General features: G+C 35.9%; 1 pseudogene; it reads right to left on the bottom strand.

The window, feature by feature from the left end:
- Nucleotides 1-29,311: 29,311 nt before the first annotated feature.
- Nucleotides 29,312-39,742, bottom strand: LOC116632156 (annotated as a pseudogene).
- Between the last annotated feature and the right edge of the window lie 32,347 nt (nucleotides 39,743-72,089).

Genomic DNA, 72,089 nt, shown 5'->3' with positions numbered 1-72,089 from the left:
ACCCACTGGAAAGGCTAGATACAATACTTAAGAATCCTTTAGATTGCAAGGAACAGTCAGTTTAAGAATTTACTGGAAGGCTATTATGGTTCTCAAGATTGTAGAGAGAGTGAAGAAACAGCATTGGAAAATGGTCAGAAAAAGACAGCTACAGACACTGTGATGTGGGAAGCTCAGCCATCAACACTTAGTTGGAATGGCAAGATCTCAACAAAGGGGCTTCTATTAACTAATCACCTCTTTGTCTTTAAGTCATTTGTTCCAGATGCAAAAGCCAGCCAGGGGCATTCAATTAGCTGAACCTCAACCACAGGCTAGTGCCCTGGCTAACATTAACAGGCAGTAGGAAGGTTTCCAGTTCTAGAGTGGGGGAAAGAATATTGCCTCCAGTATAATGGAGTAAGGAGTGGGAATGGTGACAATCCTTAAAAGAGGAAAACAAAAAAGGTGAATGCTAATAAAAAGGACTATTTAGTAGAACCTATTAAAACATGAATAAAGTGATAGTAAGCTTAACATAATTTATAGCATGTAACTAAAAGATATATCTGTGGAAGGTAGCAGAGATAAGAGGTTGCTAAGAGATAATAGAATCCCAATTTGATAAGAGTCTCAGAGCTGGATGGAACTAAAGAGAGAATTACAGTAGTAATTCTGTCGATGATTAATCTGATGTTTGGGATGAAATGATTCAATGCTGCCACTAGATTACTTCAAAACATGGCTTAAGGGGCACCTGGGTGGCTCAGTCCATTGAGCATCTGCCTTCCAGGATCCTGGGATTGAGCCCTACATTGGGCTCCCTGCTTGGTGGGGAGCCTGCTTCTCCCTCTTCCTTTCCCTGCTGCTCCCCCTGCTTGCGCTCTCTCTGTCAAATAAATAAATAAAATCTTACCAAAACAAAACAAAACATGGCTTGAGTCCAGTTTTGTGGAATTCTTTTTAATGTTTGTTCACATTTCCCACTATATCAGCTCCCAGGACCTCTCCTCACGTATTCACTGCTGCTAATGCATCTGTGATCTTACTTCTTGAGTCTTCAAGAACTCCTTTAAAGCAGCAACTAAAGGAGATTTGTTGATCCTAATTAATAAAGTTCTGAGGGGATACTACATATAATGGTTGGGCTTACACACAAACCCAAAGTTTAATCATTGTGATTAATTGACCATTTAATAACTATATATTAAACTATTAGTTAAAGTAAAACTCATAATTTTCAACCGCTATATTGTAATTCCATTTATTTTATGGGAGCATTAAAAATGCTACCTCTTTTACAAGCCTTTCTTTATTCCTCTAAATTGATATAATATCTTCTTTTCCAACTTCTTATTTTTTTCCTAGCATTTGTGTGCTTGAGTTCAGGAAGTATGTCTTATTTCGGTTTGTATATTTGCATCTTTCTCTTTTTATGCAGCCTGTAAGCAACTTTCCCAGACCCCTGCCTACCACCACTCTAAACTAGAGAAAGATACATGGACGTTGTTAAGAAATTCATCAAAATCCATAGTGTTCAGGCATCAAAGTCCTACTAAAACCGCAAACTAAATTGGGTACTCATGGAAAAGTAGCAAAGATCCAGCAGTCTAAAATAAAGGGGCAATTTGCACTATTAAGAAAATTACTTATTTTGGCCTCTTAGATGACCAAAAGTATATAAGACAAACTCTAAAAATGCAATAAGTAGCAAACGGGTCCTCTCCTATGTTTTAGGGCATGTAAATTGCTACAACCACTTTGGAGGGAGATTTATCAAAATTTAATGCAATTATAAATATGCCTCTCCCTTGCCTCAGCAATTCCATTTCTAGGAATTCGTCCTACAGAAATTCTGGTACCAGGGCACAAAGATGAAAATATAAGGAGATTCACTAAGACATTGTTCGTGATGCCAAAACCTGGAAACAACCCAAATGTCCAGAAATAAAGTAATGGCTTAATGAATGTGACATATTCTCATAATAAAATAAGATGCAGCTTTTAAAAGAAATCAAATAGATCTCAATGTACTGATTCGGAAGGATGGCCAAAATATATTATAAAGTAAAAACACCACGCTAACAGTATATATAACTCTACTAAATCTATCTATATGGATGTGTATGTAAAGGAAATATACTGTAGACATATACAGAAAACTGAAACAGAAATTGTCCTTGAGGAAAATATTAACTGGTTATATTTCTTTATTTACATTTCTGTATTTTGCTAATCTTTTCAAATATATGCTATTACCTTTACAATTAGAAAAGTTTAAAGACAAAAAAATCATAGATTCTCCATTTGCATGTGTGAAAGTATACATACATGGAGTTTAAAAAGCTTAGATATAAAGTGGAAAAATCAAATTGCAAGACAATTGGCACAGTGTGCTTCCAATTTAGTCAAAATAAGCTTATTTAGAAAAAAGATGAGCAAGTTATAATAAAAAACCGCAATTATTGCTGATGGGAATTTGTGAGTTTTATACTTTCCTGTATTTTAAAAAATTTCTACGACAGACCTGTGTTGTTTTTATTATTGGGAAAGCAAACAATAGCACACCAGTTTATAAATAACTTAGCTATTATTACACATATTATAGAAAGATTTTGATTCCAATTTATTGAAATAATCACATTGAAATTTTAGGGAAAATTTGAAGAAGTCAGCATAGTTTTTAAATATCTTTTCATCAAATACTTATTTTGATTTATTCACAATACACACAAAACTATTTACATAAAACATATCTTAATACAAATATCAGATAATGAAGGTTAGCATACATGAATTTAGATTGTTGGTATATGCTCAAGAAAACTGAAAATTATACTCTTAGGAATTTTACAAAAAGTGATTCTCATTTTTTTATGGAGAAATGGAGGAGTGAGAAGGCAAATGTATTGAAGATGATGGTGAAGTGAATAAAGATGATGTTGGAAAATAAATGTGCATATATGTGTATGATCATGCGCAAATACGTAGCAGTAACTATGTACGAATATTGTCTTAAGCACATTAAAATATTGAATTATCTCATAACAATCCTAGGAACAGCAATCATTAGAATCCCTACCTTTTATAGATGAGGACACTGAGGCACAGAGACATTACAGAACTTTCTCAAGATCTGGATATCTACTCAATACAAAGCAGGGTTAGTCAAGGAGTTCGGTGAAATTTGATTCTACAGAGCCCCTCATGTAATTTTGATGCTTCAGCCTACATGGTATCTGCACTTTGGGTCACTTAGGTTACTCACCTCTTCTTTTTTAGTCCCATACTATATAAGCATATCTGGCATATGCAAAGCTTTCTAATTCGTAAAAATTCTAAGAAGACTCTACTACCTTGAGCCATAATCCCAGTATATCTTCCCTTATTTAATGTAAGTTAAATATGGATTATCAAGTTGAGTGAATATTTTGAAGCAGGAGAGCAAGGTTTTTGTCTCACCGAGTTGAAGAATGAATCTCATGGACAAAGGAGAGTGAGTAAAGTGGAAGAGTTTTATTAGGCAAGATACAAGAAAGCTCTCAGGAGTGAGAGGGGTCCCAATAGGGTTGCCAACATGGGCCTCCACTGATGGTCTTTTATTCAGAACTGACTAGGGAGCTTGTGGCCTTAACATTCTTGTGACATCTTGGTTTGAGTAAGGACTGGTGATAACATCTTTAATGGCTTATTTCTTCTTTGCGGTCTGGTCATTCCTTGTGGTCACAATGAGACTGCCATAAAAAGACCCAACCTCTGATGCCCAGGGCAGGGTTGTCTGGTTTGTTCCCTTATCTCTGGTTTGTTATGCCTCAGCGTTTCTGGGATTTTTGGTGAGCCTGATCACGTAGCCCCCTACATAAGCCTAGTCACGTAGTCCCCTACTTACCTCTCCCTACCTAGGCCCTCCTATCCCTTACTCAATTTCAGGCCCTGTTAATAATGGTCTGCACCCATACCTGCCACGATGAGGAGACAAAAAATCAATCTGCTAATGTTTCCTTTTTTTTTTTCTAAATTCTGACACTGTCTCTTCCTCAGTGTTTATTTACTGCTACATTTTCTTAGCCATGAGTTTTGAGTTAGTTGTTAGCATGTATAAGACATTAAACATCATTAATACATGTTTTCCTCTCACACACATACAAGTTTTGAAACAATATGTACACTATTTGAAGATGGAGAGATAAATGACTTTCTAATGATAACATTTTTGTGACCATGGGATGTTTTTGTATAAAATGGTCTTTCCAGCACTTCGCAATACCTGTCACCCAAACAAATCTTGATCATATTCTCAAAGAAATCTCACTGATTTATTCCTAGCAGAGTTACAACATATCTGTCAAAAAAAAAAAAAAGGTCTTATACTGCAGAGGAAAAACTGTCACTAATTTTTATTCAGATGCAGGTACATTAATATGAAGTTGTAAGACTTAGACTTATGTCTGATTATTCTTTCTCTCCTGAACCCTTATTTACCATCTCTTCCTTCATCCCAATCTCTGCAAAACATATATTTCATAAATAGGCTGTAGAGTAAAACTACCTGGTTTGAAATCTACTTTCCTCTCATATTGGCTGTAGCATTAGGCAAGTTCTTTAACTTCTTTGTGCTTTCACTCCCAAAGCTATAAAAAGGGAATAATAATAATATTAGTATCCATACCAAAGGGTGCTTGTGAGGCTTGAATAACTTAATGTAGATAAAGTACTTGAAAAGGACCTGGCACATAAAAGAGCCATATTGTGCTTAGTCATTGTCATTGATAAAGATTGAACCAAGCATGCTGTAGTTTAATGCAGTTCTATAGGACACTCATGGTTAATTATATATTTTATTATAAAATTAATACATGTTCATTACTGAAAGCATCAGGAAATACATAGAAACACAAAAAACATAAAATTTCCCCTCTATTTCATAGATACCTAGTGTCTCATTTTTTATATGTGCACTTACATGTGTCATATACAAACATAAAAATTCGAATTCTTTTTTCTGATTATCAATCAATACAACTTGAAGAAGCCTTGGTTCAAGATTATGGACTGAGTTCCAGCATCTACTTCCTTTCCTAGTATAACTTCCTATTTCCAAATGTCTTAATCTGGAAAAATATTTTTTTTTTAATAATTTATTAATTTATTTATTTTAGAGAAAGGGAGAAAGAGAGAGTAGGAGGAGGGAGAAGGAGAGGGAGAGAGGGATTCCCAAGCCAACTTCGCATTGAGATTGGAGCCCAATGCAATGCTCGACCTTACAATCCTGAGATCATGACCTGAGCTGAAACCAAGAGCTAGACCCTCAACTAACTGAGCCATCCAGGCACCCCTGAAAAAATATTTTTTAAAAAACAGCTTAAAGAAACAAGTAATGTTCTCAATGCTATTATGATGAGCTGTTAAAGATAGATACAAAAAAGTTATGTTTAAAGAGAAAAACCACAGCCCTATACATAGCATATACGGGAAAACTATTGAGAAGGAGGAAATATACCTACAGAAACTAAGCATATGAAATCAACAAATGCACAGGAGAAGATGGGTCTTGAAGTAGAGGAATTACTTTAAATTCTGTACTCAGAAGAGCAGTCCTGCCTCTCTAGTCCTAATCAATAACCAAACAGCAGGCTACATAGTCATTTTTTTTAATTTATTTTTTAATTAGTTAATTTATTTTTTTAAAGATTTTATTTATTTGAGAGAGAGAGAGAGAGGGAACATGAGCAGGGTGAAGAGCAGAGTGAGAAGCAGACTCCCTGCTGAGCAGGGAGCCTAATGCGGGGCTCAACCCCGGGACTCCGGGATCATAACCTGAGCTGAAGGCAGACACTTAACCCACTGAGCCACCCAGGTGCCCCTTTATTTTTTAATTTAAATTCATTTAATTAACATATAATGTATTATTTGTTTCAGGGGTACGGGTCTTTGATTCAGCAGTCTTAAATAACACCCAGGGCTCATTACAACACATACCCTCCCCAGTGTCCATCACCCAGTTACTCCATCCCCCACCCCCTCCCCTCCAGCAACCTTCAGTTGTTTCAGTTTGTTTCCTAAGATTAACAGTCTCTTATGGTTTGTCTCCCTCTCTGGTTTCGTCTTGTTTCATTTCTTCCCCTATGATCCTATGCCTCGTTTCTTAAATTCCACATATCAGTGAGATCATATGATAATTGTCTTTCTCTGACTGACTTATTTCGCTTAGCATAATATCTTGAGACCCTTATGGATGAAAATGAATTGCTTCTCAGGTGGTTACCCATGTGAGTGAGAGAGCTTAGGTAACAGATCCCATCATAGCTCTAAAGAAAAACAGAAGAAAGTTCTATGAAGGAGGGAAGAAATACTTGAAGTCCTCCAATATCAAGGCAAGCCACGAACACTTTAGAATCTGGGGAACTATAAACTGCTGGCTACCTCTATGTCTAAATACCATAAAGTAAAACATATAGGTCATGATGCCCTCTCCCTCCTTATAAGGCATCTGCAGGCTTCCATCCCATTCGTAGAATAGTTTATTTTGGAAATGCTTCAATAAACCAGGAAGGAAACCAACACCAAGTACCCATGATTACCAACTGAGCTCATCATTCATAACTACAGATATGATGGAAACCAAACTCTTAAAAGAGAAGGACCAAAATGAGCATAGAGAATAGCAGATACATACATCAGAAGATATTCAATAATTGAAAACAAAGCAATAATTAACAACTTCAGAGATATCTTCGGAATATTTTGAGAGACTGCTTTTTCACCCTCAAATAAAAGCAAGCTTCTATGAAAAGGAAACATTCAGAAAGCAAGGAAGTTACTAGAGAATAAAAACTATAACAAAACCTCAATAATAGAATGGACTTACATGACAACATAAAACTTGGTATTGAAACAGTTCTTGTGTGTTGAGCAGGCTGAATTTAAAAATATATGCTTAGACATCTTAAATTTCTAAATTACTAAAAGTTTTCTAAGAGAGGGTAAAATAGGAATAAGGAGCAGATTTCTTATTAAGTAGATGAGGGATGACAGCATCTTGGAATAAGAAAAGATCCTACAGAACAATGATTTAAAACTAAAAACCCCAGGCCTAATTAAAGTTAAATTAAAACAGAAGAGCAAAATAAAAGCATTTACATCAAGAATGTAATAAGATCATCTCTTTCCAAATACATATCTCTGAAATAATTATTTAGGATGCCCTGCAACAAAGTGAAGTAATACATAAAAAAAGAGAAATGTGTGAGATTCAAGAAGCAAAACGTGGAGGTATAATAACGTACTAAATGATTTCAGCATTTACAACAAAATATATCATGAACAATCTCTCTCTGCCACCGATTGGGTAAATATATTTGCCACAAATAAAAGCTTAATAACCTTACTATATAAAAAGTTTCTTAAAAATAACAAAAAAGACAACCCAATAAATGTATTTTTAAACAGTTAATATAGCAACTGAGAAGAAATACATATGGCTATAAATTACTGAACATATGTTAAAACTCAATAGTAACTGCGATATGCAAACAAAAACAATGTCATTTCATAGTATTCCATGAAAATGGGAAAAAAATCATACATGTGATAATATCCAATGTGGATGAAAAGACAATTTGGTGGGGGGAATATTAGATAAGATTCTCAAAGATACCCACCAATATTCAAAATACACATGTCCTTCAATCCAGGAACTACAGTTCTGTGTATTCACCTTGAGATACGCATGTCCATACAAGGATATTAATTTCTTCATTGATTTCAATAACCAAGTATTGGATGCCACCTAAGCATCTAACAAGCTAAATTTAAGCATTTAACAAGTTAAATTAATGATATTTCATTATTGCAATAGAAGGATTCACAAAAATTAGATCTGTATGTACTAAAATAAAAATATCTTAAAAATGTCATGAAGGGAATAAAAGTAATTTGGAACCAAATATCTACTTTATGTCATGTAAAACAGAAAACATAGCTATAGGTTTAAATTTACTTAGATACTATCAACTAGGAATTCAGATCAACTTCTTGCAACAGGAAATAGCAGTAACGTTGCGTAAGCAATATAGGGGCTTTATATTCTAATAGCAAGAAATGCTGAGAGAAATCATTCAGTATTACAATATCAGTAAGAATCCAGCACTTTTTAGTTTTTTCTTTTTCTTTATGCCTTTTTCAGGGTGTGGACCTTGTCATCCATTGTGTTTCCAAGAAGGCTGCTGCTGCCCTATTCCCTCCAAGCACCTCCACGGAACTTTCGACAGGAAATAAGGGAAAGGCAATGAATGGGTAAAGGGGAGTATGCCCCTGGATGTGTCCTATTTTAAGCAGTTTCCCAAAGCCCAACGTAATGACTTCTGCTATATTTTATTGACCAGAGGACATAATACCGCTGTCTGCAAGGAAGCTGGGGGGAAAGAAGTTTTTTGTTTTTCTCTATCTTGAGATTGAAAAATGGATAGATAATCTGCAGTCTCTCCACACATTGTATATAAGAAAGTAAATAGAAGGGGCGCCTGGGTGGCTCAGTTGTTAAACGTCTGCCTTGGGCTCAGGTCATGGTCCCAGGGTCCTGGAATCGAGCCCCACATCGGGCTCCCTGCTCGCTGGAAGCCTGCTTCTCCCTCTCCCACTCCCCCTGCTTGTGTTCCCTCTCTTGCTGTGTTTCTATCTCTGTCAAAAAATAAATTAATTAATTTAAAAAAAAGAAAGTAAATAGAAAATAAAGGCCTGGGCAGTTCTAACAAACAATTAACATCAGTTGTCTCTGGGAAAATGCTGGGTTATTGGGATTAGAAGTCAGGAGGACAATGGGAAGTGTCAAGACACCAAGAAAAAGTACTTTAACTTTTTACTCTGCATTTTGCCGCTGAAAAACTTTGCAACAAGAATTGATTTTTATATTGCTTGTATAAAACAAATAAAAACAATTATTCATACCATAGACATTTTGAAACCTATAGAAAAATCTATAAACCTATAGAAAAATCACACAAAAATCCACTGCATTTCGATAGTTTTATGTATAATTTTAATATTATACCCATGTGCCCACACATAATGTACATGTTGGATTTTATTCATTCTAAATACAGAAATGGCATAGCCTTTTGAAAGAACATGATATACAAAGGTTGTTTTTTTTAAGATTTTATTTATTTATTAGGGAAAGAGCACGCATGTGAGAGAGAGAGAGAGAGAAAGAGATCGGGAGCAGGAGCAGGGGCAGAAGGAGAGGGAGAAGCAGGCTCCCCACTGAGCAAGGGAGCCCAATGCACCGTTTGATCCCAGGACCCTGGGATCATGATCTGAGCCAAAGGTAAACTCTTTTTTTTAATTTTATTTTATTATGTTATGTTAATCATCATACATGACATCATTAGTTTTTGATGTAGTGTTCCATGATTCATTGTTTGCGTATAACACCCAGTGCTCCATGCAGAACGTGCCCTCTTTAATACACATCACCAGGCTAACCCATCCCCCCGCCCCCTCCCCTCTAGAACCGTCCGTTTGTTTCTCAGAGTCCATAGTCTCTCATGGTTCATCTCTCCCTCCGATTTCCGCCCCCCTTCATTTTTCCCTTCCTACTATCTTCTTCTTTTTTTTTTTTAGCATATAATGTATTATGTTTCAGAGGTACAGATCTGTGATTCATCAGTCTTACACAATTCACAGAGCTCACCATAGGACATACCCTCCCCAATGTCTATCACCCAGCCACCCCATGCTTCCCACCCCCCACCATTCCAGCAACCCTCAGTTTGTTTCCTGAGATTAAGAATTCCTCATATCAGTGAGATCATGCAATACATGTCTTTCTCTGATTGACTTAATTCTCTCAGCATAATACCCTCTAGTACCATCCATGTCATTGCAAATGACAAGATTTTTTTTTGATGGCTGCATAATATTCCATTGTATATATATACCACATCTTCTTTATCCATTCATCTGTTGAAGGACATCTTGGCTCTTAACCGACTGAGCCACCCAGATGCCCCACAAAGTTTCTTGATGGAAGACAGTATCCACCTCTTGGCAATCTTTCTTAATTAAAAAATAAAACTTCTATTTTCAATTATTTTTAAATATATAGAGATATATTATTCAAGTCTCTTGAAAAACAATAGGCATTATGTTGCTTTAAGCAATTTTGCTTTGAAAGGAGGGGTAAATATGTTTGGTTTGGTAATTCCAAATATAATTCCTCAATTGTGTAAATAGGTAAATAATTTTAGTTAATAACTTAATAATTTTGACTACAATAAATATTTTATTTTATTTTATTTTATTTTTTATTTTTATTTTTTTTAAAGATTTTGTTTATTTATTTGACAGAGAGAGATACACAGCGAGAGAGAGAACACAAGCAGGGGGAGTGGGAGAGGGAGAAGCAGGCTTCCCGCAGAGCAGGGAGCCCGATGCGGGGCTCGATCCCAGGACTCCGGGATCATGACCTGAGCCGAAGGCAGACGCTTAACAACTGAGCCACCCAGGCGCCACCAGCAATAAATATTTTATTAAGCAAAATCTCATGCTATCAGAATGCATGCTACTCATTTTAAAAGAAAACTGTTTTAAAGTTTAATTTTATAATATCAACTGCAAGGGATACGTGGAAGAAATTTTAACTTAGGTTGTCACGAACAGTTGTGGTCATCTTAATGTAAATTGTTAGTCCCAACACTGGGGTATCTTTGTAAAACTGGGTCTCTACCCTTGGGGCCAGTATAAAGGGATGGATAGTGTTATGATTAAAGTATAGCAAGGTATTAGAATCACTATAGCCTATTCTCTTTCTTCCCTACTATTCTTGTTCTCTTAAAACTGTTAAAGATTTATTTCTAAATGTTTCTCTATCTCTTAGGTTAGTCCTTTAGACTTCTCAATATTTCATTTGAATAAGAGATGTGAACGTTTGAAAACAGAATTGGAAAGATGCATTTAAATTTTGTTGTATTTTCATTTATCATCACACCCACCCTCATCACCCCCTCCAAGCCTTAATAAGTAACAAATGGAGTGCAGGAGCTTAGCACAAAAATTGTCTTTCTACTATTAACCTAAGAAGTGAGGATTAACTTAAAGCCAAGGGAATTTGGAGAGACCGTATATATGGGCAACTTTTTGTCTGCCCATGTGTGGATGGATGAGCCTGGTAAGATATGGTTATTAAGGAATAGGGATGAGTAATAACTATGATCTGTTCCTGGCAGGAAAGAATAGACTAAGCAACTGATACATGCTTGATTGATATGTTAATTAACCTTAAGTTTAATTATACGTTTTAGCTTTTTTATTCTTCAGGTAAGGAGGTATGTGCGTGTATATGTCTGGGTCTGTGAACTGTTTATATAGAAGAGACATGGGAACTTAAGCCATTTCTTCGTCCTGTAGTCTCACACACACACACACACACACACACACATACACAGAGTAGCCCTAGCAATGCAATGGACTTGGGAAATATTTACCACATATTTATACACCATAGAAAACTTTATCTATATTTGCATAGAATTCTCCTAAATTTAACAAAAATTTATTTCACATAACTGCATTTAATTGGTATACATAGAAACAGTAAAGAAAATAGGCCTTGACCCTGATTCTTGACTGTCACTATTGTCTCAATTCTTGATTTTAATAATGGGATTATTATTGTTCTGTGAGAGATAATGTTCTTGCAAGGACATTTGCAAGTGTTATTAGGAAAATTTTAACCGCTTCAAAAATTGAAAGCATAGAATTCTTGATAAGAAGTAAGTATATGTGTTTTAATTAATTTTTGATAAATCATGTTTTCACTGGTGTTCAATATTTTGAGTAGGAGTTTGGAAGATAAAAAAATACGGTCTTTATCTTTCTTTGATTATTGTCTCATTCATAATTTTTAAAAGATACCCAATAATTTCATGATGCAATAAAACACTACCAAAAGTGATTCATTTTTTGTCTTTTAAATTCAGACATTGTCTTCAGTTTCTACTGTAAATATTCAGTTAATGCTTTTATCTCACAGGTGGGAAAATGACACACTTTGCCAATACTATATTTTTAACATGAGTTCAGTTACATCAATAGTATTATAATTAATGATTACATCATGCTTTAGAAGGGAAGTACAGGGAAGGTTGGTATTAACATGCACGGCACACCATTGTGATATCAATACTCATTTTACTGTTCAGATTTTTTTTAAGCTAATAGCTGTCAAAAATACCCATTATAGGCTAGTCTATAATTTGTAGAAGTCAAGTAATACATTTTTTCTGAAGGTATAATGGATGCTCCATGGAGCAATTATTTTAGAAAGACAACTTCATCTCAGCTGTCTCGAGCCAGCAGAACTATTTAAGAGCCTGAGATGCATAATTCAACATGGAAGGGCTGTCAGAGTTGAGAATACCTTTAAATTATAAAAACTTAGCACCACGAGTCAGTTATAATTATAATGGAAATGTAGTTTTCTGTCATTTTATCATGGCAAACATCTCTCAAGAAGCAATTTCGCGTGTTAAAATATTTTGGCAAAGTGACTTTTGATTCCAAGGGGATACAGATTATCTGGTTTTATACCTGAATATTTTTCTTACAAATTGAGTTTAACGGCCTGTACTGCTTAAGATGGCAAACATAAGTGTATTATTAAAATCCCATTGGAAAATCTCAGGGAGACCATAGGCTACAGTAACTCACCAAGGCGGGTCTAGTTATGCACAAAAATATATTATTTTAATAGCAAAATATGACAGGCAGTTCTTCATCTGACATCCAATTATTTTACGTAGCAAATATCTGAATATAAAAATCATTGTCATTTTAGACAGAGTCCCTTTTCCTAGCAAGTATTTTCATGATTACAAATTAATAGTTCAAGATCTTCCTGGATTCTTAAGTTCATTGCTTTTGATGACTTATCCCAAATTTTCTACTCTCCAGATGGTAGCTCTTGTCTTTTTCCTGTTCTACAAAGCTTTTACTATAGTGGAAGAGTAGAAAGAAATGTGTGTGTGTGTGTGTGTGTGTGCGTGTGTTGAAAATAAGCTACAAAAGAAGAGCACAGTAGCATGTATCACAAACTTCATGTCTTCCTGAAAAATTCCAAAAGATGAAATGTTTACATGAGCCCGGAGTCCACAGTTGTATTCCACCATCTGGAACAATAGGAGTTATGCTGAGCACTCAATTTTGCAAACTGCCATTAAAAATACTTCTTTAGGACAATGAGTATATTTGTGAACTTTGTTAGTATTTATCTCATATTGGCTGTGACAGTAAACGATTATTCTCTTTTCTAAATAGTTTGGATAAACTTTGGATGCTTGGTTTATTTCCAGAAATAAGTAGGCTGATACATTTATTGAGTTTCTACTATATATATCACTTTTTCAATTCTGCACTTTAACCAATATGAAGACAATTTTACATTACTATTCAGAATATTGAACTGTCCATTTTTAATAAAACCAAGTGAAGCCAGAACTTTATCCAATTAAAATAGATTGAAGGAAATGGATAAAAAGGTAAATTTGATTGTATTTTCAGTTCAACAAATGTTTGTTAAGTGCATTATATGTCTGAGGTATTTTTCTAGCCACTAGGGATATATCCAAAAAAAAAAAAACAAAGACAAAAATTCTTTTGATCAGGTGGTTCATATTATTCATTTAAAGGAAAAATAGAAAATTCAGTTGGATAAACACCAGTTTTGGAGATAACTATATGTAACTTAGATTATTTTATCATAAGGCTTCAATACTTTCTATAAATGAAGATATAATTCAATACAATCAAAAAGAGTCTTCATGTTCTTATTTTAAGAGTTACAAGAAAATAATTACCCTGACACCTATGAAATCCTGAAAATAAGGATAAGATGCACATCTGAAAGGAAAGGGCAAGAAAAGAAGAGAAAGAGGTGTATTGTGTACTTACTTTATGCTAGTTGTTTTAATTTTATTATATCCTTGAATCCACACAGTAACATTAGGAGTGCAATCTCCATTCTTCAGTTAAAAACTGAGAATCATAGAATTAAGTAACATTCCCAGCAATTTGTAAGATTAAAAAAAAAGATAATTAAATTCAGGTATTTCTAATTCTCCAACTTCTACCAACTTATTTTTAGGAAATCTTCACAGATCAAACAACCTGAAACGATATTTAGAGATACATTAACTGATCTTCTTATCTCTGGAAAGAATCCATTGTTCTTAAGGAAGATGAATTCTCCAAGAGGACATTTTATAAAATATTGCAATATTATTTTTTTTGTTTCATCTGGAACATATCCTTTTCCATTTTGTGTTGAATTTTTGCTTAAACACATACATGTGCACACACACACTTATTGAAAAACATATCATCAGGGATTCAAGTTAATTTTGGAATGCCAAATTTTTCCCCCTGCCCCCTACTTTGCTTATTGTCATTCAAGAGAATATATACTTGCAGTTAATAACTGAAAAATTTCCATATTAAGTTATAGAAAAAGGTATAAATGATGCATTCTTCTTGCCCAGTATGATACAGTTTTATAGATATTGTAATGCACTGATTTCTTGATTATTGCCACAATTAAATGTATTTTGCTGAAAAATGGAGTGTAGTTATGGTATTATATTATTGTATCATGGAGGTAATCATTATCTAGAAAATAAGGAATAATGCATTATAGTAATGCACTACACATATGATTACTTCTAGTATAATGTTATATAATGCTTAAATTAATTCCAAGCAGCTTCCTAATTTTATTTCAGTACAACCAGATCACAAGTCATAGGGAAGTAGAATATAAAACTTAACCAATATTTTATTTGATTCATTTTGACTGAATCATGAACTACTATAAAGCATGAAATTTCTGAAAACTTTAATTGCTTGAGAAAGAAATTTAGTAATTTGTCTTTGGTGGTCACTGTGAATAAATGAATGGAATTCAGAACGGACAGTATTATGAAAAGTTCTATTTATAGGATAGTGAGGTGGAAGAAAAGTTTTTAAAAAATAAGGAGAAAGGGTCAGAAAGGAAAAAAAAAGAGAGGGCCATACGAGAGGGAAACATAAAAAAGAAGTAAGGAGTTAAGGGAATTTAGAGGGGGACAGACATGAGGCAAGAAGAGGAGATAAAATGTGTGTTCAGCAAACTGGAAAACTAAATAGGCAAAGTTCTCAGTTTAACTTTTATATTTACCTTTTTTTGTATTCTTCTCTAATATAACAGCTCAAATGGAGACTTAAAATTAATGCTATAAATACAGCCTTTTAATGCAATGTTACATTGTGCAGAATATCACATTAGGTCTTTCTAATGAGTCAACAAAATTTCTACATTGCCCTGTAATACTCTAAAATTAAGAAATTTAATAATAATTAATAATAAATATATGAATTTTAATAGAGGAAGAGTTAGTTGTACAATTTTTATGATGCCAGGCTTTGTATTTAGCTCAAACTGTGAGGTAGGGTGTTTGTGCTGTAGGATCCTATCAACAATATTCTTCCTTTAGAAGACACAGGGGCATTTTGAAGTGGACTCATAACCAGAGTGTGTCAAGCTTTTGATCCAGGCATAGGATCTTGCTTCATATTGCTAATGTAACTTTCTCCTTTTTTCTCTCTCCCTCCTTTTCCCTCCATCTCTCCCTCTCTTAATCTCTCTCTCCTTTCCCTGATGTAAAGATCATTAAAATAAAGATCAACTTTTAATTCAGTAGAGTTAGGTATCCACATTTACAATTCTATTTCTGAGGCTATTAAGTGTAGAGGTAAATACATTTTTTTATCTTGCTTTGTTTGTTTTTTTTTAAAGATTTTATGTATTTATTTATTTGCGAGAGAAGAGACTGAATGAGAGGGATAGGGAGTAAGAATCTGAAGCAGACTCCACACTGAGCACAGAGCTTGACATGGGGTTCCATCCCACAACCACAGGATCATGACCTGAGCTGAAACCAAGAGTTGGACACTTAACCAACTGAGCCACCCAGGCGCCCTTGAAATTTGTTTTAATGTTATAACTAGGTGGTTAAATTAACCTTAAAACATGTTTCACCACAGTTTATTTAGTATTGTGGATGCAATATATCGGAAGTTTTGGAGTAGCAAATGATAAAAATAACAAAGACATATTGGTATGATGAGAGAACGGTATATAAATCACAGGAAATTCAAAGATGCTAAAATGGTAGAAACTATTTGAGAAGTATCTTATATGGGATGTCCCATTAAGTATCAGAAGCACTGCCCCCCTATGATCTTATCATTATACTCTACCATACTTTTCTGTTTAAATAATTTAGGCACTTTCAAAGCTTATTTCTTCACAAGAATATTTTCGCATTTTTTGAAACTCCAAATAATATATATTCAAGCAGAAAACTTGCAAAACATACAAAAGCACAAAGGCAAGCGTCACCAAGTCCCTTCATATCCCACTAATCTCCCAAATGCAATATATAGTCTTCTAAATGATTTTCTCCCTGCAGGTATTATGTATGGAAATGGATATATCTATACCTATTTTTATGTTTTTTAGATACCTAAGAGGATTTTAAACTAGAATTTTGAAGTACATAGAGAAAAATCATGAAAATAAAATAATATTTACTCAATATCAGCAATTGAGTGGATGGTAAGAAACAGAAACAACATTTTACTGTTAAGTGGCAAATACTGAGAGAAATCAATTCCCAAACCAAGTTCAAAGAACAGTCAGCAAATAGGATATAACGCAGATGGGAAAGGGAGAGAAGGTTGGAGTTCAGAAGAGAGAAGATGGCAACAGATATAAACCTTGGATTCTTAGTTTACAATTTTTTTAATGGTGTCTGATGACATCATTCTGTAAATGAAGTGGCTGTGGCAAGGATTCTTTGTTGTACTTTCCTTTACATCCCACAGTGTTCCCAGGTTTGGTATGATGCTCAGAATTTTCTCTCCTCCCAGGTTCCACTTTCTTTGCTTCTCCCTATATACGTCCACTTCATAACTCTACATAACTTTTTAATATGAATGTACCAAAAACTATAAATATCTAACTCCTTTGTAGCCTGAGGACTGGTAAAACAGTTACGGGGGCTGCACTGAGGGAACAGACCCATCTAAAGAGAACTCTGTGCCAGTCTAATGTCCTAAAATCAGCAGTTTTAACCTGAGTTTCATTTTATTAGGCTGTGTTAAAGCCAGATCCCATCAGAGCCAGGTCCAGCCTTTCCCTTTCTTCCTCTTTTCAGGGAGCCTTTACGATTTAAAAAAATGTCTTGGTCCAATATTCGTGAATTCTATTAGTGGAGGCATTCTGGCACTTACGTCAAGTTACACTGCATATAAATGGAGGATAAAAGGATTACCAGATTATAAATCAAATGAGAGTTTCTGGCAATATAAATCTCAGCTATGTCAGGCTCTTGTGTTAATGGAATTCTGCAATTCCATTGGCCAGTAAGAATTTAAATTCTGTGTTACAAACCTCACTAATTTTTCACAGGACTTCCTCAGTAAAATATCAAAAAATAAAGTGGGAGGTTTACAAGCAAATTTGTATCAGGTCTTAAAATTTTTTTTTAAGATAGTGCCAAAAATATTATCGGCGTTTGAAAATGTATTATAACACCTATGTTATATAATTCTAAGGCTGTCTTGGAACTTATTTAGCACTTAATCACTCAAATAAATGCAGTCAAATTGTGTTAAATGCAAACCAGATAGTATATTTAACATTGAGATAAATGAATGTGATTTGACCAATGGATTAGAATCCAATAAGATGGTGTCTGGTTGAGTCAAATGAAAGAACTACTTATGTTCGATTCAGTCAAATAACTATGGTAAAATTTGTGTGTTTGTGATTATGCATTTTTTATATATACGTAACTGCAGAATTAACAAGTTGTTAGAATTAACATGGTTTAAGCAGCTGTGTTTGGTCAAGTGGTAATTAGCTTTATCTCTAAATATGTATCTAGTATTGATACACATGGCAGTATTAACTTGGTTCATTAAAATTCGTATTTATTATGTGGTGGTTATATATAAGAATGGATTTTTAGGTGATGAAACCATTCTTTTCATACGGTAACTTTCAAACATTAGGTTTTCTTCAAGATAGTCTGGGTATATTCTAATATATTGAATTTTAATTCCTTTACGAGGTTAGTAGTTGTTGAGCATCATCAATGGATACAGAAATATGCTAGGTGTGGAGTATGAAGCATAAGGTATCAGGTCTGCCTATGCAAATGGGAGGGCAGATAATTAAGGTCACCTTTAATAAGCTTTGAAGGAATTATTCTTTTCATGTAAGCAGTGATGATCAGACATGATGTCTCTTCTACTCAATATTTTATCCAAATTTCCTGAGGATTAAGCATGTGACAGACCAATGTCGATCTACACAAGATCATTGCATGATAGCTTTTAATTTTATTTTTCTTAATATATCCCCACCTTTATTTTTCCCTATGATTCGTGATGCTAGACAGAATGGAGAGGTCCTATATCATATGTCTGACCAAGATATACAATGTAGCCCAGATCCTTTAGTGTTTAAGAACAGCTTCACAGATGTCAAAAATTCATTAGAGGAGAAAATCTCAGAATAAAAACTTTACTGACTCCTTTCCTCACAATATCCCTTTAAAATATTTTTTAAACCCTGTTTAAAAATGCTCTTTAAATTTGGGCAGAGAACATTCAGTACTTTAGATTCCACGATGAGTCGTGAATATAAAATGCTCTAAAAGAAGAGATGACCCTTGACTTAGTACTCTTCTACATTATCTCAAGTTCCAAAGCACTGCTCCTCCAAAACTGGATGCTTCAAATCAGTTACCACAGTTTAAATATTTTCAATGCATCGAGGAGTATAGACTGTATTTTAGTAGACTTTAAATGGGACTTTTGACATGGACCCTCAAGAGTACACCAGACATTGAAGATGGGGAAAAGAAGTGTGAACCAAGGAAAAAGAATTGGCAACATCATGGAGGTAGGTGTTAAATTATGGAGAATTGTGATATCTGAAGGAGTCATCATGTGGATGGAACAGGAAGGGACGTGTTGCAATTTATGTTTCACAGAGCTGTCTCTGGAAATAATATACAATGGAAAACTGAGGAACTTGACTCAGATAGAGCAATTGAGCAATTATTGCAAGAATTCATGTAAAAGATGATAGAGTCTGACAACTGGAGTGAGAATGCAAAAGAGTTAGATTCAAGAATCGGTTCTAAAGTGGAACTGAAAGTGATGCTTTCATTATTGCTCTATGCTGTTACTTGTCTGTTGCTGTGGGAATGCACCTGACATAGGGTTTAACTGAAGTCAATATATTGATGGCAGTGCTTATTAGATGCATAACTTTGGACAAGTTATTTAATCTTTCTTAAGTTTTGGTTTCATTATCAAAAATGTGAAGAAGACAGTAATAAATCCTTAATTCATCACATTTGGGAATATGCAAAGACTCCATGAATGGGAGCTTTTATTTATTTTTAATTTAATTTAATTTTTAAAAAAAGATTTTATTTATTTATTGACAGAGAAAGTGAGACAACACAAGAAGGGGGAACAGCAGAGGGAGAGGGAGAAGCGGGCTCCCCGCTGAGTAGGATTCCCGATGATGTGGGGCTCCATCCCAGGACCCTGGAATCATGCCCTGAGCTGAAGGCAGATGCTTAATGGACTGAGCCACCCAGGTCCCCCTAAATGGTAGCTTTCAGATATTAGATTTTTTTTCTGCTATAAGCATCTAAACTTGGACAGTGGTAGTAAGGAAAATTATGACTGTTTTTAAACTTAGTATGAATATTTTGACTTTATCATGTTTTCAGTGACTTTTTCATCTTATCATGTGTGTGTATATATATATATGATTTATGAACTTTCACTAAATAGAACATATATATATTAAATATATATTAAAGTTGATTTTAATCTATGAAACTTTGAAGAACAGCACAGGTTGTATGCAATGGTGTCATTTGGGCTCAAAGTTGGTAGCTCTTAGCTTTGGCTAAATACTGGATTCATCAGACAATTTTGAGAATAAAATTCCTAGGATAAAAGCCAAATCAGCTGAATCAAAATATCTGCAAATGGAGTACAGGAGTCATTATTTTTAGATCCCAGGTGATTCTAGCACATAACTTACATTGATCACTACTGCTCTAAGTGTTCTAAGTTAGCACTTCTCCAAATTTAACGTGAGAAAAAAATCACCTGGGGAATTTGTTGAAATGCAGATTCTGAATCTCTACTCCTGGGTGGAGAATGAGAGATTCTGTATTTCTAAAAAAGATCCCAGTGAATGTTTTATAACCGATGGGCAGAGCCAACTCTGAGTAGTGAGGATCCAGATGATTGAGATCAGAGAGGCTACTATAAACAGGGAAATCCTCCTGAAGGTTCGGTCAAGAATGGCCTGTAGGTCAACGGTTGATGAAGGATGGGGGCTCCACTTCAGATAGGCAAATGAGGAAAAAGAAAAGTCAGACATGAAGGAGACACAGAGAAGTATACAGAACACAATTAGATTTTTGAGGAGCAGTAGATGATAAAGCTGTATCATAAAAAATTTCAGACCAGACTGAGACCTTGAAAGCTCTAGAGAGATATTTGGGTTTTTATTTCTGAGTTAAACAGAAATTTGGAAGAAGCTTTACAAACACATTAAAATATGATCAGAGAACGGGGGTTTGGGAGGGTGCCTCTCCAGGCAGGTCATATGTATAGAGTCAATTAGAGCTGAAGAAGCTGAAGGATGGAATAAAGGATGCTGGGGGTGTGGAGTAAAGGGAGTAAGGGATGCTGGGGGTGGGGAGTCTTGCCCCTAATAATGAAGGGCCTGGGGCAAGTGTACAAATGGAAGCAAAACTTTTATTTTTTTAAAAAGATTTTATTTATTCATTTGAGACACAGAGATACAGAGAGAGAGAGAGAGCATGAGCAGGGAGAGGGGCAGAGGGAGAGGGAGAAGCAGGCTCCCCGCTGAGCCAGGAGCCCGATGCAGGGCTCGATCCCAGGACCCTGGGATCATGACCTGAGCCGAAGGCAGACGCCCAACCATCTAAGCCACCCAGGCGCCCCTGGAAGCAAAACTTTTAAAAAGTAGTTGTAATAGTACTAATCATAAATTTCATTAATTGATTTTATGTATGACAGGTACTCTGCTAATAGTTCTGATTATATAATTTCGTTCTCATAATACTCCTATGAGATACATACTATTGTCCTATTATATTGGTTGTAAAACTAAAATAGAGGGAAAATTAGTATCTTGCCCAGGAGCACAGTACTAATAATAAATTCAGAGCCAACTAATTCATTCTTTCATACTTTGTCAGTTTTTCAAAAACATCACACTATTTCTTTCTACTTAAAAAAAAAAATCCAAGTTACCATGTTTACAGTTCTATGTTCCTGTACCGCTGAAACAGAATTTTAGTGCAACCCAAGTTAGCAAATCTGTCCAAATTCAGCAGAAAGGCAAAAATGCCATGCATGCCTTTGTTGGGGAAACCATATAACCCTCAACCTTTTCATGTTTATACATAATGGTTTAGAGAACACATTTCTAAAGAATAATATAAATTTTTTGATACTGAAATCATAATACCTGTTTGTGCTGGAGTTTAAAGACTTGTTCTTTATATGGATCTCAGGACACCTATGCTGCTTGGGATATGATAGGTTTTTGTTTTTTGTTTTTTGTTTGCTTTTTAATTTAAAACAGCTTTATTAAGATATAATTTGCATATCATAAATTTCACCCATTTAAAGTATGTAAGTTAATGTTTTTAACATATTTAGAGTGGGTAAAACATCACTATGATCCTATTTTAGAACACTCCATCACCTCCCAAAAAACTCATGCCAACTCCAGGCCTAATTTACCACTGCTTTCTATCTCATAGACTTGTTATTTTCTATTTATATAGATTTGCACACTTCATATAAATGGTGTGATAGAATATATTGTCTTTTTTGACTGTCTTAGCATACTGTTTTGTGGTTTATTCATGTTGTAAAATGTATGAGTACTTCATCCATTTATATTACTGAATAATATTCTATCCTATGGATGCACCACATTAAATGTATCCATTCATCAGTCAATGGACATTTGGGTTCATTACACATTTTGGCTACGGTGAATAATACTGCTAGGAACATTCCTGTACAACTCTTTGTTTGGACATATTTTTTTTTTTTCATTTCTCCTGTTACCTAGGAGTGGAAATACTGGTTTATATGTTAATTCCATGTTCAACCTCTTGAAAAGTGAAAAACACTTTTCCAAATTGGTTGCACTATTTTACATTCTCACCAGCAATATATCAGAATTCCAATTTTTCAAAATAGTAATCTTAATTACTCTACATAATTTGATTTAGCAGATCTGTCCCAAGCCCCAGGAATCCAAAATTCTTATAAAAGCCCTATGAAAATAATATGGTACTCCCAAACCCACTTCGAGAAAAATTAATTAAAGTGAATGAATTCTACCAAATAGTGAGAATTTGAAGATACTTTTTGTATTAAAATAAAAATAAAAACAAAAAACAGTCCTAGGTGGACTGCAGACATCCTGACCCTGAGGACTGAGGATGACTTTATTGTACACTATATATATATAGATTACTTTACTGTAAAAAACAAAAAGTGTAATCCTGAGTCCCCATAAATCTTGTCTTCAGTGGCTATATAGTAAGAATGTAACCACCATCATTTTCCTGTGCTATCATAGTCCAGGGGCCATTCTGGCTCTAGATGACAAGGAAAACAATTTTAGATCGAAAAGTTCCCAGGGAATTGCAGAACATGCAAACACAAAACATGAAAAATTTCTTTCAATCAACCCAATTCCATCATTAAAATGCAATTTTACATCCAAATATTACGTATTCTAGATGTTGTCTTGCCACTTCTTGCTATCCCTAACCTCTTTGAGTATGCAGCCTCAGTCAAAGAAAACACGCTGGGAGAGCTGTCTTGACAATTGTCTTTAAACTAAAATCTGCAAGCTACAGATTTCATGCAAAGCAAGTTTATCATTTCTAATTGCTTTGAGGGATGAGTATGAAAAGGAAAACAATCCCCAGAAAGCACTCCTCCCCCAAAAAACAAAATGGCAACATCACAAATATAAAATTGGGGGAGAAGCTTTCATTTACTCAAAAATATGCAACATAAGTAAAGACAGATACTTCTAAGGGCTGAGTGGGTATGATCCTGTAGTGTATTCTGCCAATTGTAGGACAACCCAGTTGTCAAAATCTTCCTTCACTGTGAATAGTTTATGCAGAAATTGAGTAGTATTTTGTTTTTGAAATCTGTGAGGATTGAGAATAATTTTACTATATGCCATTATTTTTAATAAAAATATTATCCACTGTATCCACTATCCATTACTTTTATTTTTATTTTTTCATTATCCATTATTTTTAACAAAAAGCATGAAGAGAGATGAAGCTGAAAACTTTTTAAGAGCAATTGTTTTAAAAATATGGAATTATTCGAAACTTGAAAAAGGCAGAGTATAGGAAGTTGTCATCCAACTGTGAGCGATACCTTTCTTGCAACACACAAGGCCAAATAATGTCAGATGTTAGAAACCCAAAAAGAAAGGTAAAAGCGAAATCAGTGTCTGTGGATTCTTCTTAGGATGATACATTTAAGACTCCATTTCTGAAAATCACGTCGTAGGGTTTTTAGGAAAATACCTGACAGCTCAGATGATAGTTGAAAGAGAAAATAAATGAAAGATATCCCCAGGAAACACAGAAAGACAAATATAAAGTAGTGACTCAAGGGCAACATAAACTTATTGCCTTCTGATTTTCTTCACAATAATACTTTTTTTTGCTGATTATTATAAGAAATAAATGTCAATGAGACAATGTGGCAGAAGTTGATTCTGCTAGGTTGGTAAAAATGTGAAGGATATTTTGTCTCTGAAAGGTTGGCTGAGAGTTTATAAATATGGTTTCTGGACAGACTGAAAACAAATGAGCTTCAATGTAAGATGTTTCAAGGCATGTTTTATGCTTTCTTGGTCTATGAACAATCAGGTATTTAATGTTTAACTAGCCATGTACTGTTTATTGGGAAGGAGGGGAAAATCGAGTCCTTAATTCTAATTTATGGGAAAAAGAAGGAATGGGACAGTCCTTCGAGTGCTATAACATGTACAAAATACTTCCAACAAAGGGGTTTTGGTAGGAGCTTATAAATGTGTGCCATACATCAGGATATCCTATTTGAAATAATGGAAATGCATTGAGAAGACATGACCCTAAGCAATTCAAGCGGGGGTGGGGGGGAGGGCTGGATGAGGAAGGTGGCATGGAAGATATTAAATCATGCTTCCTTCTGTCATTGCCAATTATATATTCAATTTCCGAGTCAATGTTTAATATATCATCAGAGCAATGCATTATAATTCTAGGATGGCTGGCACAGTCATAGTAACATCACTCTGATGTCATCTTAGATTCTGGCAAAGAGCCACAATGAGCATGAAAGTTTAGCCATCCTGAGAAACATTTCTTGTATTTTTAAAAAATAAGTGGTTAACATTAAGCCAAACTAAAGAAACAACTCATTTGAAGAAGTGGAGGTCATTTTCCAACTGTTACTTCATAGTGTATACTGGCATTATGCCAGGAAGACAGAAAGGAAAGCCCTGTAATAAAATATGTTTTAATAAATTATTAATTTTTCATAGCCAGGCTAAAGATTTAGAAGGAGGATGGCATTTTCTAACTAGGCCACAGGCTTACTGAGGTTAAAACTCTTTTTATTTTGCCCAACATTGCAATATGGATGAGGCTTTGCTCTAGCTTATCGTAACTGCAGTGCACAATCGATATTTAAATCCTGAAAGATCAGCAATAATGGATGCAAACTGAACAGATCAATATTTAGCCTTTTGTGGACTATAACTTTTATTTTAGCCCCAATTACTCCATGGCACAGGGGTTGATTTTTAATGTCTTGGGTGTTTGGAATCTCACTAAGTTTAATTTTAAAAGTTACAAAGCACTTTGTAAGACACCTAGAGAGGTGTTGATAAAAATTATTCTAAAAATATGCTTAAATAGGTTTACAGTAATTTCAAGATCATTTTGCAATAATGAATTTCAATTGCGATGTGTGTGTGTGTGTATGTTTAATTTACAGGGGATCAGATAATTTTAAAATTCATGAAAAGATATTTCCTTGTAATGTCTTTGGCAATACTGCATGACCACTTGAGAGACATTTGCCCAGTTTATCTTTTTAGGATAAAAACTAATTACAAATTGAATCAAATGTTAGCATTAAGATATTGTTTAATTATTCAGGTATCACAGCATAACTAATCAATTATGATAATTTGTGTCTGAACTTCTCTAAAGGGTTTTAAGTAAATCAAGATTCTGGAAAAAATAACGTACTTTCTTTAGAAACAGCAATTTCAATTTATCACTCTTTGAGAAGATAACTACTCCTAAGTGTGAGCTCTGTTCCCCAAAGCCCAAACCCCATCTAATGCTAACAAAAAACAAAACAAAACAAAACAAAACTGTACCTTTAGTGACTAAGTAAATTAGAACATTTACTATGGAGCAGTACAAAGTAATAGCCTTTTTTTGTAGGACTTCTATTTTTAGAGAGAGAGAGAGTGTGTGTGTGTGTATGTTGTCTCAGAATTAAAAAGGGAGGAGTAAGACTTCCAATTATAGTAAGCATACTGCAGTTGATTACTTAAAATTAACAAAATACAAAAAGCAACTGCTTGAGGAATCTGACAAGTAAATAAGAACAGGAAAATTGGGGAGGACATTAAAACTTGAATAAAAGCTAATATGGTCATGTTGTGCTTCATGTTTTTATTTCTTCTTAATCTCCCCACTGTGAGACAAATTAAACTGTATCATGGATACCATCATCAAAATCTCTTGTAATCCCTCCTTCTGGCCAGAAGGCCAGGAAAAAACCCACCTGCAAGCTCAAGGGAGTAGGGATAATTCTTCGTTTCCCCCCTTTTATAATTCTCCTGCTCCAAAGCCAGCCCCAATGCAGAGCTACAATACCACATTGCAGAAGTGGCACAAATACCTAGAGATTAAGAAAAACACCCATAACTCTGGATTCACAAAGAGAATAGAGGGGTATCGTTAAAAAAACAATGTAAAAGAATTCCCAATATATATTTTTTTATCTCTTCTCTTTTTACTTTGCCCCAAGAACAGGCCCAGATGCACGGATCTGTACAAAAACTTGGGAGGCCAAATGATTGAGAGAATCTCGTCTTTCTGTCTAGTGGCACCAAAAAAAAAAAAAAAACAACCAAAAACAAAACCAAAATATAGTCCAAACAAGCTGCAGAGTGTCAGAGAAATCTCATAGAGGAATAAGTTGGAGACCTCCTATTTGCATGTGAAACAATGCAAGTCCTGAGCTCGGCCCCAAGTGTCCTCATGCAGAATGTACCTAAGAAGCATAGCCAAGGGTTTGAAAAGGGAACTACTGTATAAACCACTGCTACAATATAAACCACTGCTACTGCTCAGGTAACAGGCAGACTTAAAGAACACAGTAAACACTATGAATATTAAACTTACATTAGATCACCTGCAGAAGGCAGTCTGACTTGCATTCTATACATGAATTGACTGCTTGCTAAAAGAAACAAAAATCAGCATTTTCAACTGGATTTTAGGAAAACCTGGTTTATAACAGTTTCCAAATGTCCAGACACTCTCCAAAGTTACCCAAAACATCAGGACCCAGGACAGTTTGACCAAGAACCAGGAAAATCTGACAAATTATCAAGGGAAAAGAAAATCAACAGATGAAAACCCTGAGATGACACAGATATAGGAATTACCACACAACAATCTAAAGAAGTTATTATCAAGCTTTATGAGGTAAACATGAACACTCTTGAAATGAATGGGGAGAAATAGAAACTATAAAACAAAAGCAAATAGAAATATTAGAACAGAAAATAAACCAATATCTGAATATCTGGATAGGCTCAAAGTAGAATGGAGATGACAGAGGAAAGAGATAGTAAAATTGAGATAGAACAATAGAAACTGACCAGGTTTGAACAAAATAGGAAAAAAAAGATGGAATACAAAATAAACAGAGCCTTAGTGACCTGTGGAATAATATTTAAATGTTTCATATTTTTATCATTAGTGTTCTTAAAAGAGGAAAAAGTAACTGCTGCACAAAACATATTTGAAGAAACAGTAGTTATAAGCATCCTAAATTTGGTGAAAGGCATACATTCACAGATTCAAGACGTTCAGTAAACTCCAAATCCATAACATAGCATTTGTACGTAGAGAGCTCCGTATTAGAAGAAATGCTAAAAATTGATTTTAAAAAGGAGAAATATGAAAGTCCACAATTACACTAGAAGATTTCAATACCCCTTTCTCTGTAATTGATAAAGCAGTAAGACAGAACATTAACAAAGATATAAAAAATATCTTTAAAAATATCTTAACAATACCATCAACTAACTAAAAACAGGGTTTGGCAAATTATGGTTTACCAATCAGATCTGGACTGCCACATTTTTTTGGTATGGCCCAGGAGCTAAACATGGATTTTATACTTTAAAATGGTTGCATTATAAATGGTTACATAATTATCTAAATAGTCTCTTCAATTTTGCTTCTTGGTCTGCAAAGTCTAAAATATGTACTACTTTTAACTTTAATAGGTTGCCAATCTCTGAACTAGAAAGTGACATTTATAGAACACTCAACAACTACAGACCAGATAGTCTTCCAGGTATTCATGAAATATTCACTAAGACCATGTTGTAGGCTATAAACCAAATCATAAAATATCTAAAAGAATGGAAAGCATACAAAGTATGTTCTCTGATAATATCAGGATTAACATATAAATCTGTATCAGAAAGATATCTTGAAAATCCTCAAACAGATTGAAATTGAACAGCACACTTCTATATAACTAATGGTTATAAGAGTATGTTACAAAGAAAAATAAAAACATTTTAATTGAATTACTGTACATCAAAATTTGTGGAATGCAGCTAAAGCAGTGCTGAGAGGGAAATTTATAGCAGTAAATGTTTGTATTAAAAATAATAAAGGTCTTAGGTAATCAGGGCTTCTACCTTGAGAAATGGGAAAAATAATAGCAAATTAAGTAAAAAGCAAGCAAAATGAATGAAAAAAATAAGTATAAGAACAAAAACAATGATGTAAAGATAAGACAGAATCAATAGAAACAAAAGATAATTCTTAGAAAATATCAAGAAAATGTATAATCTACCACTTAAAATAACAAGAAGAGAGAAGATTAACATTAAGAATAACATCAATAAAAGAGGATATCACTACAGATGCTAAATCGTGAATATAGGAATAAAACAAATAAATCTACAAATCATTGTTGGAAGAAATTAAAGATCTAAATATTTGTGGGGCGCTTCGGTGGCTCAGTCAGTTAAGTGTTTGACTCTTGATTTTGGCTCAGCTCATGATCGTGGGGTCACGGGACCGAGCCCTAAGTCAGGCTCTGTGCTGAGCGTGGAGCCTGCTTGAGATTCTCTTTCTCCCTCTCACTTTGTCCCTTCCCTCCCTGCTCAAGGGCTCTTGCTCTCTCTCTTAAAAAAAAAAAAAAACCTAAATATTTGCAAAATACTTATTTTGCAAATTTTTCAAAAATTATATATTCATAGATCAGAATGCTTAATATTTTTTTTAAGTTAATGGTCTTTTTTATTGGAAAAAAAAAGACTAGCATTTACAACTTGGAATGGACATAAATTGTAATTTCTTGATCAGCAGTGTTGATGCTTGTGCTGAAGTCCACAGCCACAACCTACTCTGCTGGCTCCAAGTCATGGTTCAGGAGGTTTTAAAAACAGAGAGTCCCAAGATGCTCCCTTGGTAAAGGTTTCTTTAAAAAAAAAAAAAAAGTGTGAATGGTGACAGCCTGACACCCATTTCACTCTAGGACAACACGGGACAATGCTAAACCAACACACACAGCATGCCACCGGGATGAGTGTCATGGTCACCACAGGTGGGAGTGCCCAGAAGTGCGAGAGGGCTGTCCTGCTAAGTGGGGCTATGTCTAGACAGTTTATCCTTCACTCATTTTTCTGCACAGCATCCTGAGGTAAACCAATTTTAAATGTTTTGTTTTCAGTAAAGCAGTTATGACAATTTATACTAACAAGTTGAACTAGAACCCATTTGAAGAAGTTTTAAATTTGTTTTTTTCATTTTTTGTTTTTAATACAAATGCCTGACTGTGCTCAATTGTCAAGCTGCTTGCATGAAAAACTGGCCAGCCCAAACAGTGTATTAATCATGAGCAAGTGGAACTGCAAGGAGTCCATTAGGTGCTTCCTTATCATTAAGGTAGTACAAGTATTTATATGGTAAAACTGATGTGTAGCTTGATCTTTAGGGGACAGGACCACCAACCAATACATGCAGATTTTGTGTGTGTGGACAGAAGGTACTTTTGACATTCAGTTTTGCTATATAGAAACAGAATGAGTAAAATGAACTTTTTCTTTTTTTTTTGCAAGAGGTAAGTAAAAGATTCAATTTGATTCTTCTAGAAGGGAGGAAAGGAGTTGAAAGTAGGCCTTCATTTAGCAGTCATCATCCGTACGAATTCTTCATAGTTGACTTGCCCATCTCCATCAATATCTGCTTCTCTGATCATTTTTTTTTGGGGGGGGGTGTATATAACGTTCTTTTTTAAAAATTTTTTATTGTTATGTTAATCACCATACATGACATCATTAGTTTTTGATGTAGTGTTCCATCTGATCATTTCATCTACTTCTTCATCTGTTAGTTTTTCTCCTAAGTTGGTCATGACATGACGTAGCTCCGCCGTGCTGACATAACCGTTGCCATCCTTGTCAAAGACTCGGAATGCCTCGTGAATTTCTTCTTCACTGTCTGTATCTTTCATTTTTCTAGCCATCATAGTCAAAAATTCTGGGAAGTCTACGGTGCATTTCCGTCAGCATCCACCTCGTTGATCATATCCCGCCATTCGGCTTCTGTTGGGTTCTGACCCAGTGACCTCATGACAATTCCAAGTTCCTTTGTTGTGATGGTGCCATCGCCATCTTTGTCAAATAGGGAGAAAGCTTCCTTGAACTCAGCAATCTGTTCTTCGGTCAGCTGAGCAGCCCTGGTGCGAGCAAAGGGAAGAAGAGCAGAGGGAGCGAGGGCGGCTGCACCGGCGCAGGGGCTGTGAGGGCGGGGGCGCCTCCGCCGCTGCTGCTAAGGAGAGATGAGCGTTCAGCGCTGTGCGGGCCACTGGCCGCCACCTGACTGCGAAGGGCGCCGCGCCCGCGAGGCTCCGAGCACCACTGCCCAGAATGCTTAATATTTTTAAGGTGGAAATGCTACTCCAATTGATCTACAGACTCAATATAAACACTACCAAAATCCCAAATTTCTTCTTCATAGAAATTGACAAGATAAAAGTATTATGGAAAATCGTGCGATGAAGAATAGCCAAAATCTTAAAAAAGGACAAAGTTGGACGTTTCACACTTCTCGATTTTAAAAATTTGGTATGAAGTTATGTAATGAAAACAACGTGGTACTGACACAGGGTAGACATATAGATCAATGTAAGAGAATCAAGAGCCAGAAATAAACCTTCACATTTATGGTAAATTGATTTTGACAAGTGTGCCGAGACAATTTAATGGGGAAAGAAAAGTGTTTTCAAAAACCATGTTGGGAAAATTGGAATTCCACATGCGAAAAAATAAAGTTGAAATCCTTGCAACATACACAGCAATTAACTCAAAATGGAATGTAGATTTAAATTTAAGACCTAAAACTATAAAAGGGAAGAGAAACAAAAACATAATTAAACTATTGGGACTATACCAAAATTAAAAGCTTTTACACAGCAAAGGGAACCGTCAACAACACAAAAAGGCAACCTACTGAGTGCGAGAAGATATTTGCAAATAATATATCTGATAAAGGATTAATATCCAAAGTATATAAAGAACTTACTCAATTTAATATATAAAAAAACAACAACCAAACAACTTATGTGTGGAATTTAAGGAGCAAAACAAAGAAAAAAAAAGAAAGAAACAAAAAAACAGACTCTCAAATATAGAGAACAAACTGGTGGTTGCCAGAGGGCACATGGTGGGGGGAATGGGTGAAATAGCAAAGGGGATTAAAATAAAATTAAAATAAAATGAAATAAAATGAAAAGACAATCCATGTAATGGAAGAAAAGTTCTGCGAGTTATGTAGCTGATGAGACCTGTGGCTGGAATATATAAAGAACTCTTATAAATAAATAATAAAAAGATAAAATAGCCCATTTTTTAAAAATGGGACAAAGATGTGAATCTATATTTATCTAAAAAAGATCTACAAATGACTAAAAAGTACACAAGAGATGTTTTACAAGATTAGCTCTAGAGAAATGTAAATCAAAACCACAATGAGATACCACTTCACAGCCACTAGGATGGTTATAATAAAAATACTCAGATGTGACTGTAAAGCAGGGCAGCTGCTTTGGAAAACAGTTTGACAGTTGCTCAAAATGTTAAAAATAGAGTTCACCATTGGGCGATAACAATATTTTAAAGTTTATTGAGTTGATGTTTGTATAACTCTACAAATACACTGGACACCAGTGAATTGTACACCTTAGATGCATGACTTGTATCTATGTGAATTATATATTAATAATGCTCTTACATAAAAACAAAACAAAAACCTATACATAGTGTCTGTAGCAGCTTCATTTGTAGTCACTAAACACTGAAACAACCCAAATATCCCTGAACTAGGAAATGTATAAACAAACAAAAATAAACAAAAGAAAAAGAAACTAATGATACATGCTACCCTATGGATGAATCTCAGATGCACATTTTGGAAAAGGCAAAGCTATAGTGATGGAGCATAGACTAGTGGCTACGTGGGTAATAAATCCTGGGAGGTTTGACTGCAAAAGGATAGCCTGAGGGGCTTTTGGGGGTGATGGAACTCCTCTGTGTAGTGATTTTGCTGGTGATTACACGATTCTACACAAGTCAAAAATTTTAGACTCCTAAAAGTGTTTATTTCATTTTCAATAAATCTAATAATGATGCAATTTAAACAAACAGGGCAAATTTTCCCTGTGCTTTATTTGTGCCAGGCAGGCATTCTTTTAGGGTCTTTAATGTTGCTAGTCCTAGCAATGACAGCACAGAGTTAGACACTATTATTTTCACATTCATGTAACAAATGAGAAACTAAAGGTTTGGGAGCTTGAGAAACTTAATCAAAGCCACAGAACTAATACCTTGGAGCAGGGGATTTGAACCCAACAATGTGATACTAGGTCTTAGTCCATTTGTACTGTTATAACCAAATACCAGAGACCAAGGGGCTTGTAAACAACTGACATTAGTTTCTCACTGTTCTGGGGACTGGAAAGTCCAAGATCAAGGTGCCTTTGGACTCAGTGTCTGGTGAGACCAGCTTCCTCAATGATAGCCATCTTCTTGCTGTCATCTCACCTGGCTGAACAGATAAGGGACCGTTCTTGGACCACTTTTCTAAGGGCCTAATTCCATTCATAAGGATTCCACCCTCATGACCTAATCACCCCCCAAAGGCTCCACCTGCAAATACCATCACATTGGAGGTTAGGATTTCAGTGTATTTATTTTGGAGAGACATAGACATACAAATCATAGCACACTAGGAACCAGATCTTAATCTTTATACATAATGCCTTTCCATACATTGTGTTTTCTCATATGTTCAGAAAAAAAAAAAAAAATGCCTGTAAAGGAAGTGGGTTAGGATAATCACTGCTCCATGCTTGGGAACTACAAAATCAACAAAATTTGTACTTTAAAATTTTTTTTTACTTTAACTTTTTATTGAAGTTCAACATGTTTCAGAAAAATGAACAATTTATAAGTATATAGCTCAACAGATTTTCACAGCCCCCAAACACTTGTGTAACCAATATTCAGATCAAAAAACAGAACATTCGAGGCCCCTTTTCTCCACCTGCCCCTAGAAGTCCCTCATGCCCCTTCTGGCTACTACCCTTCCATAAATTCTGACTTCTAAGATCATAGATTAGCTTTGCCTGTTCTTGAACTTCATATAAATGGAATTATACAGTGTGTGCCCATTTGTGCTGGCTTCTTTTGCTTGGCACAATGTTGTTGTGCGTATCAGTCATTCTTATTGTTATGTAGTATTCCATTATGTGACTATAACATACTTTATTTACCATTTTGTTGATGGGCATTTGGGTGGTTTCCAAGTTTGGGGCTGTTGTGAACAGTCTTGTTATAAGAATTTGTGCACTTGCCCTTGGATGAACATATGAATGCATTTATGTTGGTATGTTCCTGGGAGTGGAACTGCTGAATCATAAAATCTTTAGTTATTTTTACATAAAATTTATAGTTTGACAAGTCATTTGAAGACCTCTGAAAAGGATCAAGGGACCTGTGTCTGAATGCATCTCTGTCCAACAAGCTGACACAAATATTCAGTGAAGAATAAACATTTTTTGATGTGGTGCTAAGGTCATAGGTAAGTTCTACCTCTTTCTGATCTTGTACCATGGTATGAATTTTGGGTACAGATTCTAGCTCATGTGTTGGGATACACTCTACATTGTTTGTGAATATTTTTAAGGTTACCTCCCTAAACCCTCCAGAATTTTTTTCCTAATTCAGAATTATTTCTCATAATCTATATAGTCAAAAGTTCTCCAAAATAATAAACTAGCACATATACTAGCTTTTTATTCCAGATGTTTTGACAAATGCAAATCACTACAGTTGTATTAATTACACAGTTATCTTTAATTATTAAATAATACAAACCAACTATATCCTCATGTTGGCTCAAGGGTAGTGAAATTTAAGTTTCTGAAAACTAAACTTGATGTCTTCAATCATTCAGAATAAAATGTACCTGCTTCCTTCTTTTGGGCTAAATTGAGTATTATTTATTTTAACTGTTTATTTACCTGAACTCTTTGATTCCAATATAATTTAGCCTTTAAGCTGAGTAGACATTTATTATATTTTAATCTGACAAAAGAATTCAGAACATTTCAGCATCTTAACCAAAGGTGGGGAGAGAACAATTAAAAAGAAAACTTCAGAATTGATTTTCACAAGAGAAGTTTCCGATCTGTGTTATTTACCATCCCACATTTTTAGTCTAATCTAATCCTGATAAAAAGCTATATCAATTTCACATTTTTAGGGATGAACTATACCAAAATCAAACACATGTTCATGGGAAAGTCTAATGTTTGTTTTCTTCCTTCAGATAAAGTCATTCAGATTTTGTCAGTAATCTCTTTTTCATCTTTGGGTTTACATTCCATCTTTAATTGATTTCAACAAGCTTCTTTATATGCCAATCAATAACAGGACATTGACATGTAGAAGTGAAATTCAGTAACTACTGGCCTTTTTTAAATATGAGAGATGATGCCTTTTTTAGGGGATAAATTAAAACATTATCAGTAAATAATTTTGTATTTCTCATCACTTTATGGCATATAATATTATAATATTGTATTCAAATGATTTATCAACAACAAAAATGTTCTAAAATATATTCTTGAATAATTATTCTTTATTTAATTCTAATTAGTTGAGCAGTCAATGCACCCTCTTCAATCATCTGTCATACTACAGATCTTTTAAAATTAAGCCTCACTTTCCAATGTTCTAGTATTTTAACCATTGAACCAACCTATAGATTCTATTATTTGCCAAAACAACTTACCTCTTACTATCCAATGAGAGCAGAGTGTGCTTCATTTATAAAACTTATCACTGAATTTCATTGATCATAATTATGTTGTAACTATAAAATCCAGCATTATTTTTAACTTTTCTACATTTATTTGTAACCATTTGCAATTTCTTAAGCAATATAACAATGAAATATAACATTGATCCTGTGGGAAATCAATCTTTAATTTTCTTAAAATATACACCTAGTTCATTAAAATAAGAGAGATTTGGACTATCAAACTTGAGGGCATCTTTATGACAACATAATGTAATTGTCTCTTTTATGTTTACTAAAACTATGTGGTATCCATTCACAGGACTCAGTACATTCTTTTTTCTTGTTCCTTAACATATCTAAACTTTATTATCACCTCATTTTTTTTAAAGATTTTATTTATTCATTTATTTGAGAGAGAGAGCACATGAGAGGGGGGAGGGTCAGAGGGAGAAGCAGACTCCCCGCCGAGCAGGGAGCCCGATGCGGGACTTGATCCCAGGACTCCAGGATCATGACCTGAGCCGAAGGCAGTCGCTCAACCGACTGAGCCACCCAGGCGCCCCTCACCTCATTTTATCTTGTGTTTACTCCATAAGCTACACGTACAGTGAAGACAATAGGCACACACAAGGAAGAGGAAACAAATCTCCAAACACCTGTACATCTGTGGCAAAAACGAAGCTGTAGTTAAGAATGTTTCTCTTCTAATGACCAGCTCCTGCACAGTGTCCCTGCTGTCGCAGCTTGCTGATGGACATCATTTACATTCTATTACTCATTAGGATTTCCCTTTGGAGTAATTCACATTAGGGTTACTGAAAGACCCTCCTGTCCATATTCTCCTAGAGCTCTGTGGTTAGAGCATATCATGAATCTCTCTATTAATTACTCCCTTTACAATTTAAGCTGGAAATTTTTGAAACTTGAGAATGTTTTATTCCATAAACCACAATTGTCATTAAGTAGAACAAATAGGAACCAGAAAAATAAGTGTTGAGATTTTCTCGAATATGTCTAAGAGTCTGGTTCTTAATATACTTGCCAGTTTCTTTTAACTTTTTGGACCCTAATAACTTGAATTTCACATATCAGGGAGAATATTGCAGCATGAAGAAATGTTGAATGTGGTAAGGTAATTGAAGAGCTGGTGCCTCTTTTGTGAAAGAATATTGTATTCTTTATGATCATCCTGATTATTACTAAGTGGCCCATGTAGTTATTCTGTAGTATATAAAAAGTCAGAATCTGTTCCATAATTCCCATTTCTTTAATTGTTGGAGAGAAATGTACTATAAGCTCAAGTTTCAACTCCTCAAGTTTGGGAACTGTTATATATTATTTTTAGTTTGAGTTACAGTTCATATTACCTTACACAATATTCTTTAAGGATATAAGAGATTTGAGGGATGGCTGGAATGTCTTCCTCGAAACTCTGAAACTTTCTCTTTTTCTCTCTCTCTGAAACCAAATCCTTTATCACATTTTCCCAAATTAATTAAAAAGTTAAAAATTAAATCTTACTTTTGTCCCCCACATTAATCCTAAGTAGATCAGTTATTTTGCCCATATTAATGGGAGCATAGCACTGGTGAGATTTAATTTCAAACTTTTGTAATTATAGCTAAAATTAAATTTTACCATGGATGAATTGTCCATGTCCTAGATGAGAGCAGACTAGGAGGATTAGCAATTGGACCTCCAGGATGACTTATGTTATCTTCGATAATTAATTAAAATCAATGTGTAGAGGCCTATATGTGGAAATTTAAGGAGTTTCCAAGCAGGAATTTTTCAAATTCTCTTACAAGTTTGGTGTAAGGCATGCAGGAGTTCAGCATGTTTCAGAAAAATGAACAGCACTTTGAGAAAACTCCAGAAGATCTAAAGTAGTGCAGTGAACCTAGACTACCTTACTCTGGTTACTGAATTAAGCAGGATTAGCAGGAATACTGTAGAAGTTTCATAAAGTTAAGAAACATGAGTTTTGTTTCTCTAATGGCTAAATAGCTGAAAAGCCACAATAGGGACTGAAGAGACTGGATAATTTATCCTTTCTTTAAAAAAAAAAAAAGACTTTATTTGTCAGAGAGAGAGAGTGTGTACGGGCAGGGGGGAGGGGCAGAGGGAGAGGGAGAAGCAGGCTCCCCGCTGAGCAAGGAGCCCTTTGCCAGACTCGATCCCTGCACCCTGGGATCATGACCTGAGCCACCCAGGCGTCCCTGGATAATTTATCCTTAAAATTGAGTCTGTATGGAGAATTATAGGAAAATGGGGGATAAAATCTGTTAACTCTGAAGAATCTCTTTAAGTAGAAGCAAACACAATAACAAAATTTCTGGTTAAATCTTCAAATGTAAATGGAGAAAGGTGTAAATGTAGTGACAATGTAGACACTGTACAACAAAATATTATTTAAAAAGCATTGTCCAAAGAAAGTGTTTGAAACATTGGAGGAGAGAGGCCTTATAAATTTCCAAAGTAGTAATCATAGTAATCAGAGCAAACAAGCATTAACAAGTGCAGTGACTAAACAACTAAGGGGTTCTCCTGGATGTTTAGCTATTTTATAAATGCCACACCAGAGCAGTGTGTCACTCCATTAAAAAGTCCAGCTGGGCATCTGTTTCCCTGGCCCTGGCAGCCCTAAGTTTCCAAGTGCAAGGTTGTACTTAGAACGGCAGCTTCCCCTTCTTACAGCCAGTGCTGATGTGTTCCTGCATGTGTCTTCCTAGCAGTGACAGTAACTGTAATGTGGGCGGATGTATTCTGAAGACTTCCATCTTGACATCTGTCCGGTCTTGCTGTGCACACCCTTCCTGACTGCAACTTAAGAAAGAACATTTTCACACTGCTACTGAGGAATTTGTTAAAGTTTTTTTTTTTTCATAAATTAATTACACTATGAATGGCAAAAAGTGGAAGACTTACACCTTGCCTATAATCTCATAGCAATTGTGTTTGTGTTGAGAGGGAATAGGGTCGATCTTTTTTTTGCTTATTCTATTCTAACATGCTTTTACTGTAGATTTGGTTAATTTTTTTTCCTTCAACTCTTCCTTTAATATTTTCTTATAATATCTGGTTCTGGTCATTTGAGTTTTCAGAGCGGGCTGAGTCACCCTCTACTACCAGCCAGGTAAGCCTTAGATTTAACTTGAAAAATAGTTAAAATATACACCCACTTCTAAGCCTGGTGATTTGTTAATATGACTGAATTAGGAAGCATGTCCTGTCCTCTTTGCCTGATTTTGTGCTCATGCTAGCCATGCTCTGCTTTTTCTCTCAGTTCTATCTATCATTAGTGACAGGTGTAGCCTCAGTGTCCAAAGAAGTCTTCTTAGTGTACTCCAAGACCCTGCACTTTCCCCCTCTACACTCATAGCATTTCACACCTGGCTTCTTCAACTGAAAACTATCTTGAATTGCTATGTGGCCTCTCCTGTGGTCTTGAATTAATAGCTAATGTTGGTATTTTACTAAGCTTTCCATGTATGTTTATTGCATCTCTACAACTAGACTGTGATATACACAATATGCATTTCTGTATCTTGCCCATCTTTCTCCCATCCTACCCCCAGATGAACTATGACAGTGTCTTGAATGTAACAGTTGCTAATTAACAGTTGTTAATTCACATTTTAGTTGCCGATTCTGAGTAGAAAAGATCAAATCTAATTCCCCATCTATAATAGCTTAGATGTTTTTAATAATCTGATCAGAGCTAGCAGATATATGGCCAAAGAGAATTGAGGGAATGAAAGTTGAAAAAATATTCTGTTGGGGAGTACTAACTGAGTTGGTGTCTGCTGCAATTTTGTCTGAGTGGAGGATGATCATCTGAGTGATGTCATTCTGGGAAAATAGTTCATTCATTTTGTCCTAGAATGTAGTAATAATATAATAGCTTTCATAACATTTTTCTAAATGAGAAGCAACATGTTAAAAGCAAAATACACAATGGAGAGCATATAGCCTTCCATGATTATCATCATCTACAATATGATCTAAATCATCAATGCTACCACTATTAGGCCACTAATAATTGACATTTCATAGTCACAAATTTCCCTTGACAGAACAGCATGTCAGACAGCTGTTACCACTGCACTCCATTGCTTCTGCATATTTATATTAACCTCCTTGCTGACCTAAGATCTGTCTTCTGCTTCCAGATACAACAGAAGGAGGCCCTCCGAACTCCAATCTGATAGTTACAGGGCCCACCACCATGGTAGGCAGCAGTCTATGTCCTGAGAACCCATGCCCGTCAGCAAGTTGAATCCTGTGTTAGATTTTATGCTGCACAGCTAGATTTTCACTCAAAAGCCATTGAATACATTAGAAAGATTACTTTGCCCCTTCTGACTCCAGCAGAAGCAATAAACTTGAATGCTATGAAAAGGCTATGAATTGCTGGCCCCTGAGCTTAACAGTTGGAAATAACAACCAACCAGCCTGGCTGTTAGGACAATGTCCATCACTGGCAGTCCACAGGCTCTCACATTCTCTGTCTGCATAGTTTTACTTGGAGCACACATCTTCGCTTTCAGTCACAGAGAGCATTGGCTGGCTCTAGGCTTGTCTTTCCCTGCACAAGGCCCTCAGTTACGCTGACCAGTAAAATGAACATCCCCAAATGCTTCCGTCAGGTTTTCCTATACCTCCAGAGGTTTCTAAGTGCTCTTATCTTGGGATTGATTCCAGTGTGAAGGTTTTGTCAGTAGAAAGGGAATATAACATCTAGATTTTAAAAAGTGACCTATGGGGTTTCCTTTTATTTTAGATATCTAAATAAAACTCCTCAGTGGGACTATCATTTTTATGGTGTTCCTAATCATATGGCCACTCTCTTATGTTTGCCCAGAAATACATTTAATAACTTATACCTACCTGTTCTCTTTTATCTCTTCTTTTAACCTGTTGACCATTTCCTATATGCCAAAAAGAATTCACTATTTCTCAGGTTTTTCCTCACTTCTCAGTTATTCATATTGTGTCATAGCTGTAGACTAAGTTTGTGTCTTTACACTTAACAATCTTCCTTCTACATATTTCCCAGGCTGCTTTATCCTTTACAAGAGTCAGATGTAGACATCAGTCCCCAAAGTGCCCCAGATAATGGAAAGCAAGAGGTCGAGAGGAGGGGGTGAAACCTCCAGACAAAAATGTGTGATGAACAGATTTTCATGGTTTAATGCAGTTGTCTAGACTATGTATCCCTAAGACCTACCACAGCTTTGGGACTAGGTTAGGAATAGGATGAGACATAGAAATGCTATAAACCTAAATAGAGACTAAAAATCTTTGGCAACCGTAACTACACTCCTTCCGCACCAAGAATTACACTCTCTTTAGAGAATAACTGGGAAAAGAAATGTATTCTTCTTTGTGGCAGGAAGGTGAGCACAAGATGTAGGACGTTTTTCTGAGTTAAACAAGGTGGGAATGATGGGGTTGGACTGTTATCTGAAGGAGAGAATAAGCCTCCCTAGCTGAGATACCTCAAGGAGTTTTTCTAATCATAGGAATTTGGGGGGGGGTAAAGTGTCCCATAAAAGAAGAATTTGCTAAATTTTATGGGCTTTTTGGAGGAAAAGACAAGTAAGAGTTTAATACTAAAAGAAGTGTTAACTTAAAAGCACGTCAATCAGTACAGTTTATGAAATAAGATATCACGTGATATCTCTAGAGAGCCATGATTAATTGGTTTGATTGGACTAGCCATAAATAATTACTACTCTTTCTGATATACTCCTACGTGATAGGAACAAGGGACTGTTAAAAACAACAAACATACATGTGCTATGAAAGCCTCACCACCACTTTAGAAGATGGGTGTTGCCCCACTCTAAAGAGGAGGAAAATTAAATGTGGGGATGTTAGGAAATACATTTAAGGTCGCAGAGTTAGTAAGGTGGTAGAGCAACAATGCCTACCCTGTCATCAATATCTTCCATTGAGCTAATGTAGTCACACCTCATAGTGGTTTAAAGAAGTGTAAAGACTGCGGGGTTTTTGTTGTTGTTTGGTTGGTTTTTTTTTGTTCTGTTTTGATTTTACTTTTTAACTAGGGAATAAAAATATTTTACATGATTTTGGGGGGATTAAAATCTTATCAATGAAACTATGTGCTTACTTTGGTGCTGGTATGGGATCGGATCTTTTATTTCCTCCACACAGTCTAGGAATTGTTAAGAGAAAGCAAGATATTTTTCCATGTACTGTGTTATTAGGTGCACTGTCTTTGGAGACCAATATAATTTCTTTATGTTTTCTCCAGAGAAGACAAAATGATGCAGGATTTTCAGTTTGAACCATCCACGCACAACAGAAACAACAGTCGTTTCCATCTGTGTAAACTAGATGACAAACAACTAGCATTATTGGAAGCCAGGTACTTCCCAGGTTTAAATCACTGGAAAAGTAAGATTCTGTCATGTCTCGATAAAGCGTGTCTTTAAAAATAACAAATGCAGTAGCCTCCAAAGAGAATTATGTCAGAAAGAGGAAGCTGGAAAAAGATAGAATCCAATACAAAGTCTGAAATCCTGAACCGTGAATGTATCTTGTGTCAGTGACAAATACGTTAAAAGTCGAAGATGCCTTATTTTACTCGTTTACCCTATGCGATTATATATATGCATCTCAATTGCACGGGTTTAGTTGAAGTTTTATCCTTTTATTTTGCCCCAGTATTCTTCTAGATGAACAAACGAATGGAGAATATATATGTTGCCTAAAGGGCAACCGTAAAGGGCCTGGGGGGTACACACAGCTTTCAGTGATAGATTTAAATGGCCATGAATTTACACTGACCTTACAATGTTCCTGTTTATCCTGAAGTGCACATACCATTTTCCCCCTTTGGTGCCTTGATTAATGACTCTTCACTTCTTTTCTGTAGTTTCTCTTTTCTTAACTTCCCTGTTGATAAGTATGTTTCAATTCGAAAGCAGAGTGTCACCACGGAGTTGAGGGTCACTTCCTGTTGGTCTTAGTTACTTGGAATTGCCAGCCCCCTGGGTTTAGCTTTTACAGTGCTACAAATATTTCATCCTGGTGATGTAGTCCCTGTGACGGGACCACATTGTCTATTATTTTAGATTGAGTGGCCAGTGTTTCCTTTTTTGTATGACACTTGAGTAACATTGTATGACTGTTGACCCTCAAGAAAATGAGATGTGCCTCCCACAAGACAAGAACTGCGCACCAAAACTTCTAAATAATGTTTAAATAGAAGTCACTGCACTAACTCTGGACTATAAATCTATGTATGCTTTCTAAGTTCCTAAACTGAATTTTCCTGACATGCCCCCTGTGCCAGTTCCACTTGTTCTGAGTCCTGAAAACTATATAATCTTTAAGTCCTCTGTCCTTGATAAGCAACCGGGGGCATGGACCTACTTTTATCACGGAGTTTACTCAAAAACTGAAACTCAAAACAAGACTCTAGCCTGGCCAGATTCAAGTACTTGCTTGCAGCTGTTTTCCTCATGCATAGCAGAAGCACCACATCCCTCAGGTAAAACTTGAGGTTTCCAGTACTTTTCATAATCTGATAAAATGAAAATGAACTGCAAGGTCTTATTCCTTGTATTATCAAATGCAGCTTTTGAATTAACTTGAGAATAACAAAGATGGTTTGTCCTTGCCTATGGAATCAGTCTCTCTCTCTCTCTCTTTTCCTCTTTCCCTTCCTCCCTTCCTCCCTCCCTCCCTTTTGTGGAACATGCAGTAAGAAAACAAATCTCAACTGTACAATTTGTAACATTTTTTCCCATGACGCAGTCTATCATTATTTGGATGACTAAAAGCTTTAATTATTTACTTTTGGGAGTCCCTGAAACCCATGTCATCACAAATACTGAAGAATTTTCTGGGAAAGGTTTGAAACACTTCCAGTTAAACTCTTGACTTAATATCTCAAGAAAAAAAATAATGTTTCTACCACATATTTTATTAAACCCTTTAGGTCCTTTTACAAGAGAGGAAATACCAATTAACGTATAATTTAGCAGAACAAAATATTATCCCATTTCAACCAGTACCCACTTCCTTGAAGTTTATTCAAGCATTAATAACCATTTAATGCAATTTAACTACACTGAGGTATCCATTACATTAATATAATATATCCATCAGGAAATTAGAGTTTTGTTTCCATGAATTTTGTATTACAAGACGGTCTTTATAATTTTATTCTGTATTTTATGATGCTTAATTTCAGCTCTTCAGTCCCTGTTACAGTGTGAGATGATCAAAATGTTCCCAATGCTAAAAGATTACAATTACTTGATTTACTTATCCAGGAATCACAAATCATTTTTATATATACATATATATATTGTTAATATATTTGAGGATTTAAACCACTAGATGTGTCAGGATCATCAAACCTCCTTAGGAATATAACAGTGTGACTAGGTTTTTGAGAACTGATTATTCACAATGATCTGTTCAAAGCATACATACTGGGATGATGTCCATAAAGTAGTGTCTTCATGGTCTGGAGACCTATACAGTGTTTTCAAGGATAAGTTATATTACCTATGTGGACAGTTATATCAACAGATGCATTCTTGAATGCTTTAGTTCAAGAAGTACTAATCATGGAACTTTAGCTATGTTTCCATATGTAAAGAAAAATGAAATCACATGATAGTGTATATTAGTATATTAGATATTTACGGGACCTGATAAGCCTTCCATTGAACAGCCTTTATCTTATAGTAAATGCTCAGAAAGCTAAAAAATTGATTAAAGGAATTTGGCTATTTTGTTTTAGGATCAGAGCAAGGTTCTCAGGGTCCAAGTTAAAGCACTTCCTACAACCTAATGAGCTCTCACCTAGATAGGAAATAAAAATGTGCAAACGGCAACAGAAGACCCAGGCCCACACTTTGAAGTATCTTTGCTTCTATGTTAGGAGAATTGAGGGGATATTCCATCAGAATTCTGGAACCCTTTGCGACCTCCCTCCATATCACAACAGCAGGGAGACAAAACACACTGTCAAGGGATTGCCTTATCTCAATGTAAAAAGGGTAGTGAACTCTTGGGGATCATATTTGTCTTTTCTTGTCTTCTCTTTTTTTTTTAAGATTTTATTTAAGGACATCTGCGTGGCTCAGTTGGTTAACATCTGCCTTGGGCTCAGGTCATGATCCTGCTTCTCCCTCTCCTGCTCCCCCCCGCTTGTGCTCTCTCACTCTCAAATAATTAAATAAAATCTTATTTAAAATATAAATAAATAAAAAAATAAAGATTTTATTTATTTATTTGAGAGAGAGAGATAGCAAGAGAGAGCACAAGCTGGGAGAAGAGGGAGAAGCAGGGAGGAGAGGGAGAAGCAGACTCCCCACTGAGCAGGGAACCTCATGTGGGGCTCAATCCCAGGACCCTGAGATCATGACCCCAGCCAAAGGTAGCCACTTAACCAACTGAGCCACCCAGGCACCCCTCATATTTGTTTTTTCAAGTAAAATATGAAAGTTTACCTGAGGATTTGTATTCTTTTTGCCTAATTATTATAATCTACTATTTACCTTTTTTAATGATTAAATAACATTAGCTTAAATGGTGTCTGAAAAGAGAAGATTTTGAAAGCAATAGCCTGAATGGAAAAATCAAAGATCAGGAAGTTCTTAAAATCCTACTAAGGGAATTTCAGAGGTCATAATTTGGTTAATTCAAGAAAAAGTTCCTTCTACTGAAGAGGCTTACAAATCTGTTTACATGGAGAAAGTGAATATAAAGCCAGGCAAATAGTCTGTGAATTTCAGCAAAGTAGACCAAACATATGGACAAATCTGATCTCTTATCTGTTCCTAAGTTGAGCAATTATATAAGAAATGGTATAATTTCCTAAATTTTCCCATCTACATTTTCTACTTGATTCAGGTCAGGAGGTTACTCATAAACACTGTTCTGAATGCTAAATGCTAGAAGGCAAATAAGTATAAAAAAAAATAAATGCATTTCCCTGAGCTTTTTAGCTAAGTCTATATGAGTAAGTGTTCTGTGTCCTAAGCTAGCTTTTCCTACTCCATCTTTGTTATCTATATGCCTTGTAATGAAATAAAGTAAGATCACAAACATATGTTGTTTGGCTCTATTCATCTTACTGATCCGACAGTTAGGATGAGGTCCTTAAGGAGTAAGGTCTTGGTGAGAATAGATCAATAACTTCAAATTCAATGAGTAGGACTTTCTTACCAAATGAAGGACAAAAGAGAGTGAAGAAAGGCAGGCAAGTATTTGCTTCAGCAGAGAAATGGATCCTGCAAAGGACTTCTGGTAGAAGGTGAGTTCAGTCTGGTTTTGCCATGCTTTCCCCACTGCTTCACATCTTTCTTTTCTTTTTTTGCTATCCCCATATCTACCTTCAGATAAACAGAATTTTTTTTTCTTTTTTTAATTTAAATTCAATTAGCCAACATATAGTACACTGTTAATTTCTGATGTAGTGTTCAGTGGTTCATTAATTGTGTATAACTTCCAGTGCTCATCACATCACGTGCCCTCCTTAATGCCCATCACCCAGTAGGCCCATCCCCTCCCACCTCCCTTTACACAACCCTCAGTTTGTTTCCCAGAGTTACGAGTCTATCATGGTTTGGTTCCCACTCTATTTTCTTCCCATTGGTTTTTCCTCCCTTCCCCTATGATCCTCTGTGCTATTTCTTATATTGCACATATGAGTGAAAAAAATATGATAATCGTCTTTCTCTGATTGACTTATTTCACTTAGCGTAATATCTTCCTGTTCCATCCATGTCGATGTAAATGGTAGGTATTCATCCTTTCAGATGGCTGAGTAATATTCCATTGTATATATGAACCACATCTTTATCCATTCGTCTATTGAAGGGCATCTCGGCTCCTTTCACAGTTTTGCTATTGTGGACATTGCTGCTATGAACACTGGGGTGCAGGTGCCCCTTCTTTTCACTACATCTGTATCTTTGGGGTAAATACCTATTAGTGCAATTGTAGGGTAGTTCTATTTTTAACTTCCTGAGAAACCCCCATACTGTTTTCCAGAGTGGCTGTACCACCTTGCATTCCCACCAACAGCGTAAGAGGGTTCCCCTTTCTGCACATCCTCGCCAACATTTGTTGTTTCCTGTCTTGTTAATTTCAGCCATTCTAACTGGATTAAACAGAATTTCTTCCCTCATTTTTCCTTTTTAATCTGTGTCTATTAAACCTGTAAGCAAGCTTTCATATTCATTTAGTAAACATTCATTAGGCGTCTACTGTGTGCCAAGCCTTATGGTATATGTTTATCTTTTGGCCCTTTAACCTCTTATTCATCTCCCCACCTGCCTCCTGGTTTCCCTCCCTTCTGGGGATCTGCTAGAATGCTGATGCTGGATCTGTACTATCCAAATTTCTTGTCCAGGATTCCAGGCACTGAGGTAGTATTCCTGACCCAGAACACCCAACTCCAGATTGATTCCTTGCATTTTATCAATTCTTGTACAGAAGAAGTTAATCTTAGTGAAGACTAAAAAAAGAAAATTGTTATGTATTCATTCAAAATAAAGTCTGAACGGCATAAAAACTCCTTACCAAGGATATCACCTTTAAAAATAAAAAAGTAATTGTCTCAAATCATTTATAGTTGAACCTTTAATTGGTTAATTATCACAAAGTTTTCAAAGAATCTCCCATCCACTTACCTGTCAAAAGCTGGCATCCTTTTCTTACTTCTGATTCCACCTCCTCTGCTAACGTTTAAGGCCACACCTGACTTACTAAGACAGCCATTTTGACCGGCTACACACAGAATTGACAAATTGATTTTTAACCTATCTGATTATCTCACATTGGAAAGACGTGGTCTTAAATTTGACAGGAGGTAATGAAAACAGATATCAAAATTATTTCTCATAGAGAAAACAAAGATCAATGAGGAAAACAAAACATAAAAATGGAAATATTGGTCATATTGATGGAAAAAATAGTCTTGTGAGAGGAAATTGTTGAGAATGTAATAAACAGCCTGTGTGACTATATGCCAGTAATCCTCATGTTAAAGAGATTAAATATTCTTTTTCAATGCTACATTTTTATTGCATTTCTTAAGACAAGTTTATTGGAACCCACTGATATGTATTTAATATTTCTTATTTCAGTGTCTCAGAATGTTAACAATTCTGAATTCAACATTTGTATTCACCAAGCAAAATGTTAATAATTTTTTTAATCCACCAATAGGATGAACAGACAGAAAGATAATAATGGAGCAACTCTTGAATCTATATTTGCCCAAATCAGTGGGAAATTGGTTGACTTACCAATAGTCTTATGGATGATGAAATTGTAACAAATATAAAATGAAGAAATTACCACTGAAATATTTACCTTTTTAAAATAGAAAATGCATGCAATTTCAGTATCAAGAAGCAGCAATACTTAGAGATTTCATATTTAATTTCACTTGGCCTGTTTAGATTTAAAAGTTAATTTCCAATTAAAGTTAACGTTGAGACTCCGTGTCTCGATGACCTAAAACATAAGTGTTGTAGTTGAAATTGTGTTAATTTCAACTTGTCCAAATTAAACAACACAAATTATACTGTGAAAAAAAAATAGCATTGGTACTATATCCCTTTATGCATGAACTTTTATCCTAATAGAGACTGACTTCCAAAATCATTACCCCAACTCTTAAGTCATTTCTACAATACAACTTTTATTCTCTGAATGTTTACAATGCACCCAGAACTGTGGAAGATACTGTCAACAACTTATTTGAATACATATGAAAGAGTTATTAGGATCTCCAAAGTCACGGGTCAAAGATGGAGTTCCAAAGAAGTAAAATAGCTTACCCTAGGCAGCTAATGTTTTAAAATGCAGACTCTTAACAATTCAAATCTGGATCTAACTGATTCTACAGTTGTCTACAGTTTGTCTACTGTCCATCAAATCACATAAACTTTGACAATTTGTGGCTCTGGAAAGTTAGGTCCCATCTTTATTCTAATTCTAAAGAATTTTTTTTTTTTTAAATTCAATGTAAATCATGACTGCTTAGAAAAGCCAGTAACTGTAATGAGATTGTATGAAACTGTAAATGTGTAACATTGTATGTAGAACAGATTTTCTATCACTTGAAATAATTTCAAATATAGGTGTTTGGGATTTATGCTTTCATTAGTTTATGAAAATAGGTAAGTGAAAAGAGGTTTTTGTATAATATTGTTTAGAAAATGAGTCAGTGCTTACTTTCTAATCATGTTTATTATTAATAAAGAATTTAGGTGAGGAAATGTAAAGAAATTGTCACAACTCACGATTGCCAGGCATAGAACACTTTCATAATACATTTTAACTTGAAAATGATCATTGATAGCAAAAGCAATTGCCCTCATAATTTGATTATAACAAGCATATTAAGTTGAAAAGTAATCTCATAAATGCAGAAATACAGTCTGTTCATACTCTTCCTACTCTTTTTAAATTTTTTTTTCTCTCTCTATTCTTTCATTGAGTGAGTAGATATTTGTTCTACTCACTTAAGCAAATTCTATTTATTTCCCTTACTACTTAGACAGCCCAGTAGTTTTTGTTGTTGTTTTGGGGGGGGGGGGTGGCGGGAAGGGAGAGAGAGAATCTTAAGCAGGCTCCATGCCCAACATAGATCCCTCCCTATTCAGGGCTTGATCTCACCATCTTGAGATCAGCACCTGAGCCAAAATCAAGAGCTGGATGCTAACCGACTGAGCCACCAGGCGCCGCTCACACCCCACCAGCTTTTGAGTCCATTTCACAATTGTGCTCTTAATACATATAATTTATTATTGTTCTTTGCTTTAGTTCTTGTTTCAACTGGATGACAAGTGCCTGGGGAACAGAGGCTGTATCTTATCCATGTTAATCTTGTGTAGACCACAATCTCCATAGCATTGACCAAAAGACACTCAACTAGTATTTAACTAATAAATCTTAAGATTTCTATTACTAGTAAAACTTGTGGGAATATGGACTCTCTTGGGTACTTTCAGTGAGAATATAAATTGACGCCACCTTTCTGGAGGATCATTTGTCATATATATATATATATATATATATATATATATATATATATATCTCCAAGCCTTTCAACCCAGCCAGCCCTACCTGGAACACTTTCCTTGGGGTCTGTCTCTGTGCATCGTTTTCCCCATAAAACCACCACCTCATTTCCCACTGCATCATTTTTTTTTCCAGTTGGCTAAACCCTGTTATTTGTTAAATCTCAGCTTAAAAGAAACACCCCATGGAAAATTCCTCCTAATATTAAAAATAAATGTTAAGTATCTTTATTTGGGATTCCCAGAGCTCCCAGTGTATCTCATCCCAGCACTTATTTACACAACTGTTGTATCTTTATGCCCAAGAGTATCTGCCAAATTGTATTTGCTTGATAAGTGTCTATTAAATTAGTGGGTAAATGAGTGAACTAATGAATACATTAATTAATTAATGTATTTGAACCCATGATGTAGAATAATTGTTTGTATTTTACGACATTAAAATTTACCAGCCACCATAACAATTTTTTTTCCTAGTAGAATGTCCTTATTTTATTAAAGGATTATTAAAACAAAAAGCAAAGAGAAACCTTATTTGATGTTCTCTTTCCACAATTTCTGCAGCAAAGAATAATCCACATGCTTAGTATAAGCATCATCTCAAAAAGTATGATATGGAACTCTATAAATAGAAAATAGATCTGGGCCCTCCATTAGGGAGAATCATAGAACTGAGAATAAACTATTTTGTGATCTCTAAATTCCTCATATCCATATTTTATTATAGTCCAAACTAGCTTGGATTTATTCCTCAAGAACACTGTACAGTGGAGAGTCTACTTGGATTATTCCAGCAAAAAAAGAACATTTTCGTTCTTTTTACCATTTTTACCATAGTTAGAATCCTTTAATAATGAATCCTCTCATAAGTATGCACTAAAGGTAAAGAAGGGAAGAAATCAGCTATGAGAGGAAGTTCATTTTGTCCATTTAATTTGCTATTTGCTGTACATATTTAAAAAATCAGTTTAATTATTTCTGCTTTCTCCTAAAAAGAATCTAAGAATCCATGTTGCAATATATTAGTCTACCTATATATATATATATATAAAACTTTGTATGACTTTTTTAGCACTGTATTATTATTTTTTCCTTTATTTATTTATTTATTTATTTATTTATTTGATGTAATGTTCCATGATTCATTGTTTGCGTACAACAGTCAGTGCTCCATTTAATACGTGCCCTCTTTAATAGCCATCACCAGGCTTTTTATAAAACTTTAAATTGTACTCATCTCATCTCATCTAATCATTAGCCATTAACTTAAATGACTAGATCTACACAGATTCTTAGTGTTTGCTTGATGTAACCACCTAAATATACAAATGGGAAAACTGAATTACAGGAAAGATTTTTGGGGGGTCTTTTGCAAGGGGACTGAGCATAAGTACCTGACACAGATCAATAACACTGGAAACTACCTCTTCGGACCCAGATCCTTCACTTACCTCCCACTTCAACCAATGTGTTACTTTTAAGTGTCGTTAATGACAGTTTAGAACCTAAACTGTAAACGTCAACCCAGTAATTACTTATCCCTGAGCTCATTCTCATAAAAATTCACAAGTTGATAACTAATATTTTACAATTTTTATCATATCTATTTGTCAAAAATGATACACAGCATTAACCGAACACACACACACACACACACACGCACGCACAGGCACAATCTTGCTAAACAAGAGTAGTAATAGGTCCTGTCTAAAGGAAAGGAAATTAAAAAAAAAAAAAGTACATCAATTATTTTGCATGGAAACATTTCCTATGATTCTTTTATGCCATTCCCTCCCCAACCCCCACCCCTTGGTGAGATTAATTGTGTGACAAATGACATGAGATGGCCTTATGAAATTTTGTCTGGAACAATTTTTACTGCTAATGGAAATTATAAATAATATGTGCCTTTCGTCAACTGCATTCTTCAGTAATCTAATTGTATCAAGCTAATGAGACCTGGGTTAGGAAATGTTCTGAGGTTCCCATGCCCCAGGTCAGGGAATGCTGCAAACATCTCTGAGCAGATGTGCTCAGTCTCACGAGGATGGCAGCTGGAGCACTTGGTCACTCCACAGAGCGCTGGCTGTGCGGAGGGCTGTGCGCTTGACCTACTGCTAGAGGTAAACAGCCTTCCTGTTGGTTAGCTGCAAAACTAAAGGGGGGGGGGCAGGGCAGAGAGAGATAAAATGCCCCTTCTCACCCTCCGTCCCCCAACCTTTTATTAATTCTGTGGAAGATTATCCCCATTTTCTTCCCAGGGAAAATGGTTGTAAATGTTGCCTTTCAGAGATTAGCACATGTGTTGGTGTCTGCATGTGGCGTGCTGAAGGGAGCCGGAGGGCCGGGGAAAGGCTGCATGAGAATGAAAACACCTCTTTTCCCCATTTCTTCAAATCAATATTGTTTACTCTGCATTTACAAAGGCTGATGCACCACCACTCCGGGCTGCTACACACAGACCGCTTCAAAGATTTTATATTATGGTTGGATAAGAGGCATTTAAATAAAAAATTCCAACATACTCCAAAAGTAGTTATGACTACCCGCCCCCCAACCTTGAGGTTAGGAAGTGTGGGCAGTAGAGCTGAGACATAATTACCTACATCCTCTGAATGATGTCATTCAGGGCAACACGACCTCGGGAGTTGATTCTAATATTTGGTCAATCTCCAAAATCCAATAGGAGATTTTTTTTTCCCTTAGTTACTCATAAGTTTTTATTTTTTTTTATTTTTATTTTTTTTAAATTTTTTTTTAAAGATTTTATTTATTTATTTGACAGAGAGATAGAGAGAGAACACAAGTAGGCAGAGAAGCAGGCAGAGGGAGAGGGAGAAGCAGGCTCCCCGCAGAGCAGGGAGCCCGATGCGGGACTCGATCCCAGGATCCTGGGATCATGACCTGAGCCGAAGCAGCCGCTTAACCGACTGAGCCACCCAGGCGCCCCTACTCATAAGTTTTTAAAATTTCTCCATTTCAGTGTAGCTGGGAAATATTTTTCCTTTTTCTTATTTCTTTGTCAATTTTTCAAACAAAGTACAACTAGCCTGACTTTCCTCTCCTTCCCCAACTCCATGTACCATGTGAGTGGCGCGTGTGCGCGCGCACACACACAAACACACACACCTGTGCTTGCTTTCTTCCTTTGACTCAAAGGATCACTGATTCCATAGTATTACACCAGCAAGGAACTGCTCCTTTAGTAAGCCTCCTGATTAGAATGTTTCAAATGTCCTGAGAATGAGGACACTCACTGATTTTCTAGGAATGGGGTCAGTTCTCACGAAGAGCATTCTCCTCTTCTCATTTTTAACTCAAACTTTTTCTTTGTCCTTTGTGCTGTCCATTTGCATCCTGCCAGAGGATTTACATTTACATTTACATCTTTCACATATTTGCAGACTGTTATCATGCTCTTCGTAGCAATCACTTAGCCAAAATATACATTACTCTGTGCTCTTTTAATCTCTCCACATAAATCAAGCCTTGGTGCCCTAATCATTTTGTTGTTCTTCTATGAAGTCACTCCAATTTGGCTTTGTGTTCTGAGGTGACAAAAATGGAAGACAGATTTCCCTGTTTAGATTCAGTTCTGTCACGTTGAGACCCCATCACCTCCTGCTCCTTCATATGAAAGTTTTTCGTATGCCAACTGACTCAGTACTCCTTTCATATTGTTGGATGATGTTACTCTTACATACTTCTCTCCCTGGAGATTTAATCTGGTGGGAACCTTGAAGTGGTTTATTATTGCTATTTTTGAGCTATAACAAGAATAGAAATTGCATTTATTTTTGATAAAGACAGCGGAAGCAGACCTCCATGTCCCCACGCCAAAGTTCCCAAGCATTTATTGGATCTATGGATTTTTCACATTTTTCCAAGGAGTTTCCATTAAGAATAAAACCAGACACGGAAATTTCTAAGCCCCAAAAGGAAAAATTTTAGAAGAGGAAAGCAGAGTTTATAATGAAATACCTCTTGCAACTTTACCAAATATGCTTTGATATAGGCACAGAATCAAAAGTAGTTTATTTTATAAGTACTTGCTAAATTTCAGAAAGAAAACCAAATGAAACCTGAATACTTAAGAAGTTCTTTGGAGACATTTTCTTTCAAAAGTGTATCATATTGCCACTTTTAAATTTGGGTCATTCAGTGATAATCCTTCAGCTTCCTGATTGGCTATGGTATTCGGAACGGACTGGCCCTTGAATCACTCTTTATGCTGAAGGTGGGTGTGGATGCTAATCCGTGGGTCGTTAACACCTCATATATGTTAGTTCAGAGATCTGGGGTGTGCCTGTGTTCACCCTGCCAACATGCATAGCATTTCTTGGAAATTCAGAGTTTTTGTTTTCTGAGGGTCTGATTTGAAATATTTTCCACATAGGCATTTTCATTCTCACTGAGTAATCACGTTTTTGGAATTTGGTTTTATTTTAATTCTTCTTTTCTGAACTCATTGATTAGCAGAGATATGCACCAGCTGAAAAGTCAAAAGAGGAGGTCCAAGTCTTGCTTCATTTCTCTCTGGAGCTAAAATAAGTATGTCACCCTTTCGGCTTTATCTTACTCCTGATTTCTAATCTTTACCTACAAGATTTTCATTCTTGTGGAATTTACAAACTCCCAGTGTGACTCTTGATATATCTGAGCATTACTTTTCTATTAACATTAGAAAACTGAACACATTCTCTTTCTTATCCTCTCTTCAGCATAGTGACCTTAAACGCCAACTCCTGGGTCATAATCGTCCATGCAAAATGCTTGCCTACTTTGCCCATCATTTCTTAAAAACCAAAACTTCCTGGGAAAATATTGAAAACAATATCAAGGTCATGAAAGTTGAACACATTGGAGAAAAGGTTGATTTTGGAAATTTCCCCGGTATCTTGGTACATTAGCTTTTTGTGATATGAATCCGATTTTCTAAAACCATGGGAAATGATCCAAAGTGAAACCAAACCTAACCTCAGATCCTCCCTGCAGCAAGGTAGTAATCTCAGGTGCTAAGTCACCTAGGGAGCGTTTCCCGCCGCCAGGCTTTGTAGTTGTTATTCCTTCTACCTGAAATCCTCTTCCCTCAGACACATGCAGGCCTTGTCACTTTTGCTTTCATCACATTTTTATTGAAACCTTCTCTTCTTCTTGGAGGCCTTCTTGGACCAATCAATCTCAAACTGGAGCACTCACACAAGCACTTCCCATCTAGCTTCTCTGCTTTATTTCTTTTCTCTATCATTTACCAATATTGAACATTTCAGACATTTTACATTTTTATCCTGCTTGTTTTCCCCCACCTCTTCTGTTAAAATGTAAGCCCATAAAGGCAGACATCCTTGTCTCATTGTTGTATCTTCAGAAACTATGATAGTCTTCAGACTCGGTAGGTATTTGCTGAATGAAGAAATGAACATAAAATTCCAACAGACCAAACAAATTAGAAAATAATTTTGAGTTTATTGAAGCAGACCGGTATCTTAAATATACATTTCTATAAAGCAAAATTAAAAATGAGGTAAATGTAATTGAAATAGCAGGATTGAATTTAGGGGAATTAATGTGTAATCGGAAATTTTCACTTCCCCTTTACTTTTACATACACACACATGGACACAAATATATTCAACTTGCAAATAAATCATTACTTTCTAAGTGACGCTGTAATAGGAAGAGACATGCAGCTCATCCTTAATATCATCTCTACCAAGGTTCCATATGATATGAAATAGAGAAGAATACTGATTTAATTAGGGGCAGTTACAGAAAAGTAGTGTTTTCCAAATCCTCTCTATGCTTTAAGAACTAAATGAAATCATGTTTCTTCCATAAAACTACTGCCAACTACTCTAGTCTGCACACATCACTCCCTTCTTTACATTCATACTTTCAAGTTAAAACTGTTTGAGAACTGTTTTGTGCCAGGCAACACCCCAGTGAGGAAAAGACTCAGCTAAGGAGGAATCTCACGAGACCGAGTTTTGTTTAATCTAAATTTGCCATGACCATTTTAAAAAAACTAATCTCAGTTTCTTTTCACTTCCTCTTTCTCTTGTTATCTCTTGCACATATCACTATCTGACATACCACACATTTTATTCAGTTACCCTATTTACTGGCGGCTCTTGCACTAGCATGGAAAGCATGCGACGATACAGCATAGAGGACAAGTTTGTAAGTAGTCTGGCTCACACCACCTATCACACAAATCCCAATGCTCCTGGGTCCCTCCCTTTCCTCCCCTCCTCAGACTCACAGTGCTGGGGCGCCTCACCTCAAAGGCCTGGCCATGTGGTTTAGGGTATGGGCTCTGGCCCAAAAGCTGTGCAGGGGAGGCATCACCCCAGGCCAGAATGGGAGAGCTAACTGTGCATTAGCAACGATAGGTGTCTACACCTGAGGGACAGGGGGCCAGTCATGTTACTGGGGCTCAAGGCCATGTTCTCATGGAGGACGCTGAAACCATTTTGGGATCCTCCAGTAGAAGAGACGGTGCCAACTGGGGGAGGCACTGTTAAGGCCAGAGAAGTGAACTCACTCCACCTTCCCCACTCCTGCCTTCCAAACCCTCAGTAGTGTTTCTGATGGCAAAACCCAGCTGAAAGTCACCTAAGAAACCCACGGTGCAGGAGTCAAGCCCTGCTCCAAGATAAAACAGCAGAGCGAAGTGGGGGGTGGGGTGGGAGGGATGGGGTGACTGGGTGATGGACACTGGGGAGGGTATGTGTTCTGGTAAGCGCTGTGAATTGTGCAAGACTGTTGAATCTCAGATCTGTACCTCTGAAACAAATAATGCAATATATGTTAAGAAAGAAAAAAAGAAGAAGAAGAATGTAGCAGGAGGGGAAGAATGAAGGGGGGGAAATCGGAGGGGGAGAAGAACCATGAGAGACAATGGACTCTGAAAAACAAACTGAGGGTTCTAGAGGGGAGGGGGGTGGGAGGATGGGTTAGCCTGGTGGTGGGTATTGAGGAGGGCACGTTCTGCATGGAGCACTGGGTGTTATGCACAAACAATGAATCATGGAACACTATATCTAAAACTAATGATGTAATGTATGGGGATTATCATAACAATAAAAAAATTAAAAAAAAACAAAACAAAAAAAAAAAACAGCAGAGCGAAAGGGCAGGGCAGATCTGAAGGACAACAGGCCTGGCAAGTGCAAACACCCAGCAAGGAAAAACTTGACAGAAGACACTTTTGAACATTAAATCAATGAAGTTACTTCTCTTTTCTTTTCTTTTTAATATTCTGGAAACTTTCTGGAAAACTGGACCTGTGAATAGTTTAACTATGAAATGGTGATTCAAACATGGGAAAGAAAAGGCTTTACAAGAAATTTTCTGGCATATGGCTAGACTAGATATTTGCACTTAATCATGTGGATCAAAAGGAGGCTTGATTCAAAAGGGTACGTACAGTTGGTGCTGGGGGTAGTGGTAGAAGGGAGATGTTTATTGTAAAGTTTATTATCAGAGGGTAAGTTAGAAATTGAGATAAAGAAAGAAACGTCCTATGGTTTGATAGCCTTTATTTTTTGCAGACCTCAATGCGACCCAACGAACAAATCTGTTTAGAGCAGTATTTATATTTTCTATGTAAGATAAATAAAGAAGAGATAGAAAATGATAGCACTAATTCAACTTTTTTAGGTGAAGTAGGAATAAAACCCAAATGTCCTTTATGCCCTCCTAAGAAGAAAATGCCCTCCAAAGAGAGAAGGAGAGGGAGAGAGAGAGAGAGAGAGAATGAATATAAATATGAAAGAGAGAAATCTGGGAACACCATATCGAATGAGGACCCTCTGTAAATACTGAAGTTTGGTTAGTGTTTTTCAAACTGCTTAATACTGCTGAATGGACATCTTTACATGACAAACACCAGATGGAAAAATCAGTTGAGAGTCACAAGCCGAGGATGATTTCATTACAAAATGATCATTTACTCATAATTATCCAGAAAAGCCCAAAACCCTACAGTGCTTTCATAATAACATTTGTGTTACTAAAATATAGCAAGAGTATACTTTTGCTGAAAGTTTACATTCTAATCTGCAGGACAAACTTAATTATTCTAATGTGATAAACACATAAAATGCCTGTCTAATTTTAAAATTGGAATTTCAATTTCCAGTAACACATTTCACCATGACACCATTTGCAGTTTTTCTCCTAAACTGCTGTCTATAAAAATACTGTAATAACATAGCTTTTCTGCTTAAACACATAACTGATCATCAAGAAAACAAAGTGATTTACTCTCAACCTTATGTAAATAAAAAGCTTATTTTTTCCTCCATACTTGCATTTGACAATAAGATGCTTTAAGTACGTTTTAAGAGACTTTATAGCAATAAAATGCTCTTAAAAAGTTTTAAGAGACTGAGACCAAAAAATCCATTTAGAAATACTGCTTTCAGTGACCACACAGCAGGCCTAAGGCTGCCTCATGACATGTTTGCATTGTTATTTGGTGATAAACAAAATAAAAAGATCTGTCATCGAAACTTAAATAAGTGAGATCGGTTACATAAACTGCAACATTGTAAACTTTGGTACCGTACAGTCAACCGCTTAAAGCGGCCCTTCCAGCAAAACACACTTGGATTGTTTTTCCAGACAGGAAAGATTAATAGCTGAAAATCATGACCTTTGACTTTTGACATAAATTCTAAGAAGTGAAATGCAATTGGAAACACTGGTGAAACCTTAAATTATTGCTATAGAGCGAAAGCATAACCATATATCTGCAATAACTAAACATATACACCCAATTTTGGGTCACAGATTTCCTCTCTAGCTTAGACTACAGTATATCCAATGAATGCACAGTTCCATGTTTCATCCCCACTGTACTTCTACAAAGTAGAGCCTCAAATTGCTGACTCCCTCGATAATGCAAATTGTTTACAAGTATGATTTCCAGAGAAAATAAACCTTTATAAATACAGAGAATTTGTTTCATCTGACATTTTAATAGCCCTTATTTAGAAATCACTTTGCACAGGCATTACTTCCTAATATTGCAATTCTGAACCTTCTTGAGGAACAGATACAGATGATTTCCATTATACAATTAAGTAGTTAAAATGAGAAAATTATCACAAAATCTTGGCATATGTGTAAGTTCTTTGAAAGAAAAAAAATGTGTATCTTTTATTATGGACCATGACCTTTAGCAGTAATTTATCATATTATCACTACTAAAACAAGAATGATTTTATAGCTTAATTATAAAATAATACAATATAATACATTATGATATCATTCATAATTCATTTATGATTACAATAAAATATCAGATATATGCAACTACCAGAAACAAGTCAAATCAGTAACTTTTTAACTGCCTTCAACCATGCTTCCAATAAAGGAATAATTAAATTAATACCTGTGTACCAAATGAGTTCTCAATAAAGAGTTAATGGCCCTTTTCCCCTACAGTGTAAAACTGGAAATCCAAATGGTATTCAGTGGCACAGAAGCAGCTCATCAAGCTGCACTTTTTATATCCCTTTAGGAATAAGAGCTATCATATTATAAATTCTAGGGGAAAAAGATCCCAGGATGACAGAACTGATAAGTAACAAGCCATATACTGATGATTCAGATAAAAAGCTTCCTGTAAAACAATAAAACACCCTTTTTTCATAAATCCTATAATCCTGGCTAAATCTTTTCAATGAAACATGGACAGTATCTTAGTTTCTAAAAGAAAGGGGAAATACACACACACACACACACACACACACACACACTCATTTAGTTCATCTTTAAGATCCTCATATTCTAACCCTGAAACATGACTCAGCCTTTGAACTTCAAATATCATGTCCATTTACTGGCTATGGGCACGTCTCCATCTTGAAAAAAGAAAACCTTAGAAGAATTTCTGTTTTTTCGCCTTCTCTTAAAATTTATCATTTGTTCACAAGAGCTTTAAGATAACTTGTTATAATTCACTTAGGGAAAAGAAAGAAATGTTTCATTGTTATTAATTTTAAATGTGCATGTCATTAATATTTATTTCAAGATGATGAGTTTTTAGAAAACAGAATTTGCATATCTTTTCTTGACTTTTAATTCAAGATGATATACTGAGGAAATGAATTAATCCCCTTTTCCTCCTGAGGCCTTTATGAATAGAAAAGACATGAAACATATAAAATTAAAAAACACAGAGAACCAAAGAGGACAGGTGGTTATCAACATCATCATAGATATTCCAACAAGGTTTAGGGAGACCGAAAGTAGACAGAAGTGTGTAAATCAATGAGCAGAGCAGAATTTGCTGCAAAAAGTCTCTCATCCATCTCTGGGAGATGAGAGTCAATGTTTCTGCCAGACCACTACAGTGGCTTTGGGCTCAGGGGCAGAGATGACGTGGAAGGAGAATGATCATCTAAGAGTCAGTATTTAAGATGGTTGTGTCAAGCATAGTGCTTCCAGGTAGCCTATATGTGTTTGTGGGGAGAAAAAAAAGAAAACCAAGACATTCTTTTTTTTTTTTTAAGAAATTAAACGAGATATCTGGAGAGAGCAGCAGTAAGGCTGCTGTGTATACTGAAGCTCTGAATACAGTTCTGATTATTCTGACATGTGACATGTAATCACATACCAAGCACCTTGCTTGGTAAATCTTTGATGAGCCTGACCGTTGACCCACCTTACTCATATGAACAAGTCTTATAGCATATTGAAGGGAGGGGCATGAATAGAACTATTTACATGCTTGCAAATTTGCCAAAGAAACCCATATCTGCTAACCATTCTTTTTTCTTAAATATGAACAGGTAAATAAGATCGCCAAATGAGTGAAAAATCAACAGCATCGAAGAGAAACACCAAGATAAATAGAAAAGATGATTATGAGCTAAAAAAGATAACAAGTAATTCAGTAAACAAAAGAGGAGCAAACAGCAAAAACCTCTCTCACATAAACAGAGAAATCAGAGGTGATATTAGGTTAATGTAACAAAAACACAATGCTATGTAAAAGGAAAGCAAAAATGTTAGAGAATACAATTCGTGTGCTTAGGTGATTAGATATTAAAAATTTGACTTAAAAAGGAGGAGGAAAAGGGCGCGGGGTACTCTGTCCCATTCGGTAGGACTGAGAGATTAACAAAAACTGTGAGAGAAAAAGGTAGGCACAGAGCATCAATGTCCTACTAAAAAGAGTTCTAGAAAAAGAAAATTGAAAAAAAAAATCTGAGAAGAAATTATCCAGTCATCAGAAGAATAATAGCAGAGAATTTAAGGTAGAAGTCTTTAGAGTTAATAGATTTTGATAATTCAAATGCCCAGTCCTCAATGAATTTTTTTCAACTAACCTTGTGAAAATTTAAGAACTCCAAAGATAAAGGTACTGCAATTTTCTGAATAAATAAAACAGCTTATTAAAACATATAAAACTGGGGCGCCTGGGTGGCTCAGTCGTTAAGCGTCTGCCTTCAGCTCAGGTCGTGATCCCAAGGTCCTGGGATCGAGTCCCTCATTGGGCTCCCTGCTCTGCGGGAAGCCTGCTTCTCCCTCTCCCACTCTCCTTGATTGTGTTCCCTCTCTCGCTGTGTCTCTCTCTGTCAAATAAATAAAATCTTAAAAAAAAAAAAAAACAAATAAAACTAAGACTGGAATTGGAATTCTCCTCAGCAATACCAGCTTATAAAAGAATAAAGAATCGTAGGAGAAAACATATTTTTGATTTAGAACTCTAGGTCATGACAAACTGTTACTCAAATGTGAGGGCTAAAGAAAGGCAATTCAGCTCCCATATATCCTTTACTGGACAGAAAAAAATATTTGATAAATCATAAAAGGAAAATATTGGATCCCAGGAAGGGAGGCTATAATCAAGGCAATCCTCTAATGCAAGTCTGGGCCGATGGCTATATGTCAAGTCTAAAAATGAGCTGGTCCAAATTAGGGCCTCAGGAAAGAGGCCTCCATGAAAAAAAAAGGGGGGGCTTTAAGAAAGACAATTGCATAAAAAGATGGAAACTTTAAGATTTTGATAAATACACATAGAGAAAGACAAAGTTTTCAAGAAAATAAAACAGATGACAAAATACTATGGTCCAGATGTAAGCCCAAATAAAATGCACCATGATTCTTGGTTCTTGAATGGTGTGTAGAAAATAAGAATCCAGGTGATTTTGATTCTAGAAATTTTTTTTTTTTTTCTTTAAGTGTTCCCAGCATCATGGCATTAGATCTTTAAGGAAGGAAATTTCATCCTATTTTCTCTGGCAGTGAACAATATTCACATGGTCATAATAATATAAACACTGTAAATTGGTTGCCAACTTTAAAAATCAACCAATGGACAAAAATTGCAAGAATTGCTTGGGTGTGAAGAAGAGAATGTACTAACCAGCTTAATAAGTTAAAGTAAATCAGAAAAATGAGAAAGAGGAAAGGTGGAGAGAAAAGTAGTTAAACTACTGAGTGGAATTGCTGGTTAGATAAGTAGAAGTGTATGTAAATCATTCAAAGTTACAAGGTAACGGATGGAAGTTCTCAAAGTAATGATAAAACTGTCAAACTTTGGGAGGAGACTGGGGGAGGGAAGATGAAATAGAATGAAGTAAAATTCGGTCTTTCCTAGGAAGCAAACAGACATTGTCTCAAGCTGGAAATTAAGAAATGGAGATACAAACATACCTAGTGTTAGGAAGATAGCCTATAGGAGAATGAAAACAGAAATGGTCAGAAAAATTGGTCCTGGGCATTGAGGGTGGGAATAAGAAAAAAATAGTTGGAGGACTGTTTCTCATTAGGAACCCTTCTATACCCTTTAGGTGATTTCTTATAATGCACACATAACCATGATAAAATTTCAAAATAAAAATAAAGCTAACTTCTTTTATAGCACTTTCAACCAGCTTTCAAGGACCGAAGGAAAAATACTTTTTATTCTGAAAAATAGTGTACCAATTAAAAAAGTGTTTTTTTGTTTTTTTGGCTTTTTTTTGTAAAAGCAAGCATCATCTTCAACTAAAAAACATATACTACTTCAACTACACACTTGTTTCAGAATGTAAAAGAGGATCTTACCTTAGGAACCCTGAGTTTAGCTAGGAGTGTAATTTGTTTGAATGTTTGGATGCACGACTGAAGCACTTCATTTTTTTCAAAGTCTAGCTGCATATGTCTAACTTTTTAAGCGAAACTAAGTAAAGTATTATATTATCTGAAATCCTTTCACTGTACAAACCTTCTTTCTTAATTGATAGAGAAGGTTGTGATGGTTCCCAAGGACTTGTAATTATTTCCAGTATCTTTAATTTGTGAATTAAAGATGATTTGTGAGATAGATGAGCCAACTTGGCATAACAGGTCAAAAATGTACTCCTTTTGGGGCGCCTGGGTGGCTCAGTCGTTAAGCGTGTGCCTTCAGCTCGGGTCATGATCCCAGGGTCCTGGGATAGAGCCCCGCATGGGGCTCCCTACTTGGCGGAAAGCCTGCTTTTCCCTCTCCCACTCCCCCTGCTTGTGTTCCCTCTCTCGCTGTGTCTCTCTCTGTCAAAAAAATAAATAAAATCTTAAAAAAAAAATGTACCCCTTTCAAAGCTGCTAAAAGAAGAATTGAGTAAATACATGCACTGTCCATATTGAGCACGCCCACGTCCACAGTCTTTGGATCAGTAACATAGTGCTAAGTGAATGGAGCAAATTTTCAAATAAGCAGAATATATAAACATTGTGCCATATTTCTTTTTAAAGTTAGCAAAGACCAGGCATTGACCCATGTCCTTGGTATACTATTAACTCCTTCAAACCAAGGGCCAATCCGAGCTGGATCCATATAAATGATTCCAAGAATCATCCTAACTATGATGTTTGGTCAAATTTATTGGTCTGACATGTGATACAATGAGTGTTACCAATTCATCTCTACTTCCTCCTGATTTCACCAATGGTTAGACGAAATAGGGTTCATGTATGTGTTGACTATTCGTCCTATTATAAATATATAATGGTCCTATTATATATTTACCAAGGTCCTATCAATCTGCTGCAATGAATGTGGAATCCATATATGAGATGGTCTTGAGAACTTACAAAGTTGATCCAAGTTGCATAAAAACTAATGTTTTGCAGAGTAGAGATGCTCAGTGCATTTTTGTACTATTTAAAGAATGATTTTGAAAAAAATATAATCTATTCGTATGTTTTGAGGAAGAAACATTTTAAAAGATGAATTTATCCTCTATTAAATTAAATTGTTTGGATGATTCCATACTTAACATGATGTAAAGATGTTAGCAAGACCATTTCAAACACAAAGGATTCTCAAATATGGTGTCCCCTTTTTGGACTCCAGATACAAGTCTATGCAGATGCTTGGGAGGCACAGATTAGAATTAGAATTCCAGTTCAGAAATCCAGATTCTTTTTTCTTCAGAAATGTCCACAGAGTAATGGGAAGGCATTTCTAGTATATAACTGCCACTCCCGTGTTTGGGTAAGTCACCAAGGACCAGGACATCTGAATCAGGGTTATAAAATAGGAGGGATTATAAAAGTGGTTTGCAGTTTGCCAAGGACAGTGGTATGCATTTTGCCTGCTTTATCTCATTTAATCCTCTCTACAAACCTCTGAGGTGGGCGTAGTTTACGCATTTCACACTTCAGGGAAAGGGTCACAGACTGGCAAGTGACTTACCCAAAGGACATACATAGCTAGGGACTGTCTGGAATAGGATTTGAATTGAGGCCTTCTGGCTACAGAGTACACGGTCTCTCCTGCTTAGGCTATCTCTAGACAAATGTACCAGGAAGAGAATTTTTCTCACCAAAATATCTTTTTTTTTTTCACTCTAGGGCATAAGATTTCATATAATGAAAAAGTATTTCTCATATGCTTGACATGAAAAACAGAGTAAATGTTATTGTTATTGCTAGAAAAAAATCTATAGAATCTTGACTGTATTGATTTCCTTTGCCTGAAAAATCTTCCTCCTTCTATATATATATATATGGCATACTGCTCACAAGTTTCTTTCTAAATGTCACCAGATCAGAGTGGCCTTTATGGAAATCAGTACATAAAATATCGTTCTTCTGCCTCTAGCTCTCTATTCCCTTAATTTTATTTTTCTTTATAGCACTTTACCGTATTTAACGCCATCTGATCTACTACACATTAATTTGTTGTTGTTTCTTTGCTGTGTGGTCCCGCTAGAGTGTAAGCTCCAGGAGACAGGAGTTGTCTGTTTTGTTCACTGATCTATTGTGAGTACATGGAACAGTTGGTGACTGGCAATCAGCTGGTGCTCAATAAAGATATCTTGAACTAACAAGATTTTAAGCCTTATGTTACCACCTGGATAGAAAATAGTTATTTCCGCAGTTGAACAGCTACGGACTACAGCTTTACACCAAACCAGACGTTGATACCGAGTGGAAATGGCCGAGAGAATGTGGAAGGATCACCGCCATGTATCAGAAGTCTTGGAAGGAAATATTCAAAGACTAAAACCAAAAAAGGCATACAAGGGGAGCATGAGGTGAACCATTTTTACAATAAAGGCCTTCTCTGTGCATTTTGGATTGCAATAACCAGCAACATGATATTTGCATTATCACATCTATATAAAAATGTATTTGGGGCGCCTGGATATCTCAGTCCGTGAAGCCTCTGACTCTTGGTTTTGGTTCAGGTCATGATAACCTGGGTCCTGAGATCAAGCCCTGCCTCAGGCTCTGTGCTCAGCGCCCAGTTGGCTTGAGATTCTCTCTCCCTCTTCCTCCCTCTCTGCCCCTCCCCCCGCTCGCACTAACTCCTGCTCTCGCTCTCTAAAATAAATAAATAAATAAAATCTTTTAAAAAATGTATCGTAAATCTTTATTATATTAAGACAAGGATCTATCTCAGTACCAGCCTAATACTAAATATGTTATTTTCCTTCCTGTTGCCCACTCTTTTCTTAGAATTTGTTGTATTTTATACTTAGCATTGAAGGTTTCTTAGAACATCCTCCTATAATGCAAAGCAATACTCCATGCAATTTGCCTTTGCACCGATATGTTTTCAATGTCTAAAATGTTGGGAATACATTGAAAGCCTGTGTTGACTATATTGGCGCAACAGATAAGGCTACTGGGACAGCAGGCTTTTTGTTTTTTCATACATGTGTTATACAGCAATGGTGCAAGGAGGACATAATTTCTTACACAGTATAAACTAAAGGAGTTGAAAGGAACACTACTTTATGGTAGGACTTTAAGTAGTATAAACGTAACTAAGATTTCTGTTTCATCCCATTTGCCCAATTTGATCAACTGGTGAAATTTACTAGCTGATCGGAGAGCTAAGAAAGAGTAATTATTATTATTAACAGCAAGAAGAGAGTTTCAGAGAAACTAAACAAAATGAAACACACTTTAAATTAATTTGATGTTGCTCTAGAGTCTGGAAAAGTAAGGGGTGTATATTTTTGCTGGCTAAAAAATGAGACAAAACACAACCTTCCTCAGTCAATTGCATTATAAAACAGAATATATATAGTAACATTAAGAGGCTAATACATGCTACTTAAATTAGAATCACGTTGTTACATGGCACCACAATCCAAAACCTTACAGCAAAACTAAAGGTAAATGACTGAAATCTACGAGAGTTGAGGTGAAGAATTACATGGTGAGATTCTCAGCAGATACTTTGTCTCCTCAGAAGTTGTGATTCCGTTCCTACTCTTAGGACCAGAACAAAGTAGGTGTGTAGCAAATATGCAGTGTGTGAATGATGAGGGTCAGCTGCTGTAGTCATATGTCTCATCTCATAAGCAGAGTTTCAGTGTGCCCTGGGAAGTCAGACTGCCTGGGTTCCACTCCCCAACTCAGGATTTATTATGATTAACTGTGTTACTCGGTTTATTCATATGCAAAAAAGAGACTATAATAGTTCCTACTGCCCAGGGTGCTGGGAGAATTACATTAAAAAAAAAAAAAAATCCAAGCAATGTTCTAAATCCACACCAGGCACATAGTAAGGTTAAACGTCAAAGAATGTGAAATGCTACTTTTACTCATACCCAATGCCAAATATTCTCAGCCCATTATGACTATATTGTGTACTCCATTTTTTTTTTTAATTATAGTAGTTAATGAATTTGTTTTGGTACTGACATCTTTGTCCTACTATATAGAAACATACTTGGAAACTCCAAAAGCATGCCTTACATACATTTTTGTTTACACATTTGTCTGCATGGGCATTCTCTTCCCATAATCTCTTTTAGAACTGGTGCTATATCTATTTTTATTGCCACTTGACTCCTTGATGACCCAGTGTCAAATATGTAGTGACAAAATTCTGGAGGAGTGGCAAATTTCAATTTTATCTACTTTGTTGGTAAATGTCCATCTATGACTCTAGTTAAGTAGGATGTAACTAATCCTTACAGATGTGTTTTTTTGTTTTTTGCTAAACTTTTCTCATCTATTCTCAATTTCCATTGCTATTCCCATGTTTCTATCTCTTTTTTAAAAAGACTTTATTTATTTGAGAGAGAGCGCACGCAGAGCCAGAGCAAGAGCTAGACAGAGAGGGAGAGAGCCTGAATGGGGGAGGGGCAGAGGGAGAAGCAGACTCCCCATTGAACAGGGAGTCCAATGTGGGGCTTGTGGGACTCATCCCAGCTGGGATCGTGACCTGAGCCGAAGGCAGACACTTAACTGTCTGAGCCACCCAGGCGCCCCTCTATCTCTTTTTTCTTCATTCATTCCATTAATTTCTCCACACACATTGGCTGAACACAAATATTATCTTATCAAGCCATAAATCAAGACACATTAGGAATTTTCCATTTCTCTAAAGAAAAACACCAAAATACTTAATACTTAATACCCTGCAGGGTCTACACCTTTCCAGTTTTTCTGGATTCTTCTAAAACAGGGTCCCCATTGCTTTCTACTCTTTGCCTCAATGACCCCTCCCCCTTTCAACTTCTCCAATATGCTGCCTTCCTTTACGCCACAGGGAAGGGCTCTTCCTTCTTTCTGATTCTCTCATAGCCCCTTTCTTCCTCTTACTACAAGGTTGGATCCCATAAAACAAGGAGTGGGAACACTCTGCACTTCTCTTTTAAATATGTTACATTTATTTTATATTTAGTGTATTACATTTTATTAGAAAGATACCATCAATGTAAGACACACTGTTACTGCAAGCACTCACCAAGAAAGAGAAAACACAACCAGTTATAATTTCAAGACTCTGTGAATTATAAGATACATCTCAATTTCAGAGATGTCAAAATGGAAAAAATGCACATTAGAAATAATAAAATATGGTGTTTTTGTAATCAAGTGATTGCTATTGATCGCTTCTGTAGGACTGGAATGTCCATGAAGGCAGCAACTGTTTTTATTTTTGTAATGACATTTTATATTCATTTCCTGCCATGTACTAGTAGTTAAAAAAATGTATTGAGTATCTGACTATATATGTCAGATAGCATGTTAATTGCTTTTGTCCTTTTACCTGAAATGTAAACACTTCCAAATACTTTCTCAATACCTTCATTTTATTTATAAATTCCTTGAGGGAATGTATATGCCATTTACTTGTGTTTATTTATACCACACCAGCTAAATAATATATTTCATATGCCAGATCTTTATTAGCTGCTTTAAATTTTTCTGAAATAATGCGAGGTAAATAAATAAGCACATCAATAATCAGTGCATAGTAAATTTTAATAAATGCATTGCAAATTTGAAGTGCATTTTTTGCCCAAACAAACCACTTGCCAAACTAAACATATTCCAGATATTTTTTTTAACCAATTTTCATATAACTGTCAAATTATATCACCATATTCCTGGTCAATTAGAATTCCAAACATTAAGTACTTTTCACTTTTTTCTTTTACCTAAGCTCCTATTCAGTCAATAATTATGTTCAAACATGATGTTTCTTGAAAATATTTCTCTTATCTGTCTCTTCCTCTTCATCACTCCTCCCCTTTACAGATGCTCAAATTCTCACAAAATTTTGAAGGTTTTGATCTCTGATCCACAGATTGTGTCAATTCATAACCATTCTTTTAACCACTTCAGTTGGAACTTTCTTAGAAGTCAATTTCAATGTGCTATTCTCCTGCTAGGGAAAAATTCCTGAAGTCTCATATCTAATGTCATGAAATCTAAACAGCTCTTGATGATTTTCAATGTCTTCCAAGTGGTCTTTTCTCTAGTAGACACCTTCCACTAATCAAGAGAGTATGTTTACCAACATGTACCTCTTTTTCCTGTATCTATACCTTCACTCCTACCTAAAACACATGTTCTTTTCTTCCTTTTAAAATCCTTAAAGGCACAGATTTATGTCTTCCTCCTGCAAGAGATATTCTGTGCCCTCTACCACACTCACTTCAATCTTCTCGGAATGTCCAGAGTACAAATCTGACTCCATCATATAGCATTATCTTTAAAAAAATGTCTTTTATATCCATTCACACCCATGATCATAATAGAGATTGCCATCATTCCCATGAGAACCCATCCACAATCTCAGTCCGAGCACTCATCCCTGAAAGCATCACATCCCAGATTTCAGCTCCCATTCATATTCTTCTCCAACCATTGTTCAACTCCACTGGAATCTAAAATCCATTAGTTCCACCAATTTTTCATAGGCCAACACTTTGTTTCTGTGTTAATTCCCTACCTTACTCTATTAAATTCCACAATTTGTCTTTATAATTTACCCTGAGAATATACTCTTGTCTTAATTTTCCTCATAATACTCATTTGGAAAAAAAATCCAAACCTGACTAAATCCAAATCCCTGCCAAATTCTTGTGTAGTAGACTAAATAGGTCCATATATTCCCCCCAGTAAAGGTGGAGTCTAATTTTCCTTCCCTTGAGAGAATCTTGGATGATGATCTCTCTGGTTTACTTGACCAACAGAAGTGTCATTCTTAGTCTTCTAAGGCTAGGTCACAGGAAATTTTGCAGCTTTTACCTAGGTGTCTTGGAATACTTGTTCTTAGAAGCCAGCTGCCAAATCTGACTCTTGGTTTTGGCTCAGGTCGTGATCTCAGGGTCGTGAGATCGAGCCCCATGTTGGGCTCCACACTCAACATAGAGTCTGCTTGGACTTTCTCTCCCTCCCCCTCTGCCCCTCTGCCCTGTGCTTGTTCTATCTCTTTCTCTCTCTCAAGAAAATTAAATCTTAAAAAAAAGAAGAAGAAGAAGAAGCAGCCAGCTGCCACGCTGTGGGAAAGCCCAAGTAATTCTGTGGAGAAGCCCACATGGAGAGGAACCTAGGACGCCACCATCAGTCCGCTGAGTTCCTGGCAGGCTGGTAGCATCAACTTGCCAGTCTTGAGTAAACCACCTTGGAAATGGATCCTTTAATTCCAGTCAAACCACCACAGCTCAATATTTCTGAAAGTATGAACAGAAATGAGCAATATTTTCTGAGGTCTGCTCAAAATTTCAGGTCTGTGAGCAAAAAAAAATGATTGTTGTGGTTTTAGATTGCTGTGGATTTAAGCCATTAAGTATTGAAGTGGTTTATTAGGTACCAATTGTTAATCAAAACACTTTGCCTACATGCATGCAGATTAACATCACTAGGAAAAAAAACCCACACAATCATACTGACTGACTTTGATTTAAATTCTTCTCACAAAACTCAAGCAGCTCTTAAGGGTTTCTAGCAGTCATATGATATGGTCCTATCTGCTCACTTTCTCAAGTTCTTAGTAGACTATAGCTCTCTCTCTCTCCTCAAATTTAAGACATCTGTCCCTTTTTCCTTAGCTGATAACTTTGTTTGCTAGTTTCTGATAAAGGAAAAGCAATTAGGATATAATTTCCACAAACTCTTACCTTCGCTTCCACCTCCTACCTGCTTCCAGAACAAAATTATTTTCATCCTATTCCTTTCCCTAGTCCTCCTCAGTCTGCTTTCTTCTTCCACCCCATCTCCTCAAACTTGTATCTTTCTAGTACCTCAAGGATAAATCTATGGAACCTTTTTTTCTATACTCACTCTTCACTACACTCACTCCTTTGGTGTTCTCATTCAATCTTATGGTTTCATGCCAAATGACACAGCTTAATTTACATCTCCATCCTTGACCTATCCCCTAAATTGCAACCTATTGGACTATATGCATCTTCACTTTGGACTTGACATCTTCACTTTGATACCAAACCTACAGCTAAGACATAACATACTTTACTTCAAACTCTTCATAATATTCTTCCCCAAACCTGCTGTACTAGCTTGTCCCATCTCAACTGATTAAAAATTCTCTTCCCAGTACCTCAGGCCTAACAACCTTGCCATAATCTGTGACTACACATTCTTTCCTGCCCAGTAAGGAATCCAACAGCAAATCTTGTTGGCTTGATCATAAACATATACCCAGAATTTCACCGTGTCTGCCTATGTATACAGCCACCACTCTGTCTTAAGTTATCATCTTTATCTCCTCGTTGGTCTCTGTGTTTCCTGTAATAGGGCTGTTGGTGAGGGGTTAGGTGGAAGGCAGTGTTATACTCAACACAGCAGGCCATGTAATCCTTATAAAACTGTTAAGTCAGATCAGATCCCCAGATCAATCTTTCTTCCAACACCCTCCAATGACTCTAATTCACTCAGTAAGACCAAGTCCTAAAATGCCCACGTAGACCATATGATCGGCCCCCTCTGACTCATATCCCACTTAAGCTTCCCTTTACTCACTCACTTCTAGTTATATTGACCTCCATGCTTTCCCCAGAATTTTCCAGCCAAGTTCTCACTCATGGGCTTTTGTTTTTGCCAGTTTCTATTCAACTTGGAATCTTTTACTTGCTGTTGGCTTCCTCAGCTTCTTTAGGTCTTTGTTCAAATGTAAATTACTGATCACCCTATTTAAAATTGTAACATCCTCAGCCCTGCTCTCTATAGCACCCTTCAGAGATTAGTTTTCTCTATAACCTTCATCCCTGACTGGTATTAAATATTCTATTTTATTGTTTGTCTCCCAAATCTAGAAACTAAGCACCATCTTTTCTTTAGTCTGTTTTATTTACTGCCAGATACCCATCATGCAGAGCAGTGAAGATGCACAAAGGTATCTATCTGCCTGATAACGAATGGACATGTATCAGTGTTGCTTTCTTCCTAATTAGAAATCAAGCTCCACAAGGACTGGTCCTATGCCACACGCTTCACCAGTACCCTCACAATACCTAGCACACATTTAAGGATAAGGTAGCTTTATAAAACACTTGATGACTGATTACAATTAAGCAAAAGGTTGCTCAGCAAATTAGTAGGGCCCACAGGATGTTATTAATAGGCTTGGAACTATTTAGTACTGCATCAGTGCTCATTTCCAAGCAAAATTATTGTCCAGAACACAAAGGATGCTGTCTGATGAAACATTTCTCAAATTAATCCCAAGACTATGTGAGTATACAAAGTAATAAAGGTGAATTTCATTTCAAAAATTAAAAAAAAATTCACACTTTTTACTAAAACAATGTGAGATTATGCCCATTTCATTGAATTACCGTGACTTAAATCTTTGACAAACTAAAAATACTGAGTAATTTGTAAACACATGAAGACTAGGGCTCCTACTTGTTTCTAAAACTTTCCATCACTTGGATTTGGATAATAAATACTATAGGGAATTATAATCCCCAAAAGTATTTATCACTATGTACCTATCAAAAAATAGGTACGTTTGAAATTAGAATTGAGCATTCATGGATACTTTAATTTTTTTAAAGAATTCAAAAGTTTCCTGTGTTCAACTTCTGAGTACCCTTGGGCAAATATAATTTATTTCTTCAGGTCCACACTTTTATAGAAACAGGAAATGAACATGATGGAAGGAATAGAGTTTGTTAGAGTGCAGAAAGGTTGGTCTAAGATCACAGAAAAATAGTAATAATAACTACTAACATGTAAGCCATAAATACAAATGTTTCTCATTTAATGTTCACAACAATGTAGAAGAAAGTACTATTACTATCCCAGAAGCACTGAGAGTATATGTACCTCAGTGGAATATAAATCTAGATGGTAGGCTCCAGAGAGATTGATCTTAAATACTGGACTATGTTGTTTCTCTAACATTAAACAGACACGCAACACAACACACCCCACACAGATGTGAACACACAAACATATCATTCCTAGGAGTAAATAAAAGATATTCATG

This window comes from Phoca vitulina, unplaced genomic scaffold (assembly GCF_004348235.1).
Source record: "Phoca vitulina isolate PV1807 unplaced genomic scaffold, GSC_HSeal_1.0 scaffold1, whole genome shotgun sequence".
In the NCBI taxonomy this organism is placed as follows: Eukaryota; Metazoa; Chordata; class Mammalia; order Carnivora; family Phocidae; genus Phoca; species Phoca vitulina.
The sequence above is the reverse complement of the archived record's forward strand: the minus strand, read 5'-3'. Positions and strand labels throughout refer to the sequence as shown.